The sequence below is a fragment of the Convolutriloba macropyga genome, chromosome 3, assembly GCF_964194025.1.
Source record: "Convolutriloba macropyga chromosome 3, txConMacr16.3, whole genome shotgun sequence".
Taxonomy (NCBI): domain Eukaryota; kingdom Metazoa; phylum Xenacoelomorpha; order Acoela; family Convolutidae; genus Convolutriloba; species Convolutriloba macropyga.
In genome coordinates, this window is record NC_134470.1 from 26,282,385 (window position 1) to 26,354,473 (window position 72,089).

Consider the following 72,089-nt stretch of genomic DNA (forward strand, 5'->3'; position numbering starts at 1 on the left):
TTTGAATCAGTGGTGTGCCAAGACTCAAGTTGATTTATAAAGGCGCTCACTACAACACTTGGATCTCCAAAATGGTTCATCAGTTCATTTAGAGCTGTTTCATAATACGCTGGGTTACAGGAGTACGACTGATTGATTTGTTTTGCTTTTCCAGAGACTGAGTTTTGGAGATACGTGATCCGATGTGTGTCAGTTATACCACTATTATTATGAACCATAGAAAAGAAATTGTTAATCCATTCATGGTATCGCAGAGGGTTGCCATTGAAGTGCGTCAGTGACAGTGGTGGTAGTTTTATTGCTTGCTTGTTACTTACAACGTTTTTGGCAATGTAGTGTTTGCCTAGGTTTTCTGGAACTGGTTGTGGCAAACATTGCGGTAATTGAGAAAAATGAGAAGGATTTGGGTTACTGTTATCATTAAACATTGGAACTGTTGGACCAGGCAATTGGGAAAATTCATTTTGATAGTTGTTGCTGTTGTTATAAATTGTTGTGACAAGAGGTCTGTGGATCAATTGTAAATGATCTGTGTACTTTTTGTCTGATTTTGTTAGACCTAGCAACTGGTTCACCGATGCAGAATTAAAATCATTAATTGTATTTGTCCTGTATTGTTGTACAAAAAGGTTTGGCTCGATGTTATTCTCAATCTCATTCCGAACTAAGTTGTTGCCGAGGAGCTGTTGCTGGTGTAAATTCTGCCATGACTGTGAACTTCCAGCTATCTGATATTCTGTATTGTGCGCAATATTCGTCGTTGCGACTGAGTTCACGATGCTAAAAGGTTGGTTTAACAGCTCTCCATTTGCATCATATATATTATTCCCCTTTTCATTTGACGTCATTGTGTTTTGCAAAGTACCAGGGTTTATTTGAGTATTCATTTGAGAAATGGACACCAGTACTGTGGGATAACTGTTCCTTACTTGTGAAGAAATTGTAGTTTTTGCCATAGTAGCAGGCCACTGATAATTGTGAATCTTTTCTGTACTCATTGCGGTTTGTTGTACATTCTGAGTTTGAATTTGACACACTCGCTCTTTGAGACTTTGTACATTGATGTCAAGTTCTCCTGAGTCAACTCGCGGTTCATGAATTTTCGTTTTTGGTCTGACAACTGCTGGCACTGTTTGTTTGCCACTTATGTTATCTCTTGTAGTAGAAACAACTTGCAATTCCGATTGGTTCTGTGCAGTAGATCTTTCTAAGCCGATCTGTGTTTCACGGTTTTTCAAAAGTACTTGATCAGTTTGTTGAGCTTGAATTACTAAAAAGGGGTCCTGCGGTTGTTCATATGGCCGTGTTACCTGCTGAATGGCACTAGGGGAGATAGTTGTAAAAGTTGACATGTTATCAATATTGTTATGTACAGGAAACTGATTGTAAGGTTTGTTCTGAATACTAATTTCATTACCAACTTTATACGTCTGCAGGTATGTATCCTCAGCGTGAGTTTTCTGTTGTTTAGTTATGTTAGGCTCGACGTTGATTTTACTATATCCTGAAATATTTTCAGCTTTTTGTTTAGTTTTTGGAATGTTGATGTTATGTTGTTTGGTGTCAAAATTTTTGCTTGTGGCTGTTGACGGTTGAATTTTTGACAACCTGTTGGAGGTAAAACCATCCTCTGTTGGAGGTTAAACCATCCTACTTTTTGTTGGAGGTTAAACCACCCTCAAACGAAACGTCTATGGGTTGCTTTGTTGGAAGTAATGTGATGTCTCCTGATGCGTTCGGATTCAGTCTGTCAGCTTGAATTATATTAAAGACGAACGGATTTGTGGATGTATCCAGTTGTTGGTTCGCTCTGGCCGTTTTTGCTGAGAAGGTTTGACTAGTTCTCAGAAATTTTGATAACAGTGGTTGTGTATTGCTGTTTGTTGGCAAAAAGAGGGAAGGTTTTGCCCTGGGAGGTATTGCTGGAGGTTGAAGTAGAGCAATGTTGTTGTCCTGAACGCCTGTGTTGACTTCTCGGTTCGTGTTGGCGATAATCTGTTGGACTCAAGCAGGCGTGAGCTGCACTCCGAACTGACGCTAATGTCATCTCGTAATCATGTGGACGACTGGCTGTCCGTCGTCATCCAAGCTATTGACTTCATGTTCGAAGATCTGCAATTTCGAGAGAAGATTGGACTGTCTTTCTGTTATTGATGAAACTGTGCTTGGATGAGGTTTTTCGAGGAAAGCTTTTTCAACGGCTTTTCTCAGTTCTTCCTTTGTTTTTTTGATGTTGTTGATTAGAAGAGTCAGCGTTCTAAAACTTTTTCTCTGTGAAATTGCGGTTTGCAGAAGATCGAGCTGATTCTTGAAATTAAATTCTGGCATCTTGAAAATGTTCAGTGCATATTGGCAGCTCTGAGTGTTTTTCTTTGTCATCTTGTTGTTTTGATCTCTTTCTCTTTTTCGAGTTCTTTCTTAATTAGAAATAGGTAAAACCGGCTTGAAAATTTCTTCGCGGCGCAACTTTTTTGAAGGAAGGGGGTTGAGATGCCTAACACCAATTCAACAAATAGACCTAATAATGTGTTTTGGGTATGATAAATTACCCAAAGGAAAACCATCCAAAAACAGTTACACTATAATTGAAGCTAAATCTAGCTATATGATTTTTTGTTTGAGAAAAACGGTAAACTACCGAACGTGTAAACGTAGACCGTTTTTTTCTCAACAGACGCAAATAATTGCTAGTTTTGTTTATGAACTTTTGACCAATAAAATTAGGATGACTAAATAATTGTTACATTAGACCAAGGACTTTTGCTTTTGTTAGTTGCTTACAATTAAATTCCAGATACCCTAAGCAATTGTGTCTGAGGCAAGGAATAGAAAAAAAAGCTTCACTTAATTCGTAATTAGGAAAAAGGCGATGTGTTCAGGCAACACGAGCTACTGAACACAAATTAGGTAGCTTGCAAAGAAACTTTAATGAAAGAAACTTTTCAACACCAAACTGAAGAGTCTTTTTTGTCAATGTAACATCTTTAATCTAGTCTTTAATCATCAATCTTCATCATCTTTTAAGGTGACGTCTGAAACCAGTTTTTCTACTGTGACAGTTGGTGACTACTATGACCTTTGGAAAAAAACTTCCTTCATCAAATTGGTAACATCTGTAACCAGGGAAAAGGGACTTCAACTGTAACTGCTGAGACAGAGGACAAATTAAAAGAAAAATCTGAGCTTTGTAGAAGCTATGTTGCCATAAGTATTGATCAAGCTTTTTGATATCTGAGATAGAAAATTGCATGAAGCGTACAAAATGATGTTGCTTATCCGCTAGCTTTTTGATCAAACGTTTTTAAATATTCTGGCTCATGTAGCTTTCACTTTTCAATGACATGGCAAAAGCAGCAAAAATTTTTTTGTTTTGCTTAATGAATTTATTGCTGCTGTTTTAAACTAGCAAAGGGCTTTTCTTTCCAATAAAAGTGCAGCCATTCATCGAGAAAGAACAAGCGAAAAGTTGAAAAAGATTCCAACAAACTTTAAGATCTGATTCTGAAAAGGTAAAACTTTTCTATCAAAACCTTTTTGCAGCTTTTTTGTTAGCAAGCGTGTCTTTTTCTAACAAGATAAAACGACACTCGATTTTTGTTTTGATGCTCCTGAGTTTTAACTGCTATCAACTCTTTTTTATCAAAAAGTTGCAAAAGAATCAGTAATTTTTGTGTCCAAATGTTTGAAATATTGCCAGAACTTTCAGAAAACTAACAGTTGCTTCTTTGCTCAAGCTATGGTAAGAAAAATACCAGTTTTTGAATCAATATTTTGTAAAGAGGGAACGGGACTTCTTAGTTAACGTCTGAGACCAAGGGCGATCATCTGCGGTAACGTCTGAAACCAAAAAGAGATGTCATGGCCTTCTCTAGGTGACTACTGAAACCTGTATTTTCCAAACAAAAATGTCACAGTTCAGATTTTGATTTTTTTTTAGGTATAGTAAAAAAAAGTTTCCAAAGAACACCCATTGTCAAAGAATACCAAGAGCGTCAAACCTCATTGAAAGCGTACGCGGACCGCCGGGGATCAAGGTCGAGTGAGAAGTCTGTGGAAGAACTGATACAAAGTCACGTGAAGGAGTATAAACGAAAATAAAAAGGCGATAAAAAGATGAAACACCGAAAACGTGACCCGGGCAGCGGAGTATCCTCATCCAAATCAATAATTTCACGTGCTATGCGAGGGTGAATCCCCAAAATCCCTAACTTCCTCGCCATCCGAAATCCACAACCAGATGCCGATTGTGGATAACACAACAGATAACTCAATTATCGGCGACGAGTTGAAACTGCTCCCAAAGCAAATTTGTGATATGCTGTGCAAACATTAGAACAGGATATTGAATCAGGGCATATTTCAAATCTGCCTAATGTTTTGGGAATTCGATTACCTTGCAGTCAACCTTAAAATTGATTCTGAAAAAATGAACTCTTTAAAAATATATCCGACATATTGCCAGATAATAGCCGCCAACTAGACTGCTGTGACCTGCTTTAAATGCTAAAGCAAGTTAAAAAAGCAAATTTTCAAAATTCAAATCTCCAATCCCAGCTGTAGGTTTAAAATGAATATGAGTTCGAGCGTATAGGAGTCATCTTTTATTGAAGTACGTCATGTATGATCAGAAGTTTTTCTTGCTGTTAGTCTAAAACGTAAAAGAGAACATATTGAGAAATGACGTCACGCGTACAAATTTATCTGCAAAGTGATTAAAAAATCCCTAAAAAATCAAAAGTCAAACGGTCATAGGAAGCAGTGACGGAAACGACTCATTAAAAAACAAACTTAGATGAGAGCAATAATTGCCTCGTTATCACTACCCAGATATAAAAAATTGACTTCAGACACCATTTTTTGATATTTTCATCAACTTTCTTCGGTTAAACACTGTCAGTTAACTGCTGAATAATCTAAATTTCATGAAATTCATAACCAAAACAGAGCAGTACTAAAAATACGCACAACCTAATTTGCTTATTAAGCGTCTGTTGTTAACATTTAAGGTTTCAAAAACAAAAAACTAACTTGAGTCTTCTGCTGAAACAGAAAATAAACAGTCTAAAGTGGGATGAATTTCCGCGACAGACGGGTACAATTTTACAATGGGTGTATCTTAAAATTGATTAAAGTTAAAAAAACTTCGCCCGCGCAGGGGTTCGAACCCCCGTAACCCGGTTGGCAGTCTGACATCTTAACCTCTTAACCAAAGCTAAAATTGCTTTTATTTCGCTCACAATAGCTTTCATGAATGAACGTTATTTTTGAAGGAGACCAAATTATATAACTCAGTAAGAAGAACTAATTTGGGAAAAGTCACTCAGGAAATCGAAGAATTTTCTAGAACCAAAAAGCGAAAACGGTCCAGCGAAAACTTTGCCTTGAAAACAAACCGTCGTTCCCATTAATTCCTTCAATTTTCATTCGGGAGCATTTATACAAATAAACCTTACTTACAATTTTTTTACTTACTAGTATCGGTCAGGATGTGCGGATTCTTGCAGTTGAGAATGCGGCGACCTTCTATTCCAATGCTTAGGTAGGGTAGGGAAACAGATTTGCGGTCCACCACTGACCACGGTTTGTCGCCACACATGATACCCACTTCAATGAGCCGTTGGCATTTGTTTTGCCAGTTTATTTTTTGTTGCGCGTTGCGAGCGTTCCTCTCTCTCTGATTGTGCGGAAGCACCAATTATTGTTTCTTCATATATTGGCTCAAGAGGAAGTTCCACTATCTCGGTTTTGGGTCCAAGTAGCGTATCGAGAATAATATTCTCTTTTGCCAACAGTGCCATTTTATATTGCACTCTCCCTTTCTCCCAGCGAAGAGGAGGGTCAGGTGTAGGTTTGTCCCAGAAAGGGTCGATTCCGAGAGGTGTTCGTTTAGTTGCTGGCTGCACCATGTCGTACTCTATTTATTTAGAGTAGCTATTTTCACTGCGAGTACGCTTAAAGTTATTTAGATAATGATTCGCGGAGCGGAATCCTGATTTGAGTTTGTATCGCTTACTTGCGGAGCGGGATTTAAGAAGGGAATCGTTAAACTGAATTCGGATTGCAAAGTTAAGAGAATGAAGGTAAATGTTGCACAACAAAACGTGAAGGCGTGATCAGACATGTCTGATCACAAAGCGGGAAACCAAGAAGGAAATGACAACAGATCACGAGGTATTGATTGAACAAATGATGAACACTTTACGAAGGGCAAAATAAGAGAACTAAATTAAGACATCGTATTTAATATGAACTGCACTAAATAAATAACTAAGGATGATATCCTTGGTTATCACATACCCCTGACGTTGACAAAGAAAATTGTGATTATAACAATTTTTGAATGTATAAATTAATAACAATATTTACAAATTAGTACTTGGTCCCCGGTTAAATAAATAATAAAGATATATTTACTGGTTATCATAACTAAAAATAAATACTATTAAATTATGAAGTGTTTAATTGTCACAGTTTTGAATAAGTTCAGTTTCAATAGCTCATTCGTTTTTCTCGGAATTTTCTCCTTCGGCCTCAAGCACCGTCATCGACCTAACTAGCGTTGGAGTATCCTTTTCGAGGAGGGAAGGGTTTCGCGAGGCGGGTGGCGAAACTTCTCCAATACTTGGTGAGATATTTATCTCAGCAGGTTGGCTTTCTGCGATATGCTGGACTGACTCTACAATGGACTCGTGTGGAGGTTGGACATTTTCCACGTCACCCGCTCGTCGAGGTCGTTTGGATGGTGGTAAGATTGTGGAGTCTGGGGAGGTTTTCTCAAAGCCGTAATACGAGGGACTTCGTTGATTGCGGTCCGATGATCTCGTTGGGTGTGCCGCTGCGACAGACGTATTTGTTGGAGCAGTGGTTAGTTGTTCGCCATTCGAGATGGTGCCGGCATCTGGTTGTGGATTTCGGATGGCGAGGAAGTTAGGGATTTTGGGGATTCGCCCTCGCGTAGCACGTGAAATATTTGATTTGGATGAGGATACTCCGCTGCCCGGGTCAAGTTTTCGGTTTTTCATCTTTTTATCCCCTTTTTGTTTTCGTGTATACTCCTTCACGAGACTTTGTATCAGTTTTTCTACAGACTTCCCACTCGATCTTGGTGCCCGGCGGTCCGCGTACGCTTTCAATGGGGTTTGACGCTCCAGTTGTTTGCCAAACTTCGCAATATCACTATTGCGTACAGTTACTATGGGTTTCCCGGGTTCCTTGATTGATGAAGTCGCCGGACTAACCTTCAAGATATGTGAGCCCGGCGCGAGGACTTCATATAGTCCCTCCAAGTTCTTCTTTGATCGTTTCTTCCCATGGATTTTTCGGGCTAGGTTAAGTTCTACTACTCTTTCTTTCAAAGGAATTGGGCGAAATGCTTTTGTTTTCAGAAAACGTGATTCGCCGTCTGTGCTGGCCCTTTTTCTGATTTTCGCCTCGCGCGTTGCTCGTGACATGCCAACTTTAACTTCAATGTCACTGCGGTAGCCGTTCACCCACTTGTCGTCTGGTAAGATTTCTTCCGGCATCACTGTTTCTTCATCTAAATAATAGTTTATAATATTTTCATATGTGAGACTTGATAACTTAGGTTTTGTCGATATCACGCTCAGCGGGGTATTAAGTTTTCTTCCAAAATGTGCTTCGAAGGGCGAGATCTTTGTTGTTCTTTGTTTACATATTCGCAATTGATGTATTATTATCATTAATGCATGCTTTACATGAAAGGCGTTAGTAGACGATTTTTCTTCTTTAATACATGCGAGTCTATTCTTAATTGTTTGAATAAGTCTTTCTACCAAACCAATAGCACGATGATCGTTCACTGGAGCTTCAATTATGTCTATTATTTTTATTACAAAAGGTCTTTACTTGATTGCCAACGAGACACTTTGCTTGATCTAAACGGATAGACCGTGGAATCCCTTGATTTTCAATATAAATGTCCAAAAATTTTATAACATTTGGTCCATTAGCTTTGTCATAAATACATGCAGTGGGGTATTTAGAAAAATGGTCAATTGCTGCTAAGAGGTAAACTTCATTCTCCTTTTCGTCAAAAAATGGGCCGCCAAAATCAATCTGAATTTCTTGATTTGGTTCAACACACGTTGTGTGAGGATTAAACTGTTTAGCAGGAAAAACACGTTTAAGGTTCCTACCAATCACCGTGCAGGGCTTGCACTCAGTAGCCTTAACTATCAGTTCGTGATGCATGTATGGCCACCAGCCATGCGTGACCATACATATCAAACCCCATGTGCCCGGGTGGCTGGAGTGGATGTCATCTGTCATTGCCTCTCGCAAGACGTTTGGTATGGCGATCTTTTCATCAATGCATACACACCCGGAACGTACACGGAGGTCCCTTCAATAGGAATGTATGTAGGGATTGAGGGCTTTGAGTCTACTTTCATTGTTAGTTAAAAAGCAATCCCGGACCTCTTTCAATACTGCGTCCTTGCTAGTCAGTGATGCAATCAATGACTTATTGAAAATTTTTGATACGATTTAGTCGAATGTTGGCAGAATGAATGCGGAATGGGCGTGAGAGGGGTACTTGCGTTTGACTGACGAGTGAGACGGAGAGGTTGGAGTTGTTTGTGGGGAACTAGCTGCGCGGGTGTTGTTTGAGGATTCATGGTGTTTATATAATTGATTTCTGATGACAATTTAGATGAAATTGGATTTTTGGGCTTGAAAATACGCGACTGAATTGTAGAAGGACTAGAGGCAAAAAGCACCGATTTTATTTTTGAGTAATGACTTTTAATGACATTTGAGGAATGTCTCCTAATTGGCAGGATTTTAGATTGAATAATTTGAGGTTCGCGCTGCGCGAGAGCTAATTCATTCCGAATTTGGAATAACTCTTTACTCTTACTGGTATTTTGCTGAGCGAGAGAAGTGCTAAACGGACTTTGCCGCGCGGGGCTACATAATTTGAATTGTTTAAATTACAATTGGTATTTGAGGCAAGCTTTCGCGGAGCGGGGAAATTGTAGTAAACATGTTTGTATACTCGTGTTGCGGGTGTGCTAATTAAGTTTACTGCCTTATTGTTGGCTTCTATTTTAAGTGTGATTTGTAATGCGGGATCATGTGCCTCAATTTTAGGTGTGATTTGCAATGCGGGATTATGTGCCTCAATTTTAGGTGTGATTTGCAATGCGGGTTTGAGTTGTATTAATAATTGGTGTAAATGAGTTGCAGGTTTTGTTTGATTTAATTCCAATGAATTAATGGATGTAGAGATTAATTTTAATTTTGCCACTATGAATTCCTCATCATATATCGAGATTTTTTGTAGCTTTTTTGAGACGGGTGTCTAGAAATATAATCAACTAGGCCCATTTTCGCCCCAGGGAGATGTTCAATATTGAATTGAAATGGGAGCAAACGATCGATCCAGCGGGTTAATCTACTGTTGTAAGATTTATTCGATCTATTTTCTTTCATGTTAGATAGCAGGGCACGATGATCCGTAATTACTGTAAAATTTTTTCCGTACAAATAATTTTTTAAATATTCAATTGACCAAACTACACCTAGGAGTTCAAGTTCATTAACGCTGTAGCGTTCTTCGCAAGAATTTAGGAATCTAGACGTAAATGCGATTGGTTTCCACCCAGCAACTGTCAATTGTTCAAGAGCTGCTCCGAGACCAGAACGTGACGCATCGCATTTCACGCGTGTTTCGAGTTGCGGGTTATAGTGACTATTTGCGGTTGCGTTCGCTATGCGACTTTTTAATTCATTGAAACAGTTCTCGTGTTCCGCTGTCCAGAGAAAGTTTGACAACTTTTTCAGTAAGGGACGGAGAGGATGGCTAATTTGAGCGAGATTAGGAATGAATTTATCAATGTAATGAACTGACCCCAAAAAAGAGCGGAGTTTCTTTAGAATTTTTGGGGCGGGGAGTGATAATATTGCAGCCGTTTTGCTTTCAAGTGGTGAGATACCCAATTGCGAGATATGGTATCCTAACCAATCAACTTCTAGCTTTCCAAAATGACATTTAGGAAGATTTACCCTAAGATTTTCATCATCTAAACGTTGAAGACAATTCAGACCATAACTTTTGTGTTCTTCCAGAGATCCTTTACTAACTATCAAAATATCATCTAAAAAACAGTATGTAACTTTTAGACCAATTAGGGTATAGTCCATAGCTTTTTGGAATTCTGGTGGCATATCTGTGAGCCCGTAAAATCCTGTTTGGAATCTGTATGTGCCGGTCATGTCACCACTAATTATGTTAAAATTACAGTGATTAGCTGTGTTAACGTCTAAATTTAATTGGCTGTATCCGTATTTTAAATCAATCGTAGAGAAATACGATGTATTATGCGACGCGGGAGCTCTTATTTGTTGAGATATAGATTCGATTAGCGTATCGATATTTGGCATCTGATATTTGTTTTTGTGAATGGCTTTATTTAATACTTTTGAATCCAGTGCTAGCTTGATCGTTTGATCTTTCTTTACAGTGACCACGATTGGTGATATGAAATATTTATCAGGACAGCTTGAAAGTTTTATAATATGTTTTTCGTCTAGCAATTTGTTAAGTTCAATAATGACTTTTTCCTGCAAATTAATTGGAATACGTATACCTTTTTGATGTCTAGGTTGGAAATCTTTGTGAAACTTAGATTCTGCAACATGATTTTTGGATCCTCCAATACGCGAAAACAATTCAGGAAAAGTTTTTGCGATTTGTTCTTTGAATTCTGGAAATAAAATGTTGTTGACTCGATTACCTTTTTGAGATGTAGATTGAGTCACTGCTAATCCAAGTTTGTCAAACAAGTCACAGCCAATTAGGGACTTTAGTCCGTTAGCTACAACAGTGAATATCGCTACATCACAAGTCCAACCCTTGCTCGTGATTGGTGCTTGTATCTTTCCTTCGACCTGAATTGGTTCATTTGAGAATGTCCGGAGTTGTGGAGTCACTGTTTCGTTGATCCAGAATGCCGGAGGACTGCTCTGTACCACTTGCGATGCGAGTGATTGGTTGAGAATGCTGCTTGTGCTTCCGGAGTCCACGAGCAGTGTAGTGTTAATATTGCCAATCTTGACGGGCATATTGAGTGGTTCTGCTTTCTCTACCGCATTTTCGATCACTGCGACCGTATTGTCGTCTCCACTACTATAGTCCGATTCGTAGAGCTTGGCTGGTTGTACGAAATTAACTGAATCTTCAGGATGCGGTTCTTCTTCCACGACGCTCACCATGTTTTTCTTTGAATTTTGTGGCTTTGTATTCACGTTCTGTTGTTTTCTACAAACTTTCGCAAAATGATTTAGAAGTACACAATTGTTGCAAGTTTTGCCTTTTGCGATGCAATTTTCACGGTGACTTGGGAGCCAAATTCCTCCGCAAATTGAGCAGAAGAGTGTCGAACGGTTGTTTTGTCTCGAGACATTATTTGGATTTTGCCATTACAGGATTCAAGAATTATTAGCGAATTGGACCGCATTGACATTTGTTGTAACAACAATCTTGTTGTGTTGCTGGATTTGACATTGGTTTCGCATTCCGAGTTCCAAGTTGATTGCTAGCTCTTATGCCTGACACGGTTCAACGGTTTGTTTGAGGAGCTCCTTTTGAATTTCGGGATCCATCAGATTAGTGATAAAGACGTCACGTATCAGTGTTTCTTCCTTATTCTCGAAATCGCAGTTCTCTGCTAATTCCTTTAATTTTCCATAGAAGTGTTCGACAGTTTCCCCTCTAAGCTGCTTTGTGATCAAGAAGACGTGACGATCGAATGTTATGTTGCGAAGGCGGATGAATGCCTCCTCCACAATCTTCCAGAAGTCTATCGTGGCGAGAGTATCGATCAGGATGTGCGGATTCTTGCAGTTGAGAATGCGGCCACCTTCTATTCCGACGCATGGGTAGAGTAGGGAAACAGATTTGCGGTCCGCCAGTGACCATGGTTTGTCGCCACACATGATACCCACTTCAATGAGCCGTTGGCATTTGTTTTGCCAGTTCATTTTTTGTTGCGCGTTGCGAGCGTTCCTCTCTCTCTCTCTCTCTCTCTCTCTGATTGTGCGGAAGCACCAGTTATTGTTTCTTTATATAATGGCTCAAGAGGAATGGCTCCACCATCTCGGGTTTGGGTCCACGTAGCGTATCGAGAATAATATTCTTTTTGCCAACTGTGCCAATTTATATTGCACTATCCCTTTCTCCCAGCGAAGAGGAGGGTCAGGTGTAGGTTTGTCCCAGAAAGGGTCGATTCCGAGAGGTGTTCGTTTAGTTGCTGGCTGCGCCATGTCGTACTCTATTTATTTAGAGTAGCTATTTGCACTGCGAGTACGCTTAAAGTTATTTAGATAATGATTCGCGGAGCGGAATCCTGATTTGAGTTTGTATCGCTTACTTGCGGAGCGGGATGCAAGAAGAGAATCGTTAAACTGAATTCGGAGTGCAAAGTTAAGAGAATGAAAGTAAATGTTGCACAACAAAACGTGAAGGCGTGATCAGACATGTCTGATAACGAAGCGGGAAACCAAGATTGAAATGACAACAGATCACAAGGTATTGATTGAACAAATGATGAACACTTTATGAAAGGCAAAATAAGAGAACTAAATTAGGACATCGTATTTAAAATGAACTGCACTAAATAAATTACTAAGGATGATATCCTTGGGTATCACAATGCGATACCCAAGGATATCATCCTTAGTAATTTATTTAGTGCAGTTCATATTAAATACGATGTCTTAAGTTAGTTCTCTTATTTTGCTGTTCATAAAGTGTTGATCATTTGTTCAATCAATACCTCGTGATCTGTTGTCATTTCCTTCTTGGTTTCCCGCTTCGTTCGCCTTCAAGTTTTGTGCAACATTTACTTTCATTCTCTTAACTTTGCAATCCGAATTCAGTTTAACGATTCTCTTCTTAAATCCCGCTCCGCAAGTAAGCGATACAAACTCAAATCAGAATTCCGCTCCGCCAATCGTTATCTAAATAACTTTCAGCGTACTCGCAGTGCAAATAGCTACTCTAAATAAATAGAGTACGACATGGCGCAGCCAGCAACTAAACGAACACCTCTCGGAATCGACACTTTCTGGGACAAACCTACACCTGACCCTCCTCTTCGCTGGGAGAAAGGGAGAGTGCAATATAAATTGGCACTGTTGGCAAAAGAGAATATTATTTTCGATACGCTACTAGGACCCAAACCCGAGATGGTGGAACTTCTTCTTGAGCCATTATATAAAGAAACAGTAATTGGTGCTTCCGCACAATCAGAGAGAGAGAGAGAGGAACGCTCGCAACGCGCAACAAAAAATGAACTGGCAAAACAAATGCCAACGGCTCATTGAAGTGGGTATCATGTGTGGCGACAAACCGTGGTCACTGGCGGACGGCAAATCTGTTTCCCTACTCTACCCAAGCGTCGGAATAGAAGGTCGCCGCATTCTCAACTGCAAGAATCCGCACATCCTGATCGATACTCTCGCCACGGTAGACTTCTGGAAGATTGTGGAGGAAGCATTCATCCGCCTTCGCAACATAACATTCGATCGTCACGTCTTCTTGATCACAAAGCAGCTTAGAGGGGAAACTGTCGAACACTTCTATGGAAAATTAAAGGAATTAGCAGAGAACTGCGATTTCGAGAATAAGGAAGAAACACTGATACGTGACGTCTTCATCACTAATCTGATGGATCCCGAAATTCAAAAGGAGCTCCTCAAACAAACCGTCGAACCGTGTAAGGCATTAGAGCTAGCAATCAACATGGAACTCGGAATGCGAAACCAATGTCAAATCCAGCAACACAACAAGATTGTTGTTCCAACTAATGTCAATGCGGTCCAATTCGCTAATAATTCTCGAATCCTGTAATGGCAAAATCCAAATAATGTCTCGAGACAAAACAACCGTTCGACACTCTTCTGCTCAATTTGCGGAGGAATTTGGCTCCCAAGTCACCGTAAAAATTGCATCGCAAAAGGCAAAACTTGCAACAATTGTGTACTTCTAAATCATTTTGCGAAAGTTTGTAGAAAACAAAAGAACGTGAATAAAAAGCCACAAAATTCAAAGAAAAACATGGTGAGCGTCGTGGAAGAAGAACCGCATCCTGAAGATTCAGTTAATTTCGTACAACCAGCCAAGCTCTACGAATCGGACTACAGTAGTGGAGACGACAATACGGTCGCAGTGATCGAAAATGCGGTAGAGAAAGCAGAACCACTCAATATGCCCGTCAAGATTGGCAATATTAACACTACACTGCTCGTGGACTCCGGAAGCGCAAGCAGCATTCTCAACCAATCACTCGCATCGCAAGTGGTACAGAGCAGTCCTCCGGCATTCTGGATCAACGAAACAGTGACTCCACAACTCCGGACATTCTCAAATGAACCAATTCAGGTCGAAGGAAAGATACAAGCACCAATCACGAGCAAGGGTTGGACTTGTGATGTAGCGATATTCACTGTTGTAGCTAACGGACTAAAGTCCCTAATTGGCTGTGACTTGTTTGACAAACTTGGATTAGCAGTGACTCAATCTACATCTCAAAAAGGTAATCGAGTCAACAACATTTTATTTCCAGAATTCAAAGAACAAATCGCAAAAACTTTTCCTGAATTGTTTTCGCGTATTGGAAGATCCAAAAATCATGTGGCAAAATCTAAGTTTCACAAAGACTTCCAACCTAGACATCAAAAAGGTAGATGTATTTCAATTAATTTGCAGGAAAAAATCAATATTGAATTTAACAAATTGCTAGACGAAAAACATATTATAAAACTTTCAAGATGTCCTGATAAAAATTTCATATCACCAATAGTGGTCACTGTAAAGAAAGATCAAACGATCAAGCTTGCGTTGGATTCAAAAGTATTAAATAAAGCCATTCACAAAAACAAATATCAGATGCCAAATATCGATACGCTAATCGAATCTATATCTCAACAAATAAGTGCTCCCGCGTCGCAAAATACAACGTATTTCTCTACGATTGATTTAAAATACGCATACAGCCAATTAACTTTAGACGTTAACACAGCTAATCACTGTAATTTTAACATAATTAGTGGTGACATGACCGGCACATATAGATTCCAAACGGGATTTTGCGGGCTCACAGATATGCCACCAGAATTCCAAAAAGCTATGGACTACACCCTAATTGGTCTAAAAAATACATACTGTTTTTTAGATGATATTTTGATAGTTAGTAAAGGATCTCTGGAAGAACACAAAAGTTATGTACTGAATTGTCTTCAACGTTTAATGATGAAAATCTAAGGATAAATCTTCCTAAATGTCATTTTGGAAAGCTAGAAATTGATTGGTCAGGATACCATATCTCGCAATCGGGTATCTCGCCACTCGAAAGCAAAACAGCTGCAATATTATCACTCCCCGCCCCAAAAACTCGGCTCTTTTTTGGGGTCAGTTCATTACTTTGGTAAATTCATTCCTAATCTCGCTCAAATAAGCCATCCTCTCCGTCCCTTATTGAAAAAGTCGTCAAAATTTCTCTGGAAAGCGGAACACGAGAACTGTTTCAATGAAATAAAAAATCGCATAGCGAACGCAACCGCAAATAGTCACTATAACTCGCAACTCGAAACACGCGTGAAATGCGATGCGTCACGTTCTGGTCTCGGAGCAGCTCTTGAACAATTGACAGTTGCTGGGTGGAAACCAATCGCATTTACGTCTAGATTCCTAAATTCTTGCGAAGAATGCTACAGCGTTAATGAACTTGAACTCCTAGGTGTAGTTTGATCAATTGAATATTTTAAAAATTATTTGTAGGGAAAAAATTTTACAGTAATTACGGATCATCGTGCCCTGCTATCTATCATGAAAGAAAATAGATCGAATAAATCTTACAACAGTAGATTAACCCGCTGGATCGATCGTTTGCTCCCATTTCAATTCAATATTGAACATCTCCCTGGGGCGAAAATGGGCCTAGTTGACTATATTTCTAGACACCCGTCTCAAAAAAGCTACAAAAAATCTCGACATATGATGAGGAATTCATAGTGGCAAAATTAAAATTAATCTCTACATCCATTAATTCATTGGAATTAAATCAAACAAAACCTGCAACTCATTTGCACCAATTATTAATACAACTCAAACCCGCATTGCAAATCACACCTAAAATTGAGGCACATAATCCCGCATTGCAAATCACACCTAAAATTGAGGCACATTATCCCGCATTACAAATCACACTTAAAATAGAAGCCAACAATAAGGCAGTAAACTTAATTAGCACACCCGCAACACGAGTATACAAACATGTTTACTACAATTTCCCCGCTCCGCGAAAGCTTGCCTCAAATACCAATTGTAATTTAAACAATTCAAATTATGTAGCCCCGCGCGGCAAAGTCCGTTTGGCACTTCTCTCGCTCAGCAAAATACCAGTAAGAGTAAAGAGTTATTCCAAATTCGGAATGAATTAGCTCTCGCGCAGCGCGAACCTCAAATTATTCAATCTAAAATCCCGCCAATTAGGAGACATTCCTCAAATATCATTAAAAGTCATTACTCAAAAATAAAATCGGTGCTTTTTGCCTCTAGTCATTCTACAATTCAGTCGCGTATTTTCAAGCCCAAAAATCCAATTTCATCTAAATTGTCATCAGAAATCAATTATATAAACACAATCAGTAACACAATGCCCTCTAAGAAACGTATCACTCGCGTTCGTTTTAATGATACATCTCGCACTGCAAATCAACAGTCATCCAGTGAAAACACAACAGGCTCCGCAAGTCAGCGACTTTATTCACCGAGCACTTCTCGCGCCGCAAATCAACGCAATGAATCCTCAAACGACACCCGCGCAGCTAGTTCCCCACCAACAACTCCAACCTCTCCGTCTCACTCGTCAGTCAAACGCAAGTACCCCTCTCACGCCCAGCCCACATGTGCCAACAATTGACTATATCGTATCGAAAATTTTCAATAAGTCATTGATTGCATCACTGACTAGCAAGGACGCAGTAATGAAAGAGGTCCGGGATTGTATTTTAACTAACAATGAAAGTAGACTCAAAGCCCTCAATCCCTACATACATTCTTATTGAAGGGACCTCCGTGTACGTTCCGGGTGTGTATGCATTGATGAAAAGATCGCCAAACCAAACGTCTTGCGAGAGGCAATGACAGATGACATCCATTCCAGCCACCCGGGCACATGGGGTATGATATGTATGGCCACGCATTGCTGGTGGCCATATATGCATCGCGAACTGATAGTTAAGGCTACTGAGTGCAAGCCCTGCACGGTGATTGGTAAGAACCTTAAATGTGTTTTTCCTGCTAAAGAATTTAATCCTCACACAACGTGTGTTGAACCAAATCAAGAAATTCAGATTGATTTTGGCGGCCCAATTTTTGACGAAAAGGGGAATGAAGTTTACTTCTTAGCAGCAATTGACCATTTTTCCAAATATCCCACTGCATGTATTTATGACAAAGCTAATGGACCAAATGTTATAAAATTTTTGTACATTTACATTGAAAATCACGGGACTCCACGGTCTATCCGTTTAGATCAAGCAAAGTGTTTCGTTGGCAATCAAGTAAAGACCTTTTGTAATAGAAATAATAGACATAATTGAAACTCCAGTGAACGATCATCGTGCTATTGGTTTGGTAGAAAGACTTATTCAAGTAATTAAGAATAGACTCGCATGTATTAAAGAAGAAAAATCGTCTACTAACGCGTTTCATGTAAAGCATGCATTAATGATAATAATACATCAATTGCGAATATGTAAACAAAGAACAACAAAGATCTCGCCCTTCGAAGCACATTTTGGAAGAAAACTTAATACCCCGCTGAGCGTGATATCGACAAAACCTCACATATGAAAATATTGTAAACTATTATTTAGATGAAGAAACAGTGATGCCGGAAGAAATCTTACCAGACAAGGGGGTGAACGGCTACCGCAGTGACATTGAAGTTAAAGTTGGCATGTCATGAGCAACACGCGAGGCGAAAAACAGAGAAAGGGCCAGCACAGACGGCGAATCACGTTTTCTGAAAACAAAAGCATTTCGCCCCATTTCTTTGAAAGAAAGAGCAGTAGAACTTAACCTAGCCCGAAAAATCCATGGGAAGGAACGATCAAAGAAGAACTTGGAGGGACTATATGAAATCGTCGCGCCCATCTTGAAGGTTAGCCCGACGACTTCAACAATCAAGGAACCCGGGAAACCCATAGTAACGGTACGCAATAGTTATATTGCGAAGTTTAGCACACAACTGGAGCGTCAAACCCCATTGAAAGCGTACGCGGACCTCCGGGGACCAAGATCGAGTGAGAAGTCTGTAGAAGAACTGATACAAAGTCACGTGAAGGAGTATACACGAAAACAAAAAGGGGATAAACACCGAAAACGTGACCCGGGCAGCGGAGTATCCTCATCCAAATCAAATATTTCAAGTGCTATGCGAGGGCGAATCCCCAAAATCCCTAACTCCCTCGCCATCCGAAATCCACAACCAGATGCCGATTGGTGATAACACAACAGATAACTCAATTATCGGCGACGAGTTCAAACTGCTCCCAAAGCAGATTTGTGATATGTTGTGCAAACATTAGAACAGGATATTGAATCAGGGCATATTTCAAATCTGCCTAATATTTTGGGAATTCGATTACCTTGCAGTCAACCTTAAAATTGATTTCTTGTCCTTTTCACATTGGTTTGTATATTCAAATTCTGAAAAAATGAACTCTTTAAAAATATATCCGACAGATTGCCAGATAATAGCCGCCAACTAGACTGCTGTGACCTGTTTTAAATGCTAAAGCAAGTTAAAAAAGCAAATTTTCAAAAAGAAGAATTTGAGACTAATTTTTTGTTCTTAATGTGAAAAAAGATTTGAAAAGTTTTTTTAAGTCCCATCAATTGATTGAGGCCTGCTACGCAATATGGTTTTGTGTTAGTTACACTCTATTGATCTTCAATCCCAGGTGTAGGTTTAAAATGAATATGAGTTCGAGCATATAGGAGTCATTTTTTTAATTGAAGTACGTCATGTATGATCAGAAGTTTATCTTGCCGTTATTCTAAAAAGTAAAAAAAAAACATATTGAGAAATGACGTCAGCCGTACAAATTTATCTGCAAAGTGATTAAAAAATCCCTGAAAAATCAAAAGTCAAACGGTCATAGGAAGCAGTGACGGAAACGACTCATTGAAAAACAAACTAAGATGAGAGCAATAATTGCCTCGTTATCACTACCCAGATATAAAAAATTGACCTCAGACACCATTTTTTTGATATTTTCATCAACTTTTTTCAGTTAAACACTGTCAGTTAACTCCTGAATAATCTAAATTTCTAGAAATTCGTTACTAAAACAGAGCAGTACTAAAAATACGCACAACCTTATTTGTTTATTAAGCGTCTGTTGTTAAGATTCAAGGTTTCAAAAACAAAAAGGTAACTAGATTCTTCTGCTGAAACAGAAAATAAACAGTCTAAAGTGGGATGAATTGCCGCGACAGACGGTTACAATTTTACAATGGGTGTATCTTAGAAATGATTAAAGTTAAAAGAACTTCGCCCGCGCAGGGGTTCGAACCCCCGTAAGCCGGTTGGCAGTCTGACATCTTAACCTCTTAACCAAAGCTAAAATTGCTTTTATTTCGCTCACAATCGCTTTCATGAATGAACTTTATTTTTGAAGGAGACCAAATTGTATAACTCAGTAAGAAGAGCTAATGTGAGAGGTCACTCAGAAAATCGGAGAATTTTCTAGAACCAAAAAGCGAAAACGGTCCAGCGAAAATTTTGCATTGAAAACAAACCGTTGTTCACATTAATTCCTTCAAATTTCATTCGGGAGCATTTATACAAATAAATCACGCACATTTTTACTTACATTTCACCAATTTCTACGTCAAAAAATGTCAAATCTTTACGGGCAAAAAACAAAAAAAGCAAAGTATGTAAGCAGATTGTAGCTAACAAAAAAAATCAAACAAAAGAGCAAAAAATAAGCTACCAGACCCAAAAACATTACTGCAACGCATTGGATTGACTAATAAGTCCTATTTTGACCCAGTTCAATTTTCTAAAAAACAGTTTGACAGAAAACTCAAACCGGAGTTTAAAGAAGTAAAGCAAAAACTTTTCGAAACTTAGTTTGTGAAGAATTACAGCAAACAGCAAAAAAAACGTTCTGTAGCAGAGTTTTGTGAAAAAGTACTGCATAAGTCAATTTGAAGAAAAATAGAGAACGTTCCTTTTTTATTTCTTCAGAAGCCTGTCCCATTCTAATTGAACGTTTTTTTTTGCAAATAGGACCGACCGACCAGAACTTCAAAATTCCATTAAAGCTTTTGCAAATCTCACTCAGTGTTCTTTTTATCGGCAAATTGAAAATATCTCGTTAAATGAAGGAACACACTCGATATTTTAGGTTATTTGCAAATTTCAAGATACAAATTGAAAACAAAGATTGGTTTCAATTTCTTTTGAAAATGGAGCTGGCGCTAGTGTGATGGCGTGCTTGTGCATCAAATTTGCACGCGATTAAGGTTAAATGGGCATTTTTTGGAAATTCTATTTTATAATACAGAAATTTGGAGTAACGATGACGTTAATAGAAAGCTATTTAAAAACAATGCAACCCGTCTAATTAGCAGTAAACAGCGAAAATTTCAATGACGCGCCTGTAAATAACGTGGTAACTATGCTCTTTGACATATTGAAAGCTAATTAGGTATAAAAAAAAACTTTTTCGTACTATAGTGCAACTAATGTATTAAATTACAGCCAGACTTTCTGTTTAAACAGTTTTCAAACTTAGAGATTTTTCATCGGTTTTTGACTAAACAAATTGTCTATCTCCCAATTGCCCTGAAAATTTTCAAACACAGATCCCTGTCTCATGTCACGAAGAAAATGTTTCAAATCTAATAGCAGTTAAAAAATAGCTCATGACTCGCCATTTATTTCATTGTCATAAAAGCCATCCTGCTAATGATAATATGTTTTCTGCTTGTCATTCAAGAATGAATGCATCCGATTGCGAATATGTATGCTAACTTACATTAATATCCGGCTTTTGAAGCACTGCCTTGCTTATTTAAAGAATATTAATAAAACGCGCGATACTCCCGCTAGGGCTATTATCTAAATGTATTTGCAATTAAGGTGAACTTTCTTGTGAAATCGTTTTCTTCGATTAAACCTATTCCAGCTTCATCTCCCTGCTTATCTTTATATAAATCATTACCTCACGAAACTCATTTTGCATAACACAACATCAGATCAATAGCGTACATCTTGAAAATTTTGGATGAAACTTGTTTTTGATTAACTCAGTGGAAGTTCTCAAGTTTTCATCTCTCGCCTTCGCGTTGGAATATATTATTATATTACCTTAGCATGCCCTTTGCTTATTTGGGATGCAAGTTTTTGAAATTCCACCGCTGACTGCAGATATTTTGCAGGAGTATCAAAATCTTATGAAATAAAACTGAGCTGATAACACAAGGTTCTGATTTTCTAATTTTGATTTTTTTCACAATTCAGTCAACGATGAAAATTTTATCTCACGCAATATTGGTTTCATAAAAACCAAGCTCTTGGTTAACAATTTTACGTTAATGAAAGAACTCGCTCTAATTACAGCTAAATTATTCATAAATTGAGATTCGAAATTATCTCAATCTTTTTGTGAGGTTAAGAAACCAAGATAGGACCAACAGTAGTTCTCCACAACTGCTTTGAAAATCCAACTTCTACAATCATACATTTTTTTAGGAATTTTAACTCATTTCCTTCGAGCCAGTGGATTGAGAATAAATTCAAATATTTGCGACTGAACTTAATTTTGCATTCAGGTGCCCTCAATTAATTTCAAGGAAGATTTTGGGGTTCTTTATTAGCTCAACAACATTGCAAATTTTCCACCCGAAAAGTATTAACTTCTCCATATTATTTGCAATTTTATGCTGTAGAGCCTCATTTTCTCTCATCATACTTTTGGGGAAAATTGGGACAAATCAACCGTTGAATTAATCAATTAAAGGTTATCAATTAATTCATCTTGCTGACAAGTTTGTTGATGAAGATCTCGCGATTACCGAAATCTCCGCCCTCAACAAAGTGGTTGCCCTTCTTGACGAAGCCTCCCTTGGGACAGCTGAGCTTAAATGGCCAGAGGAAACTAGTGACTGCTTTGAAGTTCTTCCCAACTGTGTACACCTCATGCACCAAGTCCTCCATACAGATGATGTTCCGCTTCCCAAGGGCACTTTCAATCATTTCGTTAGAGACCAGCGCCTTCCTCTGGTTGTAGATCTTGGCGTATCCTCGCTTGTAGATGAGCTCTCTCACCGTCTTCAGAGTCGGGTAGCCCCATGCGATATAAGGCTCCACCAATCTGAGCATGTTGAGCGATGCCTTGTTGAGTTTAACGAAGACTCCATTGTTGATCTGTCGCAGCCTCAACAGCTGCAGGATCTTCCTTGTCTTTGGGTGGACACCATTGATACCTCTGATTCGGATGACGAAGGCCAATTTGGCCTCTGGAGGGACGTAGAACTTGCTATTGGCTCTTGCCTCTCTCGCCAGTCGGAATTTGTCAATGTACTGCTTCTTGTACTCTGCAGCATACTTCTCCGCACGCTTAAAATAAGCAGTCTTTCTAGCCTCCAAAGCCTGCTTCCTCTTTTCCTGCGTTTCCTTCACAAGTTTTAATTTCTTCTCAGTTAATCGTCGCTTCTTCAACAGGTATTCAGGTACTCGCGGAAGAGGGGGCAGATTCTTCACCATTTTGACAGATATTAAGGAGCAGGATCACAACAAGTGCTCTGAAAAACAACATCAAATAACAACCTTAAAACAAGTCAAATCAAGCTATCTGCATTTAACTGCTATTTAATGCAAATAGAGATTTTAAAAATGTAACATTAGAAAACTGCTGTGGATAATTTCCATAAAAAGAGAACTCGCTTCCTCATTCTTTTTCGATTGTCAAAAAGATGTAGTGATTGTTCAGGGCCATGAACAAGACGGCTCATGAGAGCCTGTGCTTAGCACAGAATCTTCCAACATACCTCTCCAGATTGTCAAAAAAGTTTTATTCGTTTCATCGAATTATCCTAAAACAACTAAGGCAGTCAAAATCGAAACTGTCTCCAGCAAATATTGGAGTTTAACCTATATAAGTAAACATAACCGACTAACGTCGGGTGAATTGCACTCAAACGCCCCGCAAGCGGTTGACTTCGGCAGTAGCTAGCTGGGGCTTGAGGTGGGGGGGGGGTAAAGGAGGGTGGACGGGGGAGCATTGGGGGTCAAACTTTTAACATTAAGAACAGCCCTGCATACCATGAAACTGTCTCATCAGAACAGTTTCAGTGAATCGCATACTTAGAGACCAGTAGGGTGCAAGGCTCCAAGAGAGCTGCTCACCCACTTAATACCCTCCAGGCTTTACCTATTCATCCCGTATATAAGGACAAAAATTTAAAGGGTCGGACAAAAAACCGGTCAAACAAAAATTGCATAAAAATACCACGCTACTAATACAATTGCTTCAAACTTAGGTGAGAGTAATTAAACATTCTACAAGCTGATAACCAGATAACACCCTCAGATGCTCAAAAAAACTCGAATTTCAATTTACAAAACTTGTCGACAAAATATCTTTGAAGAAAATTGCAAATTTAAGGCAAAAAAAATTAATTAAAGAAATTTATATAGACTTGAGGCGTACCTCGGTAGGGTCAGAAATTTTGTAGGGTTAGAAAAAACGTTGATTTCCAATCTTTTAGACTTTGTACAGCTATAATTCTTTTCTAAGAAAGGAAGGGAAGCTGCCAAAACCGATTGGGCACACCTCTCGATTCTGAAAGATTTGTTAGTCTAAAGAAGCATTTCTTTCATTTTGAGCCAGTTTTAATTTTTGAAATGCGATAAAGTGCGCAAGTCTTTGACAAGCTTCTCAAAACGAAGCCTCATTTGGTATCTTCAATTTGTGAGATTCCAAATACAGATCAGTTGTTTTTTTTTTACAAAAAAAGGTTTGTTTTCCAAGTGAATTATCTGCATCCCTGTGTAAATGCCTGATAAGCACGTTAGCTTATAAAACACGTAAGTCAGCTGTTTAAAACAATATTTCACGACTTCATGACACAAATTCAAGATATCGTAAATGTAGATTTCAATTCAATGAAGAATTTATTTTTGATATCCAGATGTTAGCTTCAACAAAAAAAAAGATACTGATCATAACATCAAATCATATAAGCCTTATCGAAAATTATATTGTAATTTTGTTTAATCCAAGATTGAGATGAATTATATGTAGGGATATGAATGAGAGCAGCAAAGCGGAACGAAGAAAACTTGTAGATGTCTTTCAAATAATTCGGTAATTGTTTACTTTCTCATTGTTTTTCTGAACTGGATTCCTGGTTCTTTTTGTTTCCGACTTTATTTGCATTCAAAACTTTATACCTTTTGCCCACAAAAGATGTGAGGAAAAGTTGAGGCATTCTTTAAATTATAAAATCTAGATTTCCAAAATGTGATGAGCAAATTAACTTTCTGATTTTTTATGAAAATACTTATGCACTTAATTTCTGTCCTTATTCGTGGTCTATAACCATCTAGCTGAAATTTCTCACATCATAAAAAAAAGTTTATTTCTTCGATATAGAGAAATTAACATAGCCGGCAGATTGCCGGAATAGCTGCGAAAGAATAGACCTGCGTGCCATATAATAGAGATAGAAATAGATAAAGATCTAAATTGAAAAAAAAATTGACGCCGCTCAAAAAACTATGTAAAAAACATTCAGCGATAAATTAATAAAGCTTGTTAAAATTCATTCCGCAGAAGCCTCTTATTAGGGACCTTTACTGCACAAATGAGTTCCTTTGACCTTAAACAAATTCAATTTAAACATAAGTTTTAAAGTGCAAAAGTCATTTTATTGAGTGAGGTAAGTCACGTATGATCAAAATGAGCAAATAACCTAAAAACTTTTGCTAAAGCGAGTGAGAAATGACGTCACGCGCACAAATCGTGTTTCGGTTCTTCAAAAAACTCGCACATGTTCTTCGCTGCTGAAGCCTTGAGCCTGCTGCCTTTTTTGATATCGTTTGTATGCATGCTGTTTACTAGATCGTGATTTTAGGCCGAGTTGCTTTGGATTTTGTCCATGAAAAATGAATATTTCGAATGGCAACAGCGTGACAAACAGTAAAAGAATAAAGCAGCTTAACCTTCTTTTCTGTGTAAGCGGATAGAATTAGAATGAAATCTCGTTTGAAACTTCAAGATTTCACGAATTTGTTCACAATTTAGCGCAAAGCAAATGTTTTGAGCGAAAGCAACGCTTAAAAAGCACAAATTGTGCTGTACGTAGCTTTTTGGTACCATAGTGTACTTTATATGAGAATCTACGCGCGAAAAGACAGGGAACCAAGCATTAATTGCGGATTGAAAGGTAAGAAGACATGTTATGGAAGCAAGAGTCAAAAACAAAAATGAAAGGCAAATTGTATAATGTACAGATAAGACAAACACAAACACCTAGTGTCTCACTAATTGATCTCAAACAGCAACTAAATTTTTCAATTTACCAAAAGCTAGATATTCATAGATGAAAAACAAACGGAGGCTTAAATATTGAAAGATTACAGCACCAAGCTTTTTTTGTAAATTAGCCGATTAAAATACAAAACTGCATTAGACGCACTTTAGATACACATTATTCGCAATAAACTTTTTCAAATATATTAGTTATTGAGTTGTTCTGAATTTCTCTCAGGTTTCAACGGATAGTGCAGAATAAGCCTGAGAACAATAAAAACTTAACTATAACTCTAGCACTGCACCAAAAGCTATCCCAACCCCGATTAATAAGATGACAGCAAAGCACAGAATAATGGCCATACCAACAGACAAAGTTGTTCTTTGAGGCAGCGTGATGCAATTGACTTGTTTGTCTATTGATATACTGAGTAATACTGCATCAAAATCTGAAAACAATCTCGATTGCATGATCTCCCTTCCTCGCTTTGAAGAGCTCCCATTTGATGTGTAGTCTGCAAACGATACAGGTGCAAAAGCCAGTCCAGTGACAAATGAAGAGTGAGCCAGCTCTACTCTTTTCACACATTTCAAAGAAAAGGATATGTACAATGATATATGCCCTTCTAGAGTACCCAGACCAAGAAAGTTCCCATCAAAGCTCGACACTAGACATGAGGGCGTGTCTTTACTTGCAATCACAGCTTTCCTCTCTGGCAACAGACGCGAATCCCATTTAACTAGAAACATATGGGCTGCTTTCTTGTTTCGATTCTTCATAACTTTAGGAATATGGACAGAATAGAGTTTGAGCTTGGATCTGTCGTGGTTCACAGGTGCGTAACAACACGCTCTGCATCTGTAGCTCTTAAGCTGCTCCTCGTCTGAGCTCCAAAAGAGTTCATTGTCAAGTTCTCCCTTCTCCAGATTCACTTCACACATACTACCGTCTCTGCCACACGTTACTGCCTGAAACATCAGTCGGAATTAGGCTATTCCTACATTCCTTTGCAGCATTCAACTTTTTAAAGACTTGTCGAGATGTTTCTCATAACGAAACCCGAACCAAAGAACAAGACAAAAACGCATGTTTGAGAAAGGACAGTAGAGCATCCAAAAGCGATCTTAACAAGAAATAATAATTATGGATCAATGGGAGAGGAATCCACATAAGTGACCTGATTATGCATGGAATAAATAAGGAAGAGAATTCACAGAATTTTGAAATACTTTCAGTAATGGCCAGAAATATTCAACTACTTTCAAAATAGTAGCTAAATAGTTTATTCCAAAATATTCCGCATAATTAACTTTTAATTAATAGATATCAAAGCCAGTAATGATTTAAAAAAACCATTGCGTGAAGTAAACATCATCTTAGTTTTGCCCACTCTCCACTTGCACGATGAAAAATAATAAAACGGTACAAAAAGCAGAAAACCAAAAACAATGAGCCAAAACAAACTGGTAATAGAAAGACTTAATCCACTGACTCAGAATATCTAGCACGTCCTTTCAAAGGCAATTAACTCATATTGGAAAAATTGGCAAAATCGAATTGATACAAAGTCACTCATTAACACCATTATGTTACCAAAAAGCTGAAAACGGAAAACCATTTATCTACCCCATTATTCTACAGTAAGATAAACGTATGAAAACAGGAGAGTATTACAAACTAGCGTCATATGAATCGTTCACAAACAACGAGCGCGCCGTTAGCTTTGGCTGTAGCCAGTCTTAGTTAAGGAGGCTAGCCTACGTCGTTAAGAGTGCTGAAATTTGGCGCGGGCAGAAAAGTGGAGAAAAAGTGTTTCTCAACCTACCAAATTTGCCGTCTAGAGTTGGCTGCTTTTGCATGTGTGTATGGCTGCTTAACTTTATTCCTTTGCTCATTCCTTGATATCCTATTTTTATTTTAAACTTTCCTTACCAGTTCCTTTTGTGTGCTATTTATATATACTAGCAGGCCCGCAAAAAGTATAACAAGATCATTTGAAAAATAGAAATTTTAAAATTCATTTTTTTTCTACCACCTCGGGCTGGAACACATGCCCCTTGTTCAACAGCCATAGGTATTACGTTATGTTACCGATGTGTTTGGTTTAGTATAATACCTCCAAGTCACAGCAATTTTGTGTTCAACTTTTTTTGGCTTTGCTGACCCTTATAATTAGGGAGCGCTGAGACTTGTACAGATAACGAAATTCTACATAGTGTCGTAGCGTAACGCATGTAATACGTTAGGCTGCATTTTTAAGGAGCGTAAAAAAGAGAAGAAACAAGATATGGAGGGAGAGAAAACAGAAAAAAGAAAAGAAAGACAGAAAGGAATGAGAAAAGAAAGAAACGAAAGGGCAAAACGAGACAGAAGACAAAGGAAAGACAGAAAAAAGAAAAAGGGCAGCAAAACAGAACAGAAAAAAAAGAGAAAAGAAAGACAGAAAAGACAAAAGAAAGAGAAAAAAGACAAAAGAAAGGAAGAGAAAGAGAGAAAAGCAAGATAAAACGAGAGAAAAAATGACCGAAAAAAAATACAAAATAGAGAGAAAAAATGGGTGGACGAAAGAGAAAAAAGTCAAAAAAGACAAAGGAAACAGAGAAAGAAAAACAAACGAAAAAAAGAGCAAGAGAGAAAGGAGGGAAAAGAAAAAAAGGACAGAAAAGAAAGAGAAAAGAAAGACAAACAAAAGAGAGAAAATAAATCGAGAAACGAAAGACAGAAAAGAAAGAGACAAAAGACAGAAAAGCAAGAAAAGAGAAAAGCAAGAGAGAAGTAAGAGAGAAAAACAGGAGAGGGAGAGAAAAGGCGAAAGGAGAGAAAGAAGAGAAAGAGGGAGCAGAAAGAAACAAATGAGAAAAGAAAGGAAAAAAGAACAAAGGAAAGAGTTAAACTTTATTCCTTTGCTCATTCCTTGATATCCTATTTTTATTTTAAACTTTCCTTACCAGTTCCTTTTGTGTGCTATTTATATATACTAGCAGGCCCGCAAAAAGTATAACAAGATCATTTGAAAAATAGAAATTTTAAAATTCATTTTTTTTCTACCACCTCGGGCTGGAACACATGCCCCTTGTTCAACAGCCATAGGTATTACGTTATGTTACCGATGTGTTTGGTTTAGTATAATACCTCCAAGTCACAGCAATTTTGTGTTCAACTTTTTTTGGCTTTGCTGACCCTTATAATTAGGGAGCTCTGAGACTTGTACAGATAACGAAATTCTACATAGTGTCGTAGCGTAACGCATGTAATACGTTAGGCTGCATTTTTAAGGAGCGTAAAAAAGATAAGAAACAAGATATGGAGGGAGAGAAAACAGAAAAAAGAAAAGAAAGACAGAAAGGAATGAGAAAAGAAAGAAACGAAAAGGCAAAACGAGACAGAAGACAAAGGAAAGACAGAAAAAAGAAAAAGGGCAGCAAAACAGAACAGAAAAAAAAGAGAAAAGAAAGACAGAAAAGACAAAAGAAAGAGAAAAAAGACAACAGAAAGGAAGAGAAAGAGAGAAAAGCAAGATAAAACGAGAGAAAAAATGACCGAAAAAAAATACAAAATAGAGAGAAAAAATGGGTGGACGAAAGAGAAAAGTCAAAAAAGACAAAGGAAACAGAGAAAGAAAAACAAACGAAAAAAAGAGCAAGAGCGAAAGGAGGGAAAAGAAAAAAAGGACAGAAAAGAAAGAGAAAAGAAAGACAAACAAAAGAGAGAAAATAAATCGAGAAACGAAAGACAGAAAAGAAAGAGACAAAAGACAGAAAAGCAAGAAAAGAGAAAAGCAAGAGAGAAGTAAGAGAGAAAAACAGGAGAGAGGGAGAGAAAAGGCGAAAGGAGAGAAAGAAGAGAAAGCAGAAAGAAACAAATGAGAAAAGAAAGGAAAAAAGAACGAAGGAAAGAGTTAAAAGAAAGAGAGAAAAGAGACAGAATTGAAAGACAGGAAAGAGAAACGCAAGATAAAAGAAAAAGAAATCAAGAGAGAAAAGAAAGACAGAAAAAACACAAAAGAGCGGTAGAAAAAAGAAAAACAGAAAGGAAAGAGAAAAGAACGAGAAAATAAAGAGAAACGAAAGAGGAAAGAAAGAGAAAAGGAATGAAAACAAATAAAGGCAGGAAAAAACAGAAAAAAAACAGACAAAAGCAATAGAGAAAAGAAAGAAATGAAATACAGAAAAGAAAACGACAGAAAGCAAAAAAGAGAAAAAAGCAGAAAGAACAGAGAAAAAAAGAGAACGAGAGAGACAGAAAAGAAAAACAAAAAACGAAAAGAGGCAGAAAATACTATTAGAAAGAAATGAGAGAAAAAAAACCAAAGACAGAAAAGACAGAGAAAAGCGAGAGAAAAGAAAGACAGAAAAGTGAGCGAGCCAATAAAGAGAGAAGCTAAACAGGAACAAAAGAGAGAAAGGATGAGAAAGGATCAGAAAACATCAGAAAAGAGAAAACAAAGAGAAAAGAAAAGCAGAGAAGAAAGAGTACAGTAAGACAGAAGAGAAATAGAAAGGAAAGAGGAAAGAACGACAAGCTAAAAAGAGGAACGAAAAAGAGAAAAACCATTAATAAACTAAAAGGAGAAAAGAAAGAATAAAAAAGAGAAAAACGCAGACAAGTACAGAAAAAGACAGAAAAAAAAGCAGAACGACAGAAAAGAGAGAGAGAAAAGCAAAAGAAAAGGAGATATAAAGAAAGGAAAAAAGAAAGAGAAAAGAAAGTGAAAGATAAAAAGCAGAAGAGACAGAGAAAAAGAAATATAACCAAAAACAAAACTAATGAAGGAGAAAATAAAAAGAAAAAAAAAGAGCAAAGGAAGAAAGAAACGGCAGAGAAAAGATATTCCTTCAAAAGTAAAAAGGAAAAATAGACCAAATTCTTCACATCCTCCTAACTTTTGAAAAAAAAACTGGCAACAAAAGATTCAGTTAATTAAACTTCAGTTGTTCAAAACTTTTATGAGAATGAGATCAAGCAAAACTGAAAACAAAAGAAGCAAAAGATTGTTTAAAAACTGGTCACGCAAACATTCAGCGTAAAAAGTTCCGATTAAAAACATCCGCGGTTATCCAGTCATTGACCTTTATTGCATAAATTACTTTTCGGTCTTCTGACTTTTTGACAATGACAGGTTTTCGTTCCTGGGCAGCTTTTCCAAAAATCAACCATTTTTACATTCAGTATTCAGTCACTGACCTTTACGGCATAGATAACTTTTCGGTCATTTGCTTTTTGGCAAGGTCAAGTTTTCAGTCATTGACCTTTTTCAAAATACATGCGAATCAAAACGCTTTGATGTATAGTTAAGAGGCCTTAAAACATGTGAAGATTAGGAGCTTAAACATGGTGGTATAGGTATTCGAATTACTTTTAATATGTAGATTGATAGAAGATAGATAGTGACAGTAGAAAGGCATGGAGCACAAAAAACTGTGAAAAAAAGAGGGAATTGGAGAAAGTGGAAACGGATGCGACGTTAATGGACAAAAATCCCTATAAATACGCGGCTCATCTGTTTCTTAGCTCAACTCATTGCACTTTTGCCTCTTAACTCACAGACCGCGGTTCGAACCCGACTGTTGCTTGTCGCTTTTTGCCGAAAAGCATGTTTAGGGGCTGTTAAAACATGTAAAGATTAGGAGCTTAAACATGGTGCCTTTTATGTCGACACTGAATTAATATATAGATATAGATGACAGCTTTTCGGTCATAGGCAGCTTTTCGAACAATGAACCATTTTTCCATTCAGTATTCAGTCATTGACCTTTACGGCATAGGTAACTCTTCGGTCATTTACTTTTTGGCAAGGTCAAGTTTTCGGTCATTGACCTTTTTCAAAATACATGCGAATCAAAACGCTTTGATGTATATTTAAGAGGCCTTGAAACATGTGAAGATTAGGAGCTTAAATATGGTGGTATAGGTATTCGAATTATTTTTAATATGTAGATTGATACAAGATAGATAGTGACAAAAAGGCATGGAGCACAAAAAATTGTGAAAAAAGGAGGGAATTGGAGAAAGTGGAAACAGATGCGACGTTAATGGACAAAAATCCCGATAAATACGCGGCTCATCTGTTTCTTAGCTCAAGTCATTGCGCTTTTGCCTCTTAACTCACAGACCCCGGTTCGAATCCGACTGTTGCCAGTCGTTTTTTGCCGAAAAGCATGTTTAGGGGCTGTTAAAGCATGTAAAGATTAGGAGCTTAAACATTGTGCCTTTTATGTCGACACTGAATTAATATATAGATATTGATGACAGCTTTTCGGTCATAGGCAGCTTTTCGAACAATGAACCATTTTTACATTCAGTATTTAGTCATTGACCTTTACGGCATAGGTAACTTTTCGGTCATTTACTTTTTGGCAAGGTCAAGTTTTCGGTCATTGACCTTTTTCAAAATACATGCGAATCAAAACGCTTTGATGTATATTTAAGAGGCCTTGAAACATGTGAAGATTAGGAGCTTAAATATGGTGGTATAGGTATTCGAAGTATTTTTAATATGTAGATTGATACAAGATAGATAGTGACAGGAGAAAGGCATGGAGCACAAAAAATTGTGCAAATGAAGGGAATTGGAGAAAGTAGAAACGGATGCGACGCTAATGGACAAAAATCCCGATAAATACGCGGCTCATCTGTTTCTTAGCTCAACTCATTGCGCTTTTGTCTCTTAACTTACATACCCCGGTTCGAATCCCACTGTTGCCAGTCGCTTTTTGCCGAAAAGCATGTTTAGGGGCTGTTAAAACATGTAAAGATTAGGAGCTTAAACATGGTGCCTTTTATGTCGACACTGAATTAATATATAGATTGGTGCTTTCCTCTCCACTTGTTAGTTATTTTTGTGACTGGGCCGTCTTTACACTGTCTGGAGGGGAACAGCTTGGAGTGCAGCATCCGGCTAAGTGCTACTCATCATCCCTTATGTTCCGACCTACATCCATCGTTGCCAGATGGTGTACACGGTCCTTTTTATTAGTGATAGAGGGATAAAAAAGAAGATTTATAATGACAAACAAACTGACTAATGCCAGACAACTTACTCTCGAACGACAGGCGGGGCGGTTTATTTCAGAGGGGGTAGTAGCAATTGGGACCCTTATGATTTCCTAGTTTACAATCGAGTTTATTCTTGCGACACAGACTTAATTTCTCAATAAGAGCTATTTAGGTCGAGCAAAAAATCAAGAAGTCAAGCGTGAAAAAGTCACTCTTAACTACAGTACATCAGAACTTAAACGTTCTCCAAATGATAATGACCAGAGTCAAAAATTGTCCTCCGACTAGAAAACAAATGTGCTCCGACTAGAAAACCTCTCTTTTAGTAGCAAAAATAATTGCTAAAAACACCAGACTCCTTAATAGAAAATAAGCGTGGCGAAGAAATAAGCACATCAATTTGAGCATTGATTCCAACAGCGATTTATATTACTTTTTATCGGAGTAATCAATCATAGATCTTACAAAATTTTTTAAATCGTATTAGAAACTAAGAACGATTCTAAGCGGTGTAAATTTGAGCATAAACAATATTTCTAGCAATTTTACGTGAACACTAAACGGCAATTAATACAAAACAAAATTAACCTTAGAGATGTTTTAGCTATAATCGAAAACGACGAAGACAAAAGTGAAGTTTGCAGATAGTCAAAATAGACTTACCGGTCGCATCAGAGGTAACAAAACCAACCATAACCATCTAACGTCGGAAGAATTGCTCTCAAACGACTAGTGAGGCTGCTAATCTATTGCAGCCTGCGTCAGTCGAAATGGCACTTCAAAAAATGACACTAATTTCGTCGCACTTTTCATTTCACTTTTAGTGGTGAACTAGCGCCAGAGTTCAGCTGCTGACACTTGTGAACGAGAGAAAAATTTAGATCACGCAATGGAAAAAGTCAAGGGCGCAAAAGTTACTCGAAAAGTCAGATCAGTCCAGCAAAAATTTCGCATTAGAAAGACCAACACGTTAACAATAACTGCTTCAAACTTCGTTCAAGAGCACTTAAAACTCATTTTATTATCTAAATTTTTAAGCAACAAGAAAAATGTCAAACTGCATTTTTAGTGTGATTAAATGACACCAAAAATAATACGTAGCAGCCATTGTTTCATTATTGATCTTTTTCTACCTTGAAAAAGCGTATGGCATCATCGATCGACTTAAATTTGAGTGGTGACAGCCATCGGGAAATTATGATAAAAACAGTCACTCGATCAAAAACTCAAAGCTATTTGTCATAAGATATACAGTTGCAAATAAAGTTTGTTAGAGAATGACATGAAAATGTTTTAAAACTTCCTTGAGCTGTGCAGCGTTAACACTTTTTGAATAAGTTTGATAGACGAAAAAATAAAAACTAAACAATCGACTAACGTTAGGAGAATTGCTCTCAAACAACCGGCTAGCTTTAGCTTAATTGAAGGGGCGCAACGGTGGGGGGGGGGGGTCTTTGGCTGCACAGGTCCACGTCCTTGCAGCCTAAACTATAAGCAGGGGTGGGACTGTGGGTTGAAGTGAGAGGGGGCTAATATGGGAGAGGGGTGATGTCGGGAATCAAACTCTCTTCACTCTTCTGAAGAACTGCTAGAATCTAAACACTTAAACTTCTTTCAATTTTCAGTTGAGCATAAACATAGCCGGTAAAAGAAAAAGGATAGAAATTGAAAGAGTTCTTCGACGTGTGAAAAGGTGTTCAATTTGGTGTGCAGTTTCAGTTAGATTCTAACTAAATTTACACTTAATTGAGCTTCAAAAAGATGTATTTTAATCTTAGTACTAATGCAGGTAGCAACTGCCCTAATGAACTCTGATAACCTAATGCCTATGACTTAATGAACGATTTTGCTCTTTTGACACTGACCGGTTTCACAACAATGCACAAATCAAAGACTGAAAGTAATTAAAATCCATTCAGTTGAAATTGTAAGGTAAGTCACGGGTCAAACGTGAAAATCGTGACAAACGAAAAACGTGATCAAAAGGTAAAAAAAACATTTAAAGCAATTTTCATTGACTAAGCAAACTAGACCGATAATTGACTACAATTTCATTGGGCAAATCATTTAGAAAAAAAACGATCACAAAAACCGAAACGAACAGTAAAATCAAAGAAGAATTGTCGCATGTGAACAAAACAGAACAACAAGCAAGAAAGCGAATTTTTTGTTCAAACACTGTTTTCTCAATCTTATCTGATATTTTCAAACACTGTTTTCTCATCTGATATTTTTCTTTAAAAAAACTGCTTAGTAAACGATACAAACATCTTTAACTGAAAAAAATGGAGTTGCAAAAAATGCCGCACGTGATTTAAAAATCGCTCGCTTTACGAAAATTTGTTAACGCCTACTTTTTTCTCTCAAAAACTGTGAGATGACATGAAAACTACTCTTTTCTGTTTTGCATCAATTTGACCAAACACTTTTTTTACGCATTTCACTTCCTGTTTAATACACTCAAACTAAATTACCGATCGAAGAAAACAACACTCCGCCAATACTCCTCTTCGATTCGTAGAAAGAGAGCGCCCCAATACAATTCAAACTCTTTGAATTTTAAAAAAGCGCCTAAATAACAGCCGATGATAGGCTGACGGCGGCTATTAAAAACAAATAGAGGCCACAACTGTACCGAAAACAGTCCTCAAATGACCAATTTGCTATGTACAACTTCAATTTGAGCGTTTTCTTTTGCCAATGAAAGATCTGAACAAATTTTTCAAACATAATTGATTGATCTTTACACTCGCGTTTCCGGATGTCTGAAATTTCATTTCCACTCGAAGAGAAACCAAAATTAGCATCCATTTTGACGTTGATAACTGTCTAGCAAAAACTAAACTTCTGAAAAGTTAGTAAGACATTATTTTTCCTAACAGTGAAACTGATGGGCGATATGACCATCCACTCTATTTCGGACTTGTGCACGGAGAATCTAAACTTCTTTTCCATCTCTGGAAAGCTCCACAGAGTCACGTGACCACTGCTATCGGCTGCCGCTATCCAACTGTTGTCATGAGCCCATCCAACTGACGTCTGGTAACCTTCGGAAGCCTCGCACACTTTGAGGGATCCCACGTACCTGGCTACTTTATTAGGCTCTTTATACACTTCGAATATTGTACAGTGATTATTCATTCCCGTGGCATAAAAGACGGAACGCGCTTTCAGACCCCAGTTAGAAACAGCTCCATTCATGATTGCCTCGTTAGCATCTTCTACCAGGTCATCCGTCAGCGTTCGGTTCAGACCTTCAATTTCGCATCTGTGAGAGTCAATATGTGTGATTTCAAACGTTTCAATCGCATTCGGAATTCCTGTTTTCGCTGCACCCCCTCCACCCCCAGCTAAGAATTGTTGACCACCAAAACATGCCACTGAATAGAGTGGAAAGTCGGTAGTTAGCAACGCCTTGTGGCCTTGTTTAGACATTGCTTACTCAAGTAGGTTCATTTCTTCTGAAACTACAAATCAATATCATTGCGTAATAAATACACAACCCAAATATTGCTGGCAGATTGCAAGAAACTAGCAGCGGTAATTTCGTAGACCTGCAGTCTCCAAAAATACAATTTAACAAACTGGAAATAGTTTTTTTAACTATTGATGAGATGTCCTATTTTGATTCAGAAGAAATTGTACAATTTTTGCCTTGTTTCTATTAGCTGGCCGCAAAGAACCTTGGAGTGACATATTTAATCAGTTCACCTTACCTCCTTAAATTAAAGAAGGCTAAAGTCCTTTTGACAGTGAGAAAGGTCATTCTTGAGAGTAAGGTAAGTCACGCGTGACCAAAAACTTAATCACGCCAATGAACACAAAAAATCGCCCCACTAAGACTAAAAAATGACAACGCAAACGCGATTCAGTTGAAATTGAATGAAAGGACAAAAAGGAGAATTAAAGTGATTTATATGGTCGTAACAAGAATCTTGACCGCTAAATAGAGAAACATATTTACAAAATAGTAGCAAAGACTTCGTAGATCTGCAGTAGCAAAAAGGTGGCAAAAACAGACCCAAAAAAATTCTTTTCATTAAATGCTAGATTAGTTGTTATATAATGAAAACGAATCAAAAGAACTTGCTGCTTCTATAAGCTGCTCTCAAATAACCTTCAATTAGAGTGTCACAATGTCAATTGACCTAATCTCCTCGAATTAAACTAATGAAAGGTCAATTTGAGAGTGAGGTAAGTCACGAATAAAAAAAATGCTCCATTAAGAGTAAAAAAGACGTCACGTACGCAATTCAGCCAAGATTGCATGAATGAATGCACAAAAAGTAGCTTTGAAGTGTTTAAGTTGTCAAATGATTGTTTCAAAAATCTTGAAGACGAAATAGAAAAACATAGCAGGACAAGTCCTGACGTACAATTCAAAGAATTTTCTTCGACTAAACATCACACTATACCTAAAACGGACTATGAGTGAATTGAAAAAATCATTTCTAAAAAAATATAGATCAAAAATTTAAAAAAAAAACAGAAAATCGAAGTCAAAATGCCGCATCTGAACAAAAAACCAATAGCGAGAAATGGAAATTTGGTTCAAACAAAAAAACTAGCCCTAGAATGAAGTATCAATGGATTTAAAAAACCATTTAGAAAAAAAATCCGATCCAAAAATCGAAAAAACGGTCAAACTCAAAGTGAAATTGCAGCATGTAAAAAAACCACTGTAAACAAGACCACATCTTTAAAAAGGACAGCGCCCCAATACAATTTAAATTCTTTGAATTGTAACAAAGAAGGCCAATGATAGCCCCAGCTGTCGCTTTGCGGCCATTAAACATATCATGACAAATCTTGAATTACAAACCAGGAATTGAATACACATAACCTGAATATCAACCAAAGCAGAGGTACAACCGTTGTGGTGATCAAAGAACATAAGCGAACATACAGGAAAACGTACAAAGGAAATTAGTTCATTCACTCGAAAATTCATTCACTCAAATATTCATTCACTCAAAAACAAATTTAATTCCTCTCCTTTTGGAGAATCAGTAGTCTCAAAGCCATTAAATCCAATAACCAAATCTAGACTAAATCATTCGAAATAGCCGTCTTGCGTCTTCAAAATGCATTCACCAATTTTGAAGAAAACCAATGAAGAGAAAAATATAGGATAAAAAACAAGAATGCGAAAATCAAAATCCAATTATGTCTTTGAAATAGTGGCGTCAGCGTCATTAGAACAGGTACCAATTTTTGAAAATCCTTGAGCACTGCAAAATAACTACAATTAGAAGCATGTATTGCCAACGATAAATCTCATTGAGACTAAGTGAAAACAAATGAACGACAAACAAGGCCAAATATTAAAACTCATTAAACCATTGTAAAAACAAACAATATCAAAATCAACAAAATAAATAATTAAAACTGCAAGCATTAAACACAGTCAATTGCTTAATCGTAAAGCCTCATCAGATGAGAACTGTCATTAACATGCATGAGTGACAAAAACAGAAATTAGGGCGGAACTAAAAAAAACCACTTATATTGTATTAATGCAAAGTGTCAGTGAGGAAAAGCATTAGGAAAATGAACTGGAAATTTCAAACATAAGCCTTTAAATCTCCCCTAAAAGCCGAAGATTGTTATTCGCAACAGGACAAAAACAAAAAAACTCGGTTTAAACTAAAAGAATGACTGATGCTTTTTTAGAACGCCAATAAGATACGTCATTATTGAGCAAATGGAACATGACATCGAAATGTATCACATTTCCGGGAAAACTCAATAATTATTGAAAGAAATAGGATCATTCACAAAATCATTAGCAAAGCCAAAAAGACCCATAATTGTTGAGCCCAAGCAACAAAATATCAAAAATAACTATAATTGCGGGCAAAACTCAGATATTCACTAATACTTTCTGAGAACACCTAATGTGAGAGTCATAAAAACTAATAAATATGAGCAAAACTACTAATAAACTCCAATTATGCAGCACAAGAAAGCCATAAGACCACTAACTATTGAGCCCAAGCAACAATACATCAAAGAGATCAATAAATACGGGCAGAAGTCAAAAATTCGCCAAAATCTTATGAATACATGTCATAAAAACCAATAGCTATGAAATGAAAAACATAACTAGTTTCAATGATTCTTCTTTGTAAAGCCGGTCTTCATTGAAATCAGTGTGAAACAATTTTACGCTTAAACTACTCACTCTTTTGCTCCCTTTAGTACTTTAGCGTGACTAGAATCACTACCCACTAACAAAAAAGGTTTACAAAAGTGTGAACAGGTCATAAAAAAGAGCGTATTTGGATCGTAAGAAAAAATGACCGAGTGCAAACTCTTTCATTTCGTAGTTAGATATACTCCTATTTCTTGATGAGAGAACAGGTGACAACATCAATACCAATAAGCATAACAGATGGTAACTAATACTTGCAAGAACAAAGTGCCAGTAGAGGGCATCTAAACTTGGGCTCTATAGGTTTATCATGTTTATATGTTGGGTTTCGTTTTCGATAATGACTCTGTTGATTTTAGATTGTTTTTCTGAGCAACTTTTGTGAAAGAACTTTGGGCAACTTGAGAGTAAACTAAAATAAGAGAAGTCAAAACTAGCCTAGAGACTTAAAAAACGCAGTAAAAATGGTCCCCTATAGTAGCCGGTTGGGAAGATTGCGGCTATTAAAAAATTAATGGAAAAGCCAACCGATCACATAAACTAACCATTTATCGGCTTCTGCTGAGTAAACCGTCCGCGATCTCTGCACAAAATAATGCGGGTTCAAATTCTTAAGAATCACCCTACACACCATAATTTATGACTCCGAGTTTTGGTGGATCAGATACATTGGCACTAGTACGGCGTAAGGCTCGAAGAAAAGTTCTTAACTTTACCTGTTTATCGCATTTTGAGAACGAAGCCAAATGGTCAGTCGAAAAAATAGCGCAACTGAAAGCTTTGTTAAAGGGCAATTTAAAAAAACCGAAACAAGGACAAGTACAAAAAATTCTGAAAATGTACTCGGTACACTTTATCGTGCCCGAGGATTAAATTCTTAACACTCGAACGCAAACATATCCTGCTAACAAGGGAAATTTTGCTCTCAAATGACATGAAAGGGTTAATCGTTGAATTTTATTCAGACCTATTTAGACAGGGTATTAATTTTAGACAGGGGGTTAATTGCAGCAGGCTTTAGCGGGGCAATAACTTCAAAAAGCACTTCAAAATGATATATAAAGGCTTATTAGACACCAGTACAAAACTTAGAACAAAGAAAGCTGAAACCAGTTTTGTCGATATTTTCATTTGAGTAGTAGTTCAAATTTATTGCCCCTGAAATCACTATAAGTCTTCAAGTGGAGCTATTTGAGCTCAAATTGACAACAAACCCACTTTGGGCGCACTTTTGATGACCTTTAATCGACGCCGCTCAAACAGCAATGTAAAAACATTCCGCGATAAATCAATGAAGATTGCTAAAATTCATTGCGCAGAAGCCTTTTCATTAGGGACGTTTATTACAAATCAGTTCCTTTGATCTTAAACTAATTCAAATTAAACTTAGATTTTAAAGTGCAAAAGACATTTTATTGAGTGAGGTAAGACACTATGAACAAAATCTAATTACTCAAATGATTTAAAAACGTTGTCTAAAGAAAGTGAGAAATGACGTCACGCGCGTGAAAAGCCGCTAGTGAGAGGAAAAAGTAATTCAGAAAAATTGACTTTTTCAGCTTTTATGAACAAATGTGAAACGAAAAACAGCGTCAGACGAAACAAAAAACATAGCAGGACCAGTCCTGACGTACAATTCAAAGAATTTTTATTGTAAAAACAAAAAAATAGAACTCGAACGGACTATGAGTGAATTGCGAAAAACATTTCTAAAAAATAAGATTCAAAAATTTTAAAAAAAAGAAAATCAACGTCAAAAAGCCGCACGTGAACAAAAAACCACTAGTGAGAAAGCGAAATTTTATTCAAACACCGTTTTCTCACTCTGCTTTAAAATTAGAGCAAAAAAATCACGCTGCAAAACTGCTCGCTTTTTCGCTCCACTTCCTATTTCGGCGTGACCAAAATCATAACTCCAAAATGACTAATGGACAGATTTTAAAGAAGACAGCGCCCCAATACAATTCAAATTCTTTGAATTGTAAAAACGAAGAGCACCGCAATATAGCCCTGCTCAGCTTACAGCTTCGCAGCTACAATAAGACTACAATACACAAACATAATCGACTAACGTCAGAAGAATTGCTCTGGAACGGCTGGCGGGAGCTCTAATTGCAGCCTAATAATTCAGTGGAGGGGACTAAGAAATTCACTAGAGGCTTCAAATAAGCTCAATAAAGGTTAATATATACAACTATTAAGATTTGAAGTGAACAAATGGCGCCAAATTCGGCGCACTTAGCAATTGACTTTTGGCACTAAATTGCCGCCAATTGAGCGGCGGGGGGGAGGGGGTTGGTTGATGACGAGGGGGGATGATAGGAGAGCGGCGGGGGGGGGGTTGGTTGATGACGGGGGGACTGATAGGGGTAAAACTTTTAAGATTAAGAACCGCCCTTCATATCATAAAAATGTCTTTTCAAAACAGTTTTGGTGAATCGCATTGTTATAGTATAGTAGAGTAGCGCACTTATCATTTGACTTTTAGTATTAAATTGCCGCCAATTGAGTTCAGCTGCTTGAAATTGTGAATGAGCGAGAACTTTAGATCACGCAAAACGAAAAAGTCAAGGGAGCAAAAGTCACTCGAAAAACAACGAACTGTCAAGCGAAAATTTTACATAAAAACACGTTCACAATAATTGCTTATCTTCGAGAGCAATTAAAAGTCAAATAGGCCAGACAAAAAAATCGGTCAAGCAAAAAATCGCATGAAAAAGACAACAGGATTAATATAATTGCTACAAACTTCCTTTGAGAGCAATTAAAAGTCAAATAGGCCAGACAAAAAAATCGGTCAAGCGAAAAATCGCATGGAAAAGACAACAGGATTAATATAATTGCTACAAACTTCCTTTGAGAGCAATTAAAAGTCAAATAGGCCAGACAAAAAAAATCGGTCAAGCGAAAAATCGCATGGAAAAGACAACAGGATTAATATAATTGCTACAAACTTCCTTTGAGAGCAGTTAATTAAAAAGTTATTTTAGCATGTTGCTAGTTATACCGTCACTCTCAAATTTGTTTACCAAAAAATGTATTTTCAGAACAGAAAATTGCGGCAACAGACTATTTACAAAAAGAGCTGTTATGAATTTGGTAGGCAATTGTGAAAAACTGGAATACCTAAGAAGAGTCAAAACAAGCATTGTTTCCAATCCACATCCCCATAAGTCTACTGCAAAATTGATATCCGCAGCTTTAACAAAGGACTCAATCTATGAAAAAAAATTTACGAGCAAAATTATGTCTTGCCAGTGCTTTTGAAACCTTTATTTGAGCCCTTCGAATACTGCGTTAGAAGAACAATTTACACCATAAACGCATTTCAGAAGCTTATGCTACCATGTAGCATCTCACAGCTTGCTCATTAATCGCTTCTGGGAAAAATAACTGAAAAATTCCTTCTGTGGATTCTAAAAATCATAATTACAGACAAGCTGTAAAGTTGAGCTTCAAATAGTCAAAAAAGGATAGCCATATAAGAACCTGATCTTTAACTTCTGACATCCGGATGAAAATACAAAATTGTTGAATATAGTGTAAATTTCAATAATTATGAATCAGTTTCAGAACACGAACAGTCAATTCAAAATACGGATACTGATACTCGACGTTCACGTATTAATTTCCAGACACTCTTCATTTATCCTAGACTTTATTCATTTTTTGTCAAATAAATGGTTTTATGCTGACTTTATATAACCACAATAAATGAGAAGTGTTTGTTCCGCGCTTTTTTCGAGCAAAGAATAATGAAAAGAAAGACAACTATAGTGAAGTAAAATTTGCACGGATAAGTTTATGATTTGGATCTGGTGGCATTCTGCCAAAAACAAAGTGAAAAACAAGCAATCTCAACGCCAGGCAAGCCACTATACTATTCTTGAGATGTTCAATGAGAACAGAAAGTGGCAATCTCGACACCTGCAGACTATAAATCATCTCAATCACTAAACAAATCTGATAATAGATTTAAACACAATCAGGGCTTAGATCCTGATGAGCTGCCAGATGAGCTTTCGCTGCCACTGGACGATGAACCGCTTGAGGACGTTGTGGGAGATCTGCGACGTCTTCGCTCTCCAGCCGGAGACCGTCTTCTGCGGCTTCCCCCGGCACGCCGCCTTTCGCGCGACGTTCGCCTTCTGCGTCGTCGGGAACTCGATTTGCGTCTTGGAGATGTAGGCCTGTGTCGTCTTCTACTACGACTGCGTTTTCTCTTATGACTAGTGTTGCGCCTACGCTTTCTACCTGACGGTGGTGATCTCCTCGATTTTCTCTCTTTTCTTTCGGGAGATACTTCTTCATTCTCACTGGATGAGGAGCTTGAGGTGCTTGGTGACCGTGACCTGCGTTTTTTAGAAAGATCTGGTTTGACAGAGGCGACGCCAATAGCAGCGGCCTGATTGTTAGTAGTTTCGCTCTTAGCAACCACCACCTTCTGTGATACTGATTCCTGGTGAAGCGCATTTGCATTCGCGTTCCTTTCCAAAGCAGCTGTCGTTTGATTTACAGTCGAGGGATAAAAATCTGAAGTCTCAGGTCTCACTTCTTCAGTTTCCACCGATTTTCGACTGAGAGCCCCAACAACTGGTCGCTCAGTCAGCAAAACACCTGCGGTTGCAGTTTGTAACTCATTTGCAACAGCAAGGGGTGCTGTTTTTGGAAGAGGCGCCAGGACAGGTGGAGTGGGGGCAGATTCAAAGGCGGATGTGATTTTGAAGGTCAAGTTTTCATGGTCAACCGGAAGGAGCGACGGGTTGATTTCCTTGAACATTTTTGTTGATTTGAGAGGTGAATGCGTTGGAACCTGTATATCCGTTTTAGGAGTATTCATGTCTGAGACAGCTATTTTGGGAGGTTCTAAAGGTGCAGGTGTAGCAGCAACAACCGGCGGCTTTGGGACCTCAGCTGTAACCGTGGAGACTATCTTATCCTCTTCAACTTTCTTGCGTTCAACTTTCTCGCTCATTTTAACTGGTGGCAACAAAATGTTTGGTTCTGCTTTTGCTGGGGCATCTTTTGTCAGATGTTTGACCTTCTTCAGCTCAGAACCAAAAGTAGAGTCGTACGAGCTGGTATCCACGGTTTTCTCAGTTTTCCTCAGCTCCTCGCTCTTGCTCTCCTTAGCTACAGCATTTTCGGCTGCTTGATCTTTGCTCTGTTTTACGGACACTGGCTTCTTCCGGTGTTTCTCATCGTCGCTTGAAGATCCACTGGAAGAGCTGCTATCTCGCCTTTTCTCTTTTCTCGCAGTGCTCTGCTCCACTTTCTCAACTGAGTCAGATTTTCGAGATTTGGGCAGCGGCCGGCTCTTGTCGGATGGCCTGGCGCGCTTCACAACCACAGCCTTCTCTTTCGTATCTTTTGATGCAGCTGATCGTCTCTTCTTGTCTTCTGGAGTTGCGCTTCGATTCCTTCTTTCACGAGACTTTTCTGAGGATCTGCGACTACTAATATGCTTCTTCTGTTTTTCAGCAGCAGATTTCACATCTTTCTTAGACGATTCTTTTTTCGTTTCACTTTTATCGGCTTTTCCGGACAATTTAAGTGGACTTGAATCTCGCTTCTTTTTGTTCTCAATTGAATGAGACTTACTTCTTTGTCGGTAATTTCTTTGTTTTTTACTTGAAGATGTTTTTTCTACTGGTGTGGTCTGTTCGGAGTTAGCTTTATCCAAATTATCTGTCTGGATAACAACAGCGGAAGCTATAACAGGCGTAACGACGGCATTTTCTTTCTTCTGAGTTTCGTTGTTTGGTTCCTCTACCAATAAATTCTCAATGTCTTCACCGGGAGCACCAAGTTCCTCGGCCAAAGTTTCCTCACCCACTTTAATCGCAGTAGAAGTTTCTTTACCCACGTGATCCACTGTTTGTTCGCGCAGTGCCTGAATGCCACTTTGAGGCAACGGCTGAACCTTGGCTACCTCCGAGGAGGCATGAGTTGATATTTCGTTTTTTACCTTACCTGCTACCTTCTTGTTATCCTTGTTAGCTGATGAAGACGAGGACGATAGTGCCTCCGGGACACCACCGCCACCAGTAGTACTCGTAGGCCGAGAAGGTAGTGACTGCGTCCCTTTGGCACCACCACCTCCAGCATTCATTCCGTTGTTCATCTTACGCCCTTCTTCAGTCGGTAGAATGTGAAGCTCCTGTTTCATCTCCTCTTCCCGTTCCCAAATAAGTCCTAGATGCAAACCGCAATCAAAACAAACTTTCTTTCCTTCCAACCAAAAACTCATAAAACATTTTTGTGCCATAGGATATCCCTCCCTGCCATAGGATATATTTGTGAGACTATCGCACTCAAGTCATTACCGAAGTTAATGTCGTCATTCAACAGCCCAAATGTTTGAATCTAGCTCAGAAGAGAAGACTGCATAACTTACGAACAATAACATCGCCAGCATATTGCCGGAAAATAGCCGCGATAGACGCTTGTGGCCTTCCTTGGAATTGAAACAACTAAAGAAATAAGATAGATAGATTGAACACCAGTCCTTTATTAGACCACTGGACTTTTCGGGTTAGATTCAATTTTATGAGACACATACGCTCTATAAGGAAAAAGACCTAATAAAGCTTTTTCAAAATTAATATTCGAAATCAAAACTCACGACTGCAATACTCAAGAAATAGGGCATATACGTTTGGCACTACTTGGATGCAAACTATTGATCTTTAACTAGTAAATATTCATAAAATTTAAAGTTCATAAAGCGATTTCAGAAGTCATTTTTTGAGTGAGGTAAATCACGCAATTGAACTAAAAGCAGAACAAATGACGTCACGTACACAAATATTAACAGCAATGCAGTAGAAGTCACAGAAATTGAAAGTCAACTCCAAGAAGTCATGTCGGAAGAATCATCGATGGAGACGACGAATTAAAAAAAAACATAGCAGGACAAGTCATGACGTACAATTCAGAGAATTTTCATTGACTAAAAAAGATTAGACCTAGAACGGACTATGAGTGAATAGGACAAACTTTTAAAAAAAATCAGATCGAAAATAATTTTAAAAGAAAATCAATGTCAAAATGCCGCATGTGAACAAAAAACCACTAGCGAGAAAGGGAACTTAGTTCAAACAAAAAACAAGGCCTAGAGTGAACAATGAATGGATTGGAAAAACCATTTTAAAAAAACCCGATCCAAAAAAACGAAAAAAAACAGTAAAAATCAAGGTGAAACAAAAACAATTGCCGCATGTGAGAACCACAAGCGAGAAAGCGAATTTTTGTTCAAACACCGTTTTCTCACTCTACTTAAAAATTAGAGCAAAAAAAATTCACGCCGCAAAACCACTCGCTTTTTCGCTCCACTTCCCGTTTCGGCGCGACCAAAATCATTACTCCAATTTGACTTGAAAAATCATGAAAAAGTGAGAACAGATCTTAAAAAAAAACAGCCAGAAGAATTCCGGAAACAACTCGAAGGAAAAAACGAACGCCCCTAACTAATACAAAACTTATTCTACTGAGTCACAACAATAACTGACACAATTCTTATCTTTCTGAATAACACTAATCACTTTAAAACAAGAAAATGAAAGAGAACAATGAAGAAGTATCTGACCAGATAAGACGATAACGTATGGGATAAAAATTTCACATTGAGTTGCAAAATTTTTTTTAAAAAAAACGTGGGCAAAAACCCATGCGATCAGTTAAGTTTCATTTCTTTGAACCACTGCAAATTGAAAGAAAACCCAACACAAAATTTTCAAGTAGAGAAAACAGAGGTAAGATAAAGGAAGTGAACAAAACCAAAAAAATTCTTTGTAAAGTTGCAACAAAATTTAGTCACAAATTATGGCTCAACAGTCATTATGCTGAATCCAAATCATTATTATAAAAAACTTTCAATACTACTTCGGGTCAAGCGTCCACCAATCCAAAACATTTTCGAGTTATAAAAGTAAAAACGAAGAACGTAAATAAAGACAAAAAATAGAAATCTGTAATATCTGTCATTGAAAAGTGCACTAAATAAATCCCGACAACACCTTTAGAAATGTTCCTATTAGAGGCTAGAATAGTAAAAAGTAGCAAAAAGCACCCAATCAGAACATTTCAAAAAGAAGCAAAAAAACAAAAACTTGCAAAAATCTTCATCTAGACCAAAATGACTCAAAACCAAACTCAAAACCATCAACGTGCATCAAAAACAAAAGTCATCACCAAATGCGATAAAAACTTGAAGAACACGAAGGGTTTGAAAGAAGAGAACTAAAAAATGATTTCTGGACAAACAATTTTAATAGTGCAAACAATTTTGATGTCATTTTGGAGCTGAACATGCTCTTTTTTCGTAGTGAGACCACACAGGTAATAGTATCAATACCAATAGGCATTAGAGATGGTACGTAAGAATAAAGTTCGAGTAACGGGCATCTTAAATCGGTTTTATCCCGTTTCTAATTTCCGATTTCGTTTTTTTTCGATACTGACTCTGTTCATTTTGAATTGCTTTGCTGAGCAACCACTGTCTAAAAACACTTTTAGCAGAATGACAGAAGAGTGAAATTAGCCTAGAGAAGTCAAAAAGATTTCACGCAAAATGTTAAATAAGCTGGGAACAAAGGTAAAGCAAAAATTTTTATTTTAATTCGACGAAGTAAAAAATCGCGAAACGCAAAAAAGACAAGGGCGTAAATGTCACTCGAAAGTCAAAACGGTTAAGCGAAAATTTTGCATAAAAAAGCACACACGTTTACTATAATTGCCATGAACTTCGTTCAAGAGCAATTAAATAGGAGCGCTATAATAGTCCGCTGAGAAGCTGAGGCGGCTATTAAAAATAGTTTAAAATTTCTCGGTTTATTGTCATTTTTTAACGAAAACTTGGTATCCAAAGACTCCATAATTGAAACGCGTCTATTCAAAGCCCATACAAAGCAGTATAACAAAATGCTTAAAAATGCTGAAATTCGCCTAAAATTCAGAAAAATAGCTGAAAAACCTTGCAAAATGGTATAAAATTCATATTAATGACCAGAAATCTACAAACCACTATCAAAACAACCCTAAAAATAATACAGTACCATAATCAACCTTCTAGACCAAAAATTTAAAAAAAAACGGTTTTAAAAAGCCGCACGTTAACACAAAATTTCGCTCGCTTGGAAATTTTTTTCACACCTCGATTTCTCGCTCTCGAAAACAGCGGAATGAACAAAAAATCACTCTATTTTTGCTCCACTCTTCAACTTTGTTCAGGACCAAAACACAAAAATTTTGACGCGTTTCCTTTCCTGCTTCAAATTTCACTAACGTGATTTAAAAAAGGACTTCTCCAATACTCCTCTTCGAGTCGTAAAAAGACAGCGCCCCAATACAATTCAAACTCTTTGAATTGTAAAAAACCACGATGTCCCCAATAATAGCCGCCATCGCTTCGCGGCTATTAATCAAACAATATTTCGAAAACCGACCAAACTAAATAAAAACTTTAAAAATTACAATAATATCTAACCGTCTATATATCTCTCTGTTCTCCTCTGCAGCTCTGTTAGCTTTTTGTTGAAGGCAGTCGGTCGGTAAAAAATAGGAGGTCTTGAGTTTGTCATGATGTTTCCTTTCGACTTCTGCATGGCGGCTTCCCAATCTTCGAGCTGAAAATCTTTTTAAGTTAAGACCCAAAACAGCCTGCATATTGCAACAAATGGGTCTACAAATTATAGGAAAAATTTTGTTGTAATTTGAGTTCGAACTACATCTTAAATAGCATAGCTTGCTGTACATGCCTTTTGGAGCAATTATGGGGAATATATGCTTATTTTTCCATCAATCCAAAAATTAATTCAATTGTCACAATTGTATAAAAGTTGATGAGAGCTATATCGGAGAATTTGTTCAACTGTTTATAGATAGCAAAATACCTTTTCAAAACATCTATTCTCACCCAACCGGTTACACTTTGGCAGATTGGAACATTGATACACACCCAGATTCGCGTTACACCTTTTTGAGCAAATGTGCATTAGTTTTTGCATGCTATTGGGGGAATGATTTAAACGATCAGATATAATTTTGCCTGGAATCATCCTCACCATTTGAGCTCTATCCATCTTGGCATTGAGCTGTGCGATCTCCTCTTCGCGCATGAGACGCTCTCTGAACATCTCGCGTCGTTCAACTGCCGCTTCTGCCTTTTCCAACTTCTCAGCTGCATCCACCTTCTTCTCAACTTCCGCCCTCTTTGCTTGATTGGGCTACAACCAAAAACTATTCAGTAACCATTGAGACAAAAATAAATGCAGCTGAATTGAAAATACCTTTTTCTCATTCTCTTTCTCTTGAAATGAATGCAATGTCCGCGTCAGTATCCCAAAGAATCGCTTCCCCCTAAAATTTTGATTTTTTTTAAAGATCTTGTAAATTGTTTGAAGTACTAAGACGGCACATTCACAAAATCCTTTTCTGAGGAGATAGCAACACATTTTATGTAGTGCTATAATTTAAGATGCTTATATTCTGTGGTTCTCTGCTGCTAGATATATAGGTAACGTCTATGTAAATACATGGCGCACAAACATCATACCGTTCTTTTGTCATAGAATCTGGAGTAAATTTGGCCGAAGATTGTTCCACTTCTGGTTTCACTGTCATTGTTACGTTCGATTTCTGAAACAACAAGGAGGCTCGGTAATGTGCGTTCGCACATAAAGTTCCCACCCAGCTCATCCACATTTTTGGCATAAATGTCTACCAAATGAGGAAGAGATAAAAAAAGCCCAAAAATTCAAGTATTTTTTCAAAAAAATGAGTATGAACAAAGATCGCCTCCAACGCAAATAACTCAGTGGAGTAAAAAATGCCGAATTAGATTGATGAGACCAGACATTAAAAAAACAAGTCAAGACGCACAAAAAATTCAAACAACAATAACAACAAACATTAATTACATCCAAAACTTTAGGTCCATTTAAAAAAAACTTAATAACAAGCTCAAAAAAGCATCGGATAAAACTGAAACTAAACAAAATAACTTGTACTTTAACAGAAAAGATATTGGACTACTATAAAACGGCTCGGAAACAATTAGACAAAAAAAAGCAGCAAAGTTGAAAAATTGGCTTATATTTTCAAAAACAATTAACTTCAAAATAAGGAAAATATACAGCATGTTCATGATCACATACGCCAATATAGAAGGGCATTAGCACCTGTCAGTAATCAATTGTTTATGCGGTTACAAAAAAAAACAACAAATAGACAACAAAAAAATTTCAGTTAAAACTTGCGAGAAAACGCTGTCGAACCCGTAAAGCCATATTTGGCCCCTCAAAATATGTTCAATTGAGCCTTCCTCGATTGATAAAAATGTGGTACATGCCTTCTAATTATTGAGAACAGGCAATAAGTAGACCAAAAAGATGAAAAAGGGCAAAACTGATAACGACTTGTTTTTTTTTTGAAAAAATTTATTTTCGAAGTATTGAAAGCCATTAGCTACAAAATGAAATAATTAAACAGGTTCGTCTACTCGTCCAAAGGAAGCGCTTGAGACCTGTATTTATTCAGAATATATCTTCCATCCCAAAAAGAACGTTAAATATAGGCAAAAATTTACAAAATTAGTTTACCTTTTGTTCGAAAAACCCGTGTCGAAGCCAGTAAATTCATAACGAATTCTCGAAAAAAAACAAGTAGATTTTGTACACGTGCACCATCCCTTGACCACAATAATGTCATATGTGACCTATATTTAACAAGACTAGGTAACAAATAGACAAAAAAAATGAACAAAAATGCGAAATGGAAATTAAACAAATTTAAAGTTTTTAATTTTTGGAAACAATTGTGTTCAAAGTCATGCAAGCCATCAGCAATCTACTCAAATCAGAATAAAGGCTCATTTTTCCTTCATGAAATGCCAATGAGACCTGTCATTATCCAGGTATTTCATACGACTAAAAAGACGAAAGTAAAAACGACAGTTAAAGACAACTGAAAAAATAATTAAATTCTACGAGAAAGGGGTGTCGAAGCCGTTAAAACCATAATCTATGCCCTACAAGACTTTTATATGTTCAATTGTGCCTTATTTTGAACGCCAATAATGTAATATGTGAACTGTCAGTAATGTGAAAATAAGACAAAACAAGAAAAAACGTGAAAAAGGAGCCAACACCAAAAAAAATTTGTGAAATATAGTAGTATCAAAGCCAGAAAACCACAAATTAACGCTTAAAACCGCAAAAAAGGTTAAAATTCAATTCAGTAGAAGGACGAGGAAGAAGAAGCATTAAAATGAAGACCAAATTAAGAGAAAAGTAGTGGCAAACTTCAATAAGCCATTGTTAATTTAAAAAGCAGACATTTTTATAAGTCAAAACGACCATAATCTTTCCAGTAAGCAAAAAGATACATTAATGAAGAACTGTCTAGGAAGCAATTTAAACCTATCAACATTGAGCTTTGATGTGAATTGTTCTGTTCTTTAATTAACATAAAAAACCTCGATTTTTTTTAAAAAAAAAAGACCGACTAATTACAATCCGAATTATTTTCTCGATTTTAACAGTCCAAAACCAGCCCCGCTATTGCTGTTCCTCCATGTGGAACACTCAATTGTTTCGAATGCCTTAGATCTTGATAATTTGTTAGTTATAAGATCAAAAACAAATGCTGCGTTTTGATAATCATAGAGTAAAGTTAGCAAAAAACGGCAAAATTTTTATTCTAGACTACTCTCAATGGAAGAGGAGGTAAAATTAGCTCCCTCTGTAGTTTACAAAGATTGTGTTTGTTGTTTTTGAGGAGTGTACTTCCGGCATAATTAATCAAAGTGGACTAAAGAAGCTTATTTCGGGCAATTTTTTATGAAAAAGGCTGAATTTTGAAATAATTAGCCAAAATTTTAGAAAGAAAAATTAAATCAAAAAGTCATCAACACTTTTTGTCTCTAAAAATAAAATCAACAGTACTATTGTTAAAAATTTTTAATAATTTTTAAGCAAAATTGACGAAATTGCGAACAATGTGAATAAAAACAAAGGCAATCCGTCTATTATTCACAAAATTTCAAACCTCAATAACTCCATGTAAAATACGAAATTCAAAAAATCTTTTTATTTCCATATTTTACGCTGGAGAAGCTTTTTAATGATACCACTCACGACTCTGTACGATGAATATATCGATCGGTCAAAATTGTCTGAACAAAAAAAACCATTTGTATATAGTTCCTCCCCCCTAAGAGGGATCGGAACAAAAAGTTCCCCCTCCCCCACCAGTACGTTATGCACCCCCAGCTACCGAGCACGTGCTATTAAACTGCACACTGTAAATCGTTATGTAAAAATATGGCAAGTGCGTCTGGGGGATCAAAGAGTATGCAAACGCTATGCTTGGAGGTGGGCACAAACGGAAAGCTTCCAACATTCAATTGGAGTCGCATGAAAACTTTGTGAATGGAAATAGTAAAAGTGTACGAGCATAGGATAAGCACTAATGTAGTTAGGTCCAGGAGATACTTAGAAAACTTTTTCCCTGAGAACACATTTCATCGTTCAACAATAGGTAAAAATGAATTTCAATATCCGCATATATACAAACAAGCCTTTCAATGAATAAACGAGACAATATCTGAGTAATATGAATGATAACACTTATATATAACACTTATGCTCAAGTACTCGTCTAATGCAAAGAAAGAATGGGTTGATTCTATGGTTACGTTCAGTGTCAATAAAATACAAAGGAAACCAAATCTTTAGTTTTATGTGATAGGTTGAGTATAGTGTAGAACGAGAGGCAGTTCTCTACTAGGTAGCAAAGGTGAGGTGATTGTTGAAAAGATGCCATACTTTCAGAAAAATTTCAAAGCCGATTCAGTTAATACGACACTAATCCTGCCTAAACTCTGACACGTAAACGGCCAGCGCTGTCAATTTCAAAGTCAAGGTCTTGTGATCATATGCCCAAAGTAGATCACTATTTGATGAGCAAAAAATCTCGCCCATAATAGCGCCTCCACCCCGCGAAACTAGTCCTCATTATGATATATTAATAGTGATTGCTGAGTAATATGCTCACTGCTCACTAACCTTGGAGCTTGTTGTGGGCTATAAGGTGGTCAAAAAACAGGAAAAATGTAATTATCCTCTAACTTTCAATGTACAGAGTTTGAAAGTCTCACTCACCACCGATGGTCCATTTCCGGAAAACTCCTCATCACTGACATAGTCATCCTTCTTTTCACTCGCATCCCTTTAAATAAAAAATCTTTTGCTGAGCTCTGTAAATAAGGTAATTTTAATCCTCCATTCCTTACCGTGCAGGACCACTTATTGCTCTCTGAGCAAGGCCTCCAGCTCCAAGCAGTCTAAAAATATTCAAAAATTTGAAACATATAATCATCAATAGATAGAAGTCAAAAGGATCTTGAGAGTCAATGTACCTTGATTTAACTGACGCCCCATCAGAGCTTGCTATACCAATCCTCCGTTTTGCTGAGAGATTACGACTAAAATAGCGAATGCGTTGTTATATACCTATGAAACTGGGAAACATTTAGCATTATTTCCAAAACTACCTTTCGGGGCGTCCACTAATGCGCTTCAGATTCTTGTCCAACACATCCAGGTTATCGCGGGCTTTCTGAAGCCGATCTTCGATAACCTGCCGTGCCCACATTTTATCTGAAAATATTTTCTACTGAATAATGCCAGTAAATGGGGACAGACAAATGGGAAAGACAATGAGGATAGACCGTGCTCACCCATGTACCCCAAGGTTCTGCTTTCGGCCCCTTCTCTTTCAGTGACTTCAAATTTAAGACTTCAAATCCTTTTGTAAAAATCAAATTTTTGCAAAAAGGTTGAATTTCTTAATCTATACCTGTGCTCAGACAGTATAGTGCACAATCAGACAGTATAGTGCACGATCAGACAGTTAGTGCAAACCGGAAGCAGCTTCGTAACGGCGTTCTACGATTCAACTCTTGTGGATGGCTTCACGTCCGCTGTAGCAGTCGGAATCGTGCGATTGACCACCCTCCCGGACTCGGTTTTCCACGTTGTCAGCCTACGCACTACTTAACTTACACTCAAGGAGACCAACGCCCTGCCAAGCCAGGAAACCCAATCCAATAATATATGGGTTTTTCCCCGTTAAAGAACAGATTGAGCGAATTTACTTTCTTTGAACCCCTGACTTTCTTTTAACCCAATAAAAAAAAATAGGCGGAGCAGTTACGAGAACCTCAATAAATTTCTGTCTCCCTTTTTCCAGAGTGGACCAGGTGCAATTATTGAGACTGAATTGAAAGATGCCAGATCCGCTTTAGAGGCTACCAATTTGGAGGAAGATGAGCTAATATTGTCTCCCGCTGATAAAAGCTTGCGCACCAATGCAGCGGTTGAGGCAATTGAAATTGTGCATAGAGAACTGTAGTCCAGTGACGAGGTGAGCTATGAAGAGCCTTTTGAGACCAGCCCGTACCGTTACGAGGTTAACGATTTCCAAAAACTCCTTAAAATCATTCCTAAATCAAAAACGACCATTTTATGTGGGGATATAAACTGTCCTGATGTTAACTGGAAAACTCTAGCAAGTACAAATGAAGAAGAAAACGAAGTAATTGAATTGTTTGAGGAATCACTATACAGACAAATCATAAACTTCCCCACCTGTGGGCAGAACACTCTAGATGTAGCATTTTACAAAAATTGTAATTTGGTGGCACATCTCGACGAGAAATTTTCCTCAATTTACGACTGCTCGGATCATAAATCAATCCAGTTAACACTAGAATGTCCACGCCAAGACACCAAAAAAAACTTTAAAAGTTTCGGAAACGCTGACTACGAAAGCATAAATAATATTTTAAGTACTGAACCCTTCAAACCAGTTTGCTTCACTAACATAAACAACATGTGCGAAGAATTTTACCAGTACATGGATCAAATATTCGAGGTCCACGTCCCCAAAAGAACTAGACACCGACAAAGTCTACCTCCCTGGATATCAAGTTTCACTTCTTACAACATGAAGAGACTACAAACCCAAAAACGACTCTTATCCGAAAAACCCACTAGTTATCGAAAACAAGAAGTTCTTAAACTTGAAAACCAATTGATAGAATCATCGGAACTGGACAGGATTGAATATCAGGACAAAATCATGCGTGCAAGAAATACCGGTCAATCTTCAAACACTTGAAAAGCCTGAAAAAATCACCCAGCCTTCCAAAATTACTAATCAAAGAAAATCAACAGAGCACAAAAATGCAAGAGCAAGTCAACATGATGAACGAGTTCTTTCACTCAGTGTTCTCACCCAAAATTCCTTTCAGTATACAAGATGTAAAATTGAGAAATCCTGAAATTACAAACTTCGAAATCTCAAAGAAAGCAATCTACGAAATACTTCTTTCGCTAGATGCCACAAAGTCGCGAGGCCCAAATGGCATACCGCCTGCATTTTTCCAACGTACAGCACGCGAAACAAGTAAGAATTTAAATGTACTTTTCAAGCAGATAAAACGACTGAGAAAAATCCCAAACTCCTGGAAAATTGCAGCTGTGACACCAATCTACAAAAAAGATGACAGACGGAAAAGAGAAAATTACCGACCAGTCTCTCTTTTAGACATTGACAGTAGTTTTTGAGAAATGCATTTGTACAGCTTTATACGCTCAATTCGAAAAATTCCTTACAGAACACCAACATGGATTTGTTAAAAAACGCTCAGTTAATACAATTATGCTATCCTTCTTGAAATCAATTCACGACGCACTCGATAACGAATCAAGCACCGAAATTGTAGCATTCTACACAGATTTCTCCAAAGTTTTCGACAAAGTGCCGCATTTTGAGCTTGTACAAAAAGTTGCAAAAATTGGAGTGGGAGGTTGCCTATTAGAAATTATCATTGACTACTTAGACAATAGGAAACAATTCGTTCGGGTAGACAACAAAAGATCGGAAATTTTAGATGTAACAAGTGGGGTACCCCAAGGTTCTCTTCTCGGACCACTCCTGTTTTGCATATTCATCAATGACCTACCTGATGTGTTAGTTTTCTCTGACCCATTTATCTTCGAGGATGACCTAAAAATTCTTTCAGTGAAGAAAACGTTTTGGCAAGTTCAAAACGATCTCAATGGTATTGAATAGTGGGTAAATGAAAATAAAATGAAATTAGCCATGGACAAATGTGCAAAGCTGAGCATAAGAGGTCAAACAAAATTACGAGCTTATGGGCACTAAACTAGAGTCATCCAAAGTCATCAAAGATCTCGGCATCTATGTTTCCCATGACCTGACGTGGAAGACACACATCGAAGAACGACTGAAAAAAGCGAACAAAGTACTCTACCTACTTCGACGAAACAAAGCTCTTCAAGTAAGACAAGAGATCAAGCTCGGACTCTGCAACTCACTAATTTTGCCAGTACTCTTATATGGCCCTGCATGCACAAATCCGAACCGAGGTGAGCTACAACATTTTGAAAGATTGCAAAAGAAAGTAGTCAAATGGATCCTTGGACAAAAAGTCATGCCGTATCCAAATCAACTGAGACTTCTTAACATACTACCACTACCAATGTTCATGCAACTAAATGACATTCTACTTTTATCGAAACTGACAGAAGACGATAGCTTTTTACCAATGCTGAAACAAAATTCAGAAAAAGGGAGAACAAATGAATTATTCAAGCTCCCGAAAACCAGAACTGAAAAAACTAGAAATGATTTCTTTTTCCGTACATGCAGACTAGCAAAACGAATAGGAAAATACATTGAATTTAATGCGAAAAAAGGCCTTAAAAATCGAGTTTTAAATTTCATGTGGAAGTTTGTAAACGAGCGATTCGATGAAAATAACATCTGTAGCTGGCATCTATGCAGTGACTGTCAGATCTGCAGAAATAATAGGTCAATTTTCTAAGACGACGACTGGGACAAAAATCCCCTCAGTGAAAACTGTAAATCCCCAACAACAACAACAACAACAAAAAAAAATAAGATACACTGAATCGTACGGTTTAGCCATGGATGCTTCGCTGGCCGTAAAGTGGCAAATTTGAGGATGAAATCTTTTCGAAACCTTTGCAGAAATCAAAAGAGGAAAGGTGGAGCAAAACTTCCGACATGAAGGGAAGGTGCATTCATTGTAACCGACGCGTTACTTTACGAGGGAAAGGAGTGGAGTGTCAATCATGTAAAAACTGCTTTCATGCAAAAATGCCAAGGCGTTACTGACAAGGACTATAAAGACAAGCAGGAAACTGTATCGATCTTAACATATTTTGCAGCTAAGGTAACACAGAACATATTTTGCAGCTAGGGTAACATATATGTTTAACTAAGGTAACACAGAAATTTAAATTATTCAAGAGAAATGTGGATGACATAGAGTCCACTGCGAAGAGAACCCTCTAGAGTACGTTGAGTATGCGAATTCTCTTCACAAAACTTACAATTCACTCTTGAGACGCCTATCTGAAATGGAAACCTGGCGTTCCTAGATCTGAACATACACGTAAACGATTAATGAAAAGTTAGCTGTCATTGGTATCGAAAATCTACTGATACCAGCAAAAACTGAAATTTCGTAGCGGTGCACCGTTACAAAATAACAATTGTGATTCAGGGGACTGCATGTACGTTAGATTTGCAATGCAACCAGTGATTGGCAATTCTTTTATGTGGCTCCTGAGAAAAATCAGGAGATCTGGACTGCAAATCATTATCCAGCTGAGTGGTCTTCCAGTATTGTTAATGAGACGTTGGATAAAATTGTCAATTTTTTAAAAAAATGAAAATATCAAAATGTCAACCATTGCTCAACACAGAGAAAAGCGCAATAAATTTTGCAAGTAGATTGAAAAAAAAGTTGGGATATTCAAACCATTTTAACAACCAGCACAAAAAGAACTTGCTTGCTTACCCTGAAACACTTTTTTGACAGAAATCTGAAATCGCTTATGGTTTAAAGATTTACATGTAATGGATGGATTTTCATCTATGTTGGCCAAATTAGCTGACATGTTACCATAAGATTTTCGGGGCATCAAAAAAAATATTCCCCTGTGGGACATCGCTTCGGTAAAAGTTGTGCAACAACTGATTATTTTTAATGAGACATTATTCATGCTTGTCGTGGGGTTCAAAAACTAATGACAATAAAAGCAGCGATCTACATCAAACAATTGAAACCAAATTTAAAAACTGGTGACTATTATCGGGGGCGTGAAGTATTAGTTAAAATGCAAAAAATTTGAACTTTGTAATTCACGAGTTTTTTGGTACATGGTAATTCGAATTTTTGTCAAACCCAACAAATAAGGGATGAAAACAGATAGGAATGAAACTAGAAACTTCTTTCCAGGAATTGAAAGTAAACTACCCGAGAATTTCAAAAAAAACCGGACTAAAAATTGAAAAATTTTTGTTGTTTTAAATATAAATAAAATGCTGTAAATGTGATATTAACTTTAAATAAATTCATTGTTGTTTTAACTCATTTCGTAGATTTTGATAGAGAGTGTCCCCGACACGTTTTTATATTTTGTAAATGATTTTATTCGATTTTGAAGCCAGTTTTACGTAAAACTGACGATGAATTCAATGTTCGAAAACGTTCCTTTTTAACTCAAAATAATTTTTAATTAACAATTCCTTCTTCTCTGCAAATTTTTAAAGTTTGTCATTGAAGAGCAATTTTTATTGTGCCAAAAAAGCAAATTGGAGCAAAAAAATTTATTGTTCTGTCACACTTTTTATGGAATTTTGTAAAAAAGTCAAAATTTAAAGGCTTATCGTATAATGTCACAAAAATTTTTACGCATTTTGCTCTCTTTTGCTTGGATATTGTAATCAATGAACCTGTGACCATATCGCTAACTAGGCGGCTTCAACAATAGTGGAAAGTTCAACTATACACTTTTTCGTTTTCCTAAAGCCCTTTAAAACAAACTTCGTTTGAGAAACTCTTGCGGAAAGCAAAATGACCTGGAATAAATTAACAATTTCGCTGACGAGGAGAAATTCCAACGCAATTAAAAACCTTACAGTAGAGCTCACCCAGGGATCTTCTCATCGAAGAAACACTCAAAATAAAAATTTACTTCAACAACTTATTGGAAATCGACCACAATTAAGTACCCTATAATACAAAAATACAATAAGCACATGAAGCTCTAGCCGTTTTTGTAATCGTTGTACTCCAACTAATTGACCACCTGCGCAACTCGAAGGTAACGATGACAATACGGTAAGAAGCATGAAGAATCTGCTGAAAATCTTCACGGACTTATTCAAAGGCAATAATTTTGGACTAATAGCAAAGGCTTCAAAGGCCAATTAATTGTAAAAGAACAAGCCCATTTTTTGCAGGAATTGGTGTCGATATTTCAGAGTGTGGTCCTTTTTGGGATCAATCTTCATCGGAAAAGATTTGCGTGGGTCCTTTCTAGCAGTGATACCGCAAATTTTTTTCAATCTATGTCAGTGAAGAAATGCATTAAGAGCCTAATAATGGAGAAAGGCCTAATCATATTTAACAAAGAGTGCTCAGAAAAGCTTAGTTTTAGTTTTTCCTGCTTGGAAAGCTCATAAGGCTCATTGACAAGGAGTGTTTTCTTGGACAGGAAAATTTTTCAAAAGTTTTGTTGCCATCATGTGTGGATTTTCTTGTCAGCGACAACGCACTCCACTTATAATTGCTCCAGTCAAGGTGTTACAACTCTACAATTTCAGAGAGACATATTTAAAACTTTTACTGGTACTGATGACAACGCTTGACTCTACATCAAAGCAAATTGGGCTCTATATTTGCCAGACTTTCCTTCAACTTAAAAAGATGTTAATGTCATTGTCGGAAAATGTCTCTATCCGTTGGCCAAGTCTTGCCCCAAAAATTCAGAGAACCATATAATTTTTACAAAGAGAGTTGAAAACTAAAATACCAACAAGAAATTTTGATAATTACAAAAATTTTCTTTTTAATGGCTCACGTTTTCCTGCATGGGAGGAACAGGACCCTCTGCAACACGCTCTTTAAAGCAACTCGCAAAAAGCTTTGAAAAAACACAAGCTGGGATCAGTACTCAGTAGAAAAGATTTGCGTGGGCTCTTTCCAGCAATAAAACTGCAAATTTTTTCCAATATACTTCAGTGAAAAAATGCAATAACAGCCTAATCATGCAGCAACACCTAAACAAATTCAACCAAATTTGCTCAGCAAAATTTAGTTTTCCTTGCATGGAAAGCTCCTAACACGCTCTTGGACTTGAAGTGTTTTCTTCTTACAGGGAAAAAATTCAAAAATTTTTATCATCCATTCGGACAGAGATAAGTTTCGCACACCAATGCTGCGCATTTATTTGATTAGTTACCACAGAGGTTGTTGCGGTGTAAAGTTTTTAACCGAGGGTGATGATATTGGTTGTAATTCGGCAATATTATTGCTAAAATTGGAATTCCACAACGCTTTTTGCCAATCAAGTGCCACTTTGAGCACATTTTTACGCTAACACATTCTTTACGCTGGGCAAAGGTGTTTATACCCGTATGCACAAAAATTAGAGAAAATGCAAGAAAATATTGTATGATGTATGCTTTGACGTTGAAGTTAAGCAATTATTTTGGTTTTTAGAAGGAGAAATCTTTTACAACAAAACTACTTGTACTGAAGACAACACTCAACTTCACATCGAGCAAAACAAATTGTAGGGTCCAGATTACGCACGACGTTCTTTTACATATAATTCGTCAATTCGCTGGCTGAATCTTGCCCAAAAAGGGCTGGCTGAATCTTGCCCAAAAAGTTTTGGAAATTGAAGTAATTTTCTTCCTCTAAGTTTTTCCTGCATGAGTGGCGCAGGGCCTTCAGCGGCACAAACTGTAATAAAAACTAGCAGAAGAAAACTCGCTGCGGAAGAAAAGACGACCAATATAAGGACGCGTTAACATGCATTCACTCGAAGAGAGATTTGGCACTTCTATGCAGCAACATTGTGTGTCTCTGGTGCTGCCGTGTTGCAAAACGTGTAAATGAGGCAGATAAAAATCGTCGCAGATTTGTGTGAGAGGAGAGTATAGGATTCATGTCATTACAGTATTAGTTTTGAAGCGGTGTCCCCTCCAGGGGGAACTTAAAATGCAATACATTGCTGAAAGCCCTTTTGAAGAAAGGCCTGACGCCTAGAACTTGGAAGAGGTTTGCAACTTCCTTGTGGGGCCCCATGGTTGACTACCGCTAGCTCAGCTAGTGGAATTTAGGCCAGCGGAGAAATTGAAGCAAGAACCCTGAACAGGTTGACTTGGATTTAAATTATCTAGTCCGGAATTGCCTGCAAGTCCGATTCACATCAGCGCAGTCAAGAGGCTGAGATTTGGCATGTTAGGGTAGATCATTGTATAGTGCCCTGGAAAAAAGGAGCTGCGTGGTATTCACTGGGAGCCTGTTGAAAATGACTCGTGCAGTCATGTCTCACTGACCTCTAACTGTAAAAATCTCTCCAACGAGGAAAAAACAGACTGAATTTGAATTCAACAATGAGAAAATCAAATGAAATCAAGTGAAATCGAGACAATTACTTGAAAATTTCTATTGAGTTGTGAATTAGCTAGATTTTAAGTAAAGTTTCTTGTGATCTTAAATTGCTTCCAATAGAAAACTGTGTTAGTAGGCAACAAACACATAATTAGTGAGGTTGTTCTGTGAGAAAAATTGAGATGATTGCTACACTGTATGTCTGAAATGAGTTTGGCAGTGGAAAGAAAAACTTTGAGTGATACCTGGTCGCAGAGCTAAAATTGACAGAAATTGACTACACTGCTTGTCTGATCCAGAGAACAACTGTTCTGCTTGTCTCGAAAATGGTTGAGACTTGAGTCTCTCAGAGCACAAACCCTAAGAAAAGAGGACACCAGATGGTTTTTGCATCGTTGCTCTGGTCTAAATCGTTTGGAATTCTTTATTCTGAAGATCAGTTGACTAAAATACTTGAGGTTTTGGTCAAAGGGGAGATGCACTGTTTGAAATCAAATTAAATAAACAATCGTTTTGAAAAATATGAGTAAACTGACGAGTATCTTTCTAGATTTTATAATCATGACGCAGGCTGACGCCTTGAAAATTGTTTTATAATTCATCTAATTCTCAAAAAGAAATAGGGCGGCTGCGTAATCGGAAATTTATTGACAGCAAACGGTAGCAAAACCTTGTTATCTACTTTTAGCTTTACAGATGGCTTTTTTATAGAAAACATAATTTTTAGTCATTATTTGGTCTGATCTCGAAATGAAGTGGTACTATTGATGAGTTAAAAACACTTAGATGCTTTATTAATGGGAAAACCAGAAATACCTTGAACATTTTTTCAGTTATCAACCTTAACAAATGAAGACGATTTTTTTACCAATGATGAAAATTACCTTGCGACATGCAGAACTGACTTAAATAGCTTTAAGCAATTTGGGGCTTTCGAAACAATTGTTTCGTATGGTTTTCTGAAACGAAAAATGTACGTTGAGCTGGTAATTATAACGTTTTCCTAAATTGTCAAAAATTTGAACTCAACCTTTAAACTTTTCAATCACAAATTTTATCTATTAGATTGTGTTTGTTGCTTCATTTTTGAGAAAATTCAAAAACACTTCATTCAGAATTTCAAAAACATTTTGGACACACAACTAAAAATTAACTTGAGTTCGAAAGTGTAAAGAAGACGCATACAAACTCTTTCCTAATGCGTTCTGGGCGAAAGGCGTATTAATAGATTCGACAGAAGACAACTTCAGTATTTTAGCCAAAAAATTATAAAAACTGTCAAAACTTGTTTTTTTGACTAGTCTTATATAATAAGATTTAAGTAATAACTGGATTTAAATAATTTTTGTTCCGTTTCTATTCACTGTCCTTGTTTTAAATGCACAGATAACTTAGAAGCAGATGTTACGAAAGTGAGACAAATAGCAAATGCAACTGCAAAAGAATATTTGAAGCAAAAAGCTGAAAAACTAAGACGTGAGTTTCGCGAAAATTGTACATAATTGCACATGGCAACAACAAAAATTAATCGCTATGATTGCTCAATTGTTGTCATAAATTTATTAATTAGTATCATACTTTAAGTGATTACTACTGAAGATGCAATGTTTCCGCGTAGCCTCGAAATCATTTCAACATCCAGATACTATCCAAGTGTAGAAGGTTTGCTTGTAGCGTTGAACAATGATAATGATTATGAAGCGTTCACTGGGAAACTCCCAAAGTGCTGGCTATCTAGCTTGCGGAAAGACCCTCTGCTACATCTAGACGGAGCTTTGTCAAATTCACAATTCCCAAATTTTGGCAACAAAAACATTGAATGAAACTCCGTCTGAACAAAAAATGGTTACAGAGGATAAAAAACAAAAACTAACTGCATTTAAAATCAAACCAATGGAAACTTACAAGATAAAATGGAGACCAGCTCATAAGCCAGAGCCACCCACAAATGATAATACATTTTAAAGAAGACTCAACGTTTATGGTGTACCTGAAAACGACGACAACTCTTTATAAGACCAATTATGGATGGACAAAGAATCAATGCAAAACCTAGTTGAAGAAAAGGATGGTCTAGATTAAAAGAGTTTGATTCTACAAAACAATGTCACATTTTGCTTTGTTGTCAGGCCTGTTTTTTTGCGATGCTAAGTTATGCATAAGCAGAGCCATTGAAAGCAAGTTGCATGGAAGAATTTTTTCTAACGGAATTTTCTGCTACTGATTAAAAAAAAGAGAGAGAATTTTTGAGGAAAAGGTTAGAAATAATACAATGTGGTTGCATTAAAAAAAAGTTCAGCATACACAAAATTAGAGCAAGTTTTTGACAGTCTAGAGTTAGCTCAAGATTGACTATACTTTTCATTCAATACGGTCAACATTTGGGTATTGCTTCTGATACAAAACAATAACACTTAACTAACTTTTATCTAAACCTTGTCCACAAATTGTTTGCCCCACAGAAGTTTGGCTTGATTCTGGTTCTTATTCACAATTGGCCTTTGAGACTAGTTACACTGAAGCAGCTATCGCTCACAGAGAGAGGTGCCGAAGTGGAGTTAACCATGTTCAAAGCAATATTATAATTAGCAATGAAAAGAATTGCTTGTCCGATAATGTCATATGTGTTGTTGAGGTAAACCCTCTAAAGATGCCCTTCTTTCTGTATATATGTACATACCACCTAAAAAGCAATTATCGTTAACCATGGAAACAAATATCTGAACCACTTGTACAACTATTGCAACAATTATATGATATATTTATAATTACAGACAATTTCAATGAGCTCACTGTTGACTGGGTTTCTTTCACATCAATATCTTGTAATGATTTTGAAAATTCCTTTGAATTCTTAATAGGAATTTTTCTGCTGTAGATAGTTGAGGATGAAACGAGGGCAACCATATGTTAAAATTATTATTTGCCAAATCTGACGGTGCTTATACATGAATAAAATACAATACAAAAACAGACTTTAAAGACCAATTTGGCGTTAAGACTTGCATTCATCTGCCAGAGCTCATTTCTAAAAATAAAATATCTTTAGTTGTAATTTTGTATCTCGTGGAAGGTACTCCTCTATCAGTCACGTTTTGTATTCCATATTCATTTCCTTAGTATTAGATACAAAATAGCTCCTTTTTTGTTGCTCAGCTTAACAGTTATACAAATATGAAGCGGACAAAAAGGAAGTATTTACCCTGATTTGTCTCACATCTTTCATTGTTCGAATAAGCGCAATTGAGCAGCAAAAAATGAATGGAGTTTTCCTTAGGCTTTTTTGGGACAATTTAGTTAAGACGTACAATTGTTGATAGAAATAAAACTTGATCAGTTTATCATGATCAGTTGGATTCAAATAATACTGGTGCATCAAGTTGATTTCTTCCTACTAAAAAGCCCATAAAGAAGCTCACACCTCAATAGAATGCGCTGCAGTAGTTGTACCAATTTTTGAAAGAAGTTCTAAATTCGGTGATCAGTCCTAGACCTAAAGATCAAAAAACTTGAATTTTGAAGGTGTAATTGAGTTTGATAATACTTATGTGCTGTGGTGCGGGAGGGGAAGCTGGAGAGTTTTTTGTAGAGTATTTTTTCAGCCTCTAGTTGTAGTCTAGTCTCAAGTATTAGTCTAGGGTTTAACTCTGTCTGGTTCTTGGCTTAGGCCCGTAATTTCACAGCTAAGTTGACTGCATGGATTGGGTTGAGATGTCCGCAATTGCCAATGAAAATCCAAGCATACGACTTCAAATCTGAGTGACTCTTGATAAAGTAATTCCAATAGATCTTAGTTAATTGAGATTAGTTAACTTCATTTCTTAATAATGCGTATTATTATGGCTTCCACAACTGTGAAGAACTGCTATATATATATATATATATATATATATATATATACATATATATATATATATATATATATATATATATATATATATATATATATTTATATATAAATATATATATATATATATATATATATACACATGAATCTTAATAGTTTAAACTTTTTCAGTTTATTTCACTTGAGGACCGACATTTTTCGCTGGACAGATAAATTTTATGAAACACGAATCTTCGATGCTGAAAAAAATATTGAATTACTTCCACATCTTATTTATTATTCGATTTTTGAGTCTGACTGAATGGAAAAGTTAACATTTGAATCAATGATATTTGCTCTGTATGTGGTTTGATAGAATACGTCGGCCGTTGAAATTCTCTTTCAATTTCAGTCAAATTAATCGATAATTTGACTGCCTTTGCACATGCTCGCTTGTGTTGAACGCATTATAATTGTTCATAAATTTCGATAGCAAGAGAAGATCTCTTAATGCAATGTAATAATTGAGAGGTAATAATTTCAGGTATCGTAGTCGTTGGCATTAATTAAGGCTTGTTAGGATCCATCAAGAATCTTTTTCTTGAGATTTTTTCAGATTTTGAAGCTAGATAACATTTAGATTCATAGATAAGGATTGCAATAAGCGTAATAGATTTAGATTCGTACTAACCGTCAGAAGAAATGATGTGATTTTCCAATTTGGTGAAGGAATTTGTGGGCTTTACGACTCAGCAATTCTACATGCTCCTTCCAATTGAGACTGTCGTTCATAGTGATTCCAAGGTAGTCCATAATTCTCGATTGTTCCAGCGATCATTGACCCAAGAGTGTCTTCACTTGATATTTAAAACTCAAGTACTGGCATTTCGATAAATTGAAGCTAATATTATCGTAACTCCATAGCAATACTGAATCTAGATCTTGTTTGTTTCCGTGTTCGTTTACATGATTTTATAATATAAACATTTTGAGATCGCCAGCAAAAAAGAAAAACTTTGGACTTAAAAACTAATTCAGTTAAGTCATTAATCAACATAATAGAAAGTAGGTGCCCAGGTGTTGAGCCCTGAGGTACACCCGAGTTGACGAGCTAATACTTCAATTTAGATTTCGATTTTTTACGTATTGCTGTCTGTCGCTCAGAGATCTGTAAAATCTTGCCGCCTATTCCAATGCAATTGGTCTTACGTAAGAGTATTCCATGATCAATTTGGTCCAAAGCTTTGGAAAAGATAAAGTGAAATGAGTTACTTTCTCGATTGTTCTCAGACGTGAATTTTTATTTTATCTAACTAGATAGTCATTTCAAGAAAACCGGATGTACATGTCTGTTTTGAAACTACGTTTAGACGGCTGTATCTTGTCCAAATGTGTTCGTCAGACTTTTTCATGTGTTTTTAATTTAGCTAAAACTCTTGTATCGTTTTTTTCATAGTTTTTTCCTCTTAAGTAATTCTGGGTCTTTCTCATTAGAGCCCCCACGAAATTTTAGCCCCCCATTTTGGTATAATTACCATGTTAGGGGGCTATAATTTATTTGAGCATTAAGCTGGTGGGCTATAATGGGAAAGACCTGTTACTCTTATTGGTAGATCGATATCATCGGATCTTTTCCGCTGGTGCAAACTAGCTTATGGCTTTCTGAAACAGAAAATGTACGTTGAGCTGGTAATTATCGCGTTCTCCTAAACTGTCAGAAGTTTGACCTCAACCTTTAAACTTTTCAATCGCAAATTTCGTCTATTAGATTGTTTTTGTTGCTTCATTTTCGAGATTCAGAAGTTCAAAAGCTTTTTAGACAAACAACTAAAATTTAACTTGAGTTCAGAAGTATAAAGAAGGCGCATGCAAACTCTTTCCTAATGTGTTCTGTGCGAAGGGCGCATTAATAGATTCGACAGAAGACAACTTCAGTATTTTGGCCAAAAAATTATAAAAAATGTCAAAACTTGTTTTTTGACTAGTCATATATAATAAGATTTAAAAAATAACTGGATTCAAATAAATTTTGTTCCTTTTCTATTCGCTGTTCTTGTTTTAAATGCATAGATAACTAAGAAGCAGATGTTACAAAAGTGAGACAAATAGCAAATGCAACCGCGACAGAATATTTGAAGCAAAAAGCTGGAAAACTAAGACGTTAGTTTCGCGAAAATTGTACATCGTTGCACATGGCAACAACAAAAATTAATCGTTGTGATAGCCTTATTGTTGAAATAAATTTATTAATTAGTATTATATTTTAAGTGATTACTACTGAAGATGCGAGCATCCGCGTAAAGAAGGTTTGCTTGTGGCGTTGAACAAAGATGTTGATTATGAAGCTTTCACTGGGAAATTCCCAAAGTACTGTCTATCTTGCTTGCTGAAAGACCCTCTGCTACATCTAGACGAAGCTGTTTCATATTCACAATCCTCAAATTTTGGCAACAAAAACATCGAATGGAACTCCGGCTCAAAAATGGTTAAAGAGGATAAAAAACAAAAGTTAACTGCATTTAAAATCAAACCAATGGAAACTTACAAGACAAATAGGGGAAACAGCTCATAAGCCACCCATAAAAGATAATACATTTTAAAGAAGACTCAACGTTTATGATGTATCTGAAAACGACAACAGCTCTTTAAAAGAACAATTATTGATGGACAAAGAATCAATGCAAAACTTAGCAAGGAAGAAAAGGACGTTCAATCAGCTACTGAAAATTGCTCTAGATTAAAAGTTTGATTCTACAAAACAATGCAACATTTTGCTTTGCTGTCAGGCCTCTTTTTTGCGATGCTAAGTGATTTTTTTGGAAATTTTGAGGAAAAGGTTAGAAATGATACCATGTGGTTGCATTAAAAAAAGTTCAGCATACACAAAATTCAATCAAAATTTTGACAATCTAGAGTTAGCTCAAGATTGACTATATTTTTCATTCAATACGGTCAACGCTTGGGCATTGCTTCTGATACAAAACGATAACACTTAACTAACTTTTATCTAAACCTTGTCCACAAGTTGTTTGCCCCACAGATGTTTGGCTTGATTCTGGTTTTGATTCGAAATCGGCCTTTGAGACTAAATACACTGTATCAGCTATCGCTCACATAAAGAGGCGCCGAAGTGGAGTTACCCATGTTCAAAGCAATATTATAATTTGCAATGAAGAAAATTGCTCGTTCGATAATATCATATGTGTTGTTGAGGTAAACCCTCTAAAGATGCCCTTCTTTTGGTATATATGTACATACCACCTAAAAAGCAATTATCGTTAACCATGGAAACAAATATCTGAATAACTTGTACAACTATTGCAACAATTATATGATATATTAATAATTACAGACAATTTCAATGAGCTCACTGTTGACTGGGTTTCTTTCACATCAATATCTTGTAAAAATTTTGAAAATTCCTTTGAATTCATAATAGGAAATGTTTTGCTCTAGATATTTCAGGATGAAACGAGGGCAACCATATGTAAAAATTATTATTTGCCAAATCTTATGGTGCTTATACAGCATTAAACTACATTACAAAAACAGACTTTAAAGACCAATTTTGCGTTAAGACTTGCATTCATCTGCCAGAGCTCATTTCTAAAACTAAAAAGATCTTTAGTTGTAATTTTGTATCTCGTGGCAGGTACTCCTTTATCATTCATACTTTGTATTTCATATTCGTTTCCTTAGTATTAGATACAAAAAAGCTCTTTTTTGGTGGCTCATCTTAACAATTATACAATTATGAAACGGACAAAAAGGAAGTATTTTCCCTGGTTTGTCTCACGTCTTTCATTGTTTGAATAAGCGCATTTGAGCCGCGAAAAATGAATGGAGTTTTCCTGAGGCTTTTTTGGGACAATTTAGCTGAGACGTACAATTGTTGATAGAACTTGACACTGCAGTTTATCATGATCAGTTGGATTCAAATAATAGTGGTGCATCAATTTGTTTTCTTCCTATTAAGAAGCCAATAAGACAGCTCACACCTCACTGAAAGGCGCTCAGAAAGAAAAACTTTTAGAGGTATCCGTTCATTGAGAATGCTTATAATTATTTCTGTATGTCATTCTATCAGTCTGCAGTCTTTTTGGAAATTTTGTAGAGTTGACGTTGAATGAGTTGTACTTAAAGACGTGAGATGCTCAAGCCGTTTTCTGTAAAAATTAAATTTAAAAGAGGCTCTAATTAGTTTAACCATCATGTCATGAATCTCTTTCAAAGCTTTTCTGAAACTTAGACATATCCAATATTATGGAAGAAAGCAGTAGTTGTACCAATTTTTGAAAGAAGTTCCAAATTCTGCGATCAGTCGTAGACCTAAAGCTCAAACAATTTGAATTTTAAAGGTGTAATTGAGTTTGATAATACTTATGTGCTGTGGTGCGGGAGGGGAAGCTAGACAGTAATTAGTATAGTATTTTTTCAACCTCTAGAGAAAGTATTAGCCTAGGGTTTAACACTGTCTGATTCTTGGCTTATGCCCGTCATTTCACAGCTAAGTTGACTTCATAGATTGGGTTGCGATATCCGCAATTGCCAACGAAAATCCAGGCATACGAATTCAAATCTTATTGACATTTGATAAAATAATTCCAAAAGATCTTAGTTAATTGAGATTAGTTAACTTCGTTTCCTAATAATGCGTATTATTATGGCCTCCACAACTGTGAAGAACTGCTATATATATATATATATATATATATATATATACATATATATATATATATATATATATATATAAATATATATATATATATATATATATATATATAAACATATATATATATATATATATATATATATATATATATATATATAAAATACATATATTTATAAATATATATATATATATATATATATTAATTGAGATTAGTTAACTTCATTTCTTAATAATGCGTATTATTATGGCCCCCACAATCGTGAAGGACTGCTATATATACTTTATATATAAATTTATATATATAAACTTAGCAAGGAAGAAAAGGATGTTCAATCAGCTACTGAAAATTGCTCTAGATTAAAAGACTTTGATTCTACAAAACAATGTCACATTTTGCTTTGCTGTCAGGCCTCTTTTTTTGCGATGCTAAGTTATGTTTAAGCAGAGCCATTGAAAGCAAGTTCCATGGAGGAATTTTTTTTAACGGAGTTTCCTGCTCCTGATTAAAAAAGAAAGGGAAATTTTGAGGAAAAGGTTAGAAATGATACAATGTGGTTGCATTAAAAAACGTTCAGCATACACAAAATTCAAGCAAAATTTTGACAATCTAGAGTTAGCTCAAGATTGACTATATTTTTCATTCAATACGGTCAACGCTTGGGCATTGTTTCTGATACAACACGATAACACTTAACTAACTTTTATCTAAACCTTGTCCACAAATTGTTTGCCCCACAAAAGTTTGGCTTGATTCTGGTTTTGATTCGAAAATGGCCTTTGAGACTAAATACACTGAATCAGTTATCGCTCACAGAGAGAGGTGCCAAAGTGGAGTTAAGCATGTTCAAAGCAATATTATAATTAGCAATGAGAAAAATTGCTTGTCCGATAATGTCATATGTGTTGTTGAGGTAAACCCTCTAAAGATGCCCTTCTTTTGTTATATATGTACATATCACCTAAAAAGCAATTATCGTAAACCATGGAAACAAATATCTGAGCCACTTGTACAATTAATGCTACAATTATATGATTTAATAATAATTACAGACAATTTCAATGAGCTCACTGTTGACTGGGTTTCATTCACATCAATAATTTGTAATGATTTTGAAAATTCCTTTGAATTCATAATAGGAAATAATTTGCTGTAGATAGTTCAGGATGAAACGAGGGCAACGATATGTTAAAATTATTATTTGCCAAATCTTACGGTGCTTATACAGCATTAAACTACATTACAAAAACAGACTTTAAAGACCAATTTGCGTTAAGACTTGCATTCATCTGCCAGAGCTCATTTCTAAAAATAAAAATATCTTTAGTTGTAATTTGGTATCTCGTGGCAGGTACTCCTTTATCATTCATAGTTTGTATTTCATATTCGTTTCCTTAGTATTAGATACAAAAAGCTCCTTTTTTGGTGGCTCATCTTAACAGTTATACAATTATGAAACGGACAAAATGGAAGTATTTACCCTGGTTTGTCTCACGTCTTTGATTGTTTGAATATGCACAATTGAGCCGCTAAAAATGAATGGAGTTTTTCTAGGGCTTTTCTGGGACAATTTGGCTGAGACGTACAATTGTTGATAGAACTTGACACTGCAGTTTATCATGATCAGTTGGATTCAAATAATACTGGCGCATCAAGTTGTTTTCTTCCTATTAAGAAGCCCATAAGACAGCTCACACCTCATTGAAATGCGCTCAGAAAGAAAAACTTTTAAAAGTATCCGTTCATTGCGAATGCTCATAATTATTTCTTTATGTCATTCTATCAGTCTGCAGTCTTTTTGGAAATTTTGTAGAGTTGACATTGAATGAGTTGTACTTAAAGACGTGAGATGTTCAAGCTGTTTTCTGTAAAAATTAAATTTAAATGAGTCTTGACAAAATACTTGTTGACCTCCTTCGGATGGCTACAATTAGTTTAACCAGCATGTCATGAATCTCTTTCAAAGCTTTTCTGAGACTTAGACATATCCAATATTATGGAAGAAAGCAGTAGTTGTACCAATTTTTGAAAGAATTTCCAAATTCTGCAATCAGTCGTAGACCTAAAGATCAAAAAACTTGAATTTTGAAGGTGTAATTTAGTTTGATAATACTTGACAGGGGAAGCTAGACAGTAATTAGTATAGTTTTTTTTTAACCTCTAATGGAAGTATTAGTCTAGGGTTTAACATTGTCTGATTCTTGGCTTATACCCGTCATTTCACAGCTAAGTTGACTTCATAGATTGGGTTGCAATGTCCGCAATTGCCAATGAAAATCCAGGCATACGACTTCAAATCTGAGTGACTCTTGATAAAGTATTTCCAATAGATCTTA

At 36.7% G+C, this 72,089-nt stretch overlaps 3 protein-coding genes across 3 annotated transcripts; all 3 read right to left on the minus strand.

Moving 5' to 3' along the window:
* Positions 1 to 22,029: 22,029 nt before the first annotated feature.
* On the minus strand, positions 22,030 to 22,845 carry LOC142336961 (large ribosomal subunit protein uL30-like). The gene has a single exon (XM_075385958.1). The coding sequence runs from the start codon at positions 22,809 to 22,811 to the stop codon at positions 22,074 to 22,076; it is 738 nt and encodes a 245-aa protein (XP_075242073.1). The 5' UTR covers positions 22,812 to 22,845; the 3' UTR covers positions 22,030 to 22,073.
* Positions 22,846 to 25,463: 2,618 nt separating this feature from the next.
* Positions 25,464 to 36,067, minus strand: LOC142336108 (guanine nucleotide-exchange factor SEC12-like). Its single transcript, XM_075384657.1, has 2 exons — positions 35,459 to 36,067; positions 25,464 to 26,550 (listed from the first exon to the last, which is right to left on the minus strand). The coding sequence occupies exons 1-2, from the start codon at positions 36,011 to 36,013 to the stop codon at positions 25,867 to 25,869; spliced, it is 1,239 nt and encodes a 412-aa protein (XP_075240772.1). The 5' UTR covers positions 36,014 to 36,067; the 3' UTR covers positions 25,464 to 25,866.
* A 6,189-nt stretch (positions 36,068 to 42,256) lies between these two features.
* Positions 42,257 to 53,418, minus strand: LOC142336109 (uncharacterized). Its single transcript, XM_075384658.1, has 9 exons — positions 53,287 to 53,418; positions 53,152 to 53,217; positions 53,026 to 53,076; positions 52,895 to 52,961; positions 49,288 to 49,370; positions 49,022 to 49,091; positions 48,797 to 48,958; positions 48,220 to 48,358; positions 42,257 to 44,927 (listed from the first exon to the last, which is right to left on the minus strand). Exons 1-9 carry the CDS (start codon positions 53,385 to 53,387, stop codon positions 42,718 to 42,720), a joined length of 2,949 nt encoding a protein of 982 aa, XP_075240773.1. The 5' UTR covers positions 53,388 to 53,418; the 3' UTR covers positions 42,257 to 42,717.
* Between the last annotated feature and the right edge of the window lie 18,671 nt (positions 53,419 to 72,089).

Bases quoted from the DNA above. Each gene is read 5' to 3' on its own strand.
- LOC142336961 (XM_075385958.1), bottom strand. From the start codon at position 22,811: ATGGTGAAGAATCTGCCCCCTCTTCCGCGAGTACCTGAATACCTGTTG.
- LOC142336108 (XM_075384657.1), bottom strand. From the start codon at position 36,013: ATGTCTAAACAAGGCCACAAGGCGTTGCTAACTACCGACTTTCCACTC. The intron at 26,551-35,458 runs GTTAGGAAAAAT...CTGATGTTTCAG, and splicing joins TATCGCCCATCAGTTTCACT to GCAGTAACGTGTGGCAGAGA.
- LOC142336109 (XM_075384658.1), bottom strand. From the start codon at position 53,387: ATGTGGGCACGGCAGGTTATCGAAGATCGGCTTCAGAAAGCCCGCGAT. The intron at 53,218-53,286 runs GTAGTTTTGGAA...TCGCTATTTTAG, and splicing joins ATTAGTGGACGCCCCGAAAG to TCGTAATCTCTCAGCAAAAC. The intron at 52,962-53,025 runs GTAAGGAATGGA...TTTTATTTAAAG, and splicing joins GCAATAAGTGGTCCTGCACG to GGATGCGAGTGAAAAGAAGG.